The following is a 69,949-nucleotide window of genomic DNA, read 5'->3' as shown; positions in this document are numbered from 1 at the left end:
GTGTGTGTGTGTGTGTGTGTGTGTGTGTGTGTGTGTGTGCATGTGTATGTGTGTGTGTGTGTGTGTGTGTCTGTGTGTGTGTTTGTTGGGGTGGGTGGGGGTATCTGGTGTGATGTACTCCATGGTGGTGATGTTTGCATGAAGGAGTTCAGAAAAGATCTGACAGTCAGACACCACACTCCTCACTAGATCAGACATTATCACAATACACAAACTTAGGACTGAGATCAGATTCTGATTGTAACTCAGACATGCAGAATAAATCTCTAATCAAGCACACACGCACAGGACGCCAAACGATATATGCCTAAACCTGCTGCTGCACGTCCTGCACTGTGGAGAGAAAACACACACACACACACACACAGTATAAAAAATAACATATAAATACTAATAAGCCGGGTTGCCAGATTGTTATTGTTTTTTTCCCCAGAATTTGAATCATTGAACCATTGAATATTTAAACAAGCACCTGATATTGTAGTTGTGGTGTGATGTTTTACCACTAGAGGGCACTACTGTCTCTCTCTCTTTCTCTCCTATTAATTTTCATTCTCTCTCAGTGATCAATTTTAAAATTCTAAAAATATGAAAGGAAATAGAGAAATAAATAAAAACAGTAACACAAGTGCAGGGTATCAAAAGTGTAACAGTACGAAAGGTTACAGTAATGATGTACCATAAATTCTAATCTCAAACCCTAACCCTTACCACAGCCCAAACTCTTAACCCTAACCAGAGCTTAACTTCGAACCTTAACCCACATTCCGTTATCTCAAACTCTAACACAACCCTAACTTCTAGCCCCACCCTCAAACTCTAAACTTTCCTTCTAATGCTAACTTCAAACCCTAACTCTAACCAGTAACCTCAAACCCTATCCATAACTTCAAACTTTAACCCTAACTCCTAACCTTAACTCCAAACTTTAACCCTAACCTCAACCGCCAACTTAACATTTTACCGTAACCTTAATTTATAATATTAACCAAAACCCCTAACATTAACCCAAAGCCCTAACATTAGGCAAAACTGCAAACATTAACCAAAACCCCTAACATTAAGCAAAACTGCAAAAATTAACCCCAGACCCCTAACATTAACCCAAATCTCTAACATTAAACTAAACCCCTAACATTAACCTAACAAACCCCTAACACTGATCTGAACCCCTAACATTAACCCCATACCCCTAACATTAACCTAAACCCCTAACACTGACCTGAACCCCTAACATTAACCTTAACCCATAAGAGTACCCTAAATCCCTAACATTAACCCAAACCCCTATCATTAACCCCAGACCGCTAACATTAACCTAAACCCGTAACACTGACCTGAACTCCTAACATTAACCTGATCCCCTAACATTACCCCAATCCCCTAGCATTAACTTCAGACCTCTAACATCAACCTAAACCCCAAACATTAACGGAAAACCCTAACATTAACCTAAACCACTAACATAACCTTTAACCCCTAGCATTAACCTAAACCACTAACATAACCCAAACCCCTAACATTAACCTAAACCCCTAACAATAACCCAAACCCCTAACAATAACCTAGACCCCTGACATTAACCTAAACCCCTAACGTTAACTGTACCCTTAACATTAAACTAAACCCCTAACATTAACCCAGACCACTAACACTGATCTGAACCCCTAACATTAACCCCAGACCTTTAACATGAACCTAAACCCCTAAAAATAACCTAAACCCCAAACATTAACCTAATCCCCAAACATTAACCCAAACCCCTAACATTAACCTAAACCCCTAACATTAACCTTAGACCCCTAACATTAACCCCAGACCCCTAACATTAACCTAAACCCCTAACACTGATCTGAACCCCTAATGTTAACCCCAGACCCCTAACATTAACCCAAACCCCTAACATTAACCCCAGACACCTAACATTAACCTAAACCACTAACATTAACCTGATCCCAAACATTAACCCAAACCCCTAACATTAACCTAAACCCCTAACATTAAACCAACCCCATAACAGTAACCTAAACCCCTAACATTAACCCCAGACACCTAACATTAACCCAAACCCCTAACATTAACCAGATCACCCTTACATTACCCCAATCCTCTAGCATTAACTCCAGACCCCCCAACATTAACCTAAACCCTTAACATTAACCTCAGACCCCTAACATTAACCTAAACCCCTAACACTGATCTGAACCCCTAATGTTAACCCAAACCCCTAACATTAACCCCAGACCCTTAACAATAACCTAAACCCCAAACATTAACGTAAACCCCAAACGTTAACCCAAACCCCTAACATTACCCCAAACCCCTAGCATTAACTTCAGACCCCTAACATTAACCTAAACCCCTAACATTAACCCCAGACCCCTAGCATTAACCTAAACCCCTAACAATAACCCAAACTCCTAACAATAACCTAAACCCCTGACATTAACTGAACCCCTAACATTAACCCAAACCCCTAACACTAATCCCAGACCCCTAAGATTAACCCCAAACTCCTAACATTAACTTAAACCCCTAACATTAATTGAACCCCTAACATTAAACTAAACCCATGACATTAACTCAAACCACTAACACTGATCTGAACCCCTAACATTAACCTAAACCCCAAACAATAACCTAATCCCCTAACATTAACCTCAGACCCCTACCATTAACCTAAACCCCTAACATTTACCTGATCCCCTAATATTACCCCAATCCCCTAGCATTAACCCCAGACCCCTAACATTACCCTAAACCCCTAACATTAACCTAAACCCCAAACATCAACCCAAACCCCTAACATTAACCCAAACCCCAAACAATAACCTAATCCCCTAACATTAACCTCAGACCCCTACCATTAACCTAAACCCCTAACATTTACCTGATCCCCTAATATTACCCCAATCCCCTAGCATTAACCCCAGACCCCTAACATTACCCTAAACCCCTAACATTAACCTAAACCCCAAACATTAACCCAAACCCCAAACATCAACCCAAACCCCTAACATTAACCCAAACCCCAAACAATAACCTAATCCCCTAACATTAACCTCAGACCCCTACCATTAACCTAAACCCCTAACATTTACCTGATCCCCTAATATTACCCCAATCCCCTAGCATTAACCCCAGACCCCTAACATTACCCTAAACCCTCAACATTAACCTCAGACCCCTAATATTAAACTAAACCCCTAACATTAACCCAACCCCCTAACAGTAACCTAAACCCCTAACATTAACCCAAACCCCTAACATTAACAAGATCCCCCTTACATTACCCTAATCCCCTAGCATTAACCCAAACCCCTAACATTAACATAAACCTGTAACATTAGCCTAAACCCCTAACAATAACCCAAACCCCTAACAATAACCTAAACCTTTGACATTAACCTGAACCCTTAACATTAACCTAAACCCCTAACAGTGACCCCAGACCCCCAACATGAACCCAAATCTCTAACATTAAACTAAACCCCTAACAAAAACCCAAACCCCTAACACTGATCTAGACCCCTAACATTAACCCAAACCCCTAAAATTAACCCCAGACCCCTGACAATATCCTAAACCCCAAACATTAACCTAAACCCCTAACATTAACCCAAACCCTAACATTAACCCGAACCCCTAACGTTAACCTAAACCCGTAACGTTAACCCCAGACCCCTACTATTTACCCAATCCCCTAACATTTACCTGATCCCCTAACATTACCCCAATCCCCTAGCATTAACTTCAGACCCCTAACAATAACCTAAACCCCTAACGTTAACCCCAGACCCCTACTATTTACCCAATCACCTAACATTTACCTGATCCCCTAACATTACCCCAATCCCCTAGCATTAACCCCAGACCCCTAACATTAACCTGAACCCCTAACATTACCCCAGACCCCTAACATTAACCCCAGACCTCTAACACCGACCTGAACCACTGATTTTACCCTCTAATCTACAGCAACCCTTTTAACCCCTTACCTGTATAAGTTTAGCTTACTGGTAACATCTAATGTAGTTAATGGTTGTGTTAGTGAAAGTGTAGTAGAGCAGAACAGTGGTCATGTTGAAGTTTTCCACCTTAGAATCCCGTCCCAGTGAAAGAATTCCACAAACTCGGCTTCCTGGAGCGAGATTCAGGAAAGACGAGTGTGAGAGCTGCCATGTGGTTCTGATTTAACACTAATGTTTGAACTTGAAGGCATTATGTGAAGTGGGATTTTTAATCATACGGGGGAGATAATGTGTGCATGTCGGTGTGTTGTGTGTGTGTGTGTGTGTGTGTGTGTGTGTGTGTGTGTGTGTGTGTGTGTGTGTGTGTGTGTGTGTGTATTTAACACCCTGCTGCACTTTGAAATGCGATCTTTATTGTCCATACGGTTTTAAGCCAAGTATGAAACACCACTCCTCCCAAACAAAACACACACACACACACACACACACACACACACACACACACACACACACACACACACTCAAACATATGAGTTAGCCATTGTTATCAAATCTTTATTTTAAATATAACAGAGAGAGAGAGAGAGAGAGAGAGAGAAAGAGAGACCTATAAGTGATTAGATAGATAGATAGATAGATAGATAGATAGATAGATAGATAGATAGATAGATAGATAGATAGATAGATAGATAGATAGATAGATAGATAGATAGATAGATAGATAGATAGATAGTCTTATTACATTGGTACCTTTAAAGGATGTGATTTATTTATTAGGCAGCAAGTAAACTGTCAAAGTTCATAAAGTTGATTGTTGAAAGCATGAACAAATGGGTAAGGGATCTGAGGGACTTTGATGAGGGCCACATTTTGATGTTTAGACAACTGGATCAGATGTCTCCAAAACCTGAGGTCTTGTTGGGTTTAGTAAGCGGTATGCATGGTTTAGAACCTCCTAACAATGTTTCAAGGAGGGACAACTGTGGAACTGTTCTCCAGGATACAGACATTAAGGTTCACTGATGTCTGTCAGGAGAGAAGGTCTGACGCGTCTGATCCAACATAAGATTTACTGCAAAACAAACTGTTGATAAATTTGCTGCTGGCTCTAAAAGAAAGAAGAGAGAACACACAGAGCATCACAGCTTGCTGTGTATGGAGCTGTGTGGAGCAGACAGTAAAGCCCATGCTGATCCTGTAGCCCAGAGGTGTCCAATCTTTTCCACAAAGAACTGCTGTAGGTGCAGGTTTTTATTCTAAGCAATCAAGGACCACACCTGATAGCCATTGTAAATAAAAGCCATTAGATTTTAACAGGTGGAATTTGGTGTGAACTTCATTGTTTGGAATGAAAACCTGCACCCACAGCAGCTCCTTGTGGAAAAGATTGGACACCCCTGCTGTAGACCAACTAAAGCTCCTAAAATGGACATGTGAGTCTTGAAGAGCATTTTCATTGTGGCGAGAGCAACGTGATGGTGTGGTGATTCACGACATTTCCTTATAACTACTGATGTCTTGTCGTTAAGATGCATGTGAGAGCACTGAGTAGCTTCTTCTTTAAAAAGGTTTCAGACAAAACATAAAAAAATCCCAGATTACTGTTTTAGATCTTTCAGACCAAATGTTCAGAGTCTCCATTTAATATTTCTCCTATTTGAGCAAGAACAAAGGTGTGGTCTGATTGCCCATGATGAGGAATTGCTTGGTAGGTTTGGGATATGTTTCAGTAGATATGGAATAGAATAAGAAAGTTCTTGTGGATTCGAAGCTCATCAAGTTTGTTCTTAAGAGATCAGATGGTGGCCTTTAGCCTAGCATGTAGCCCAGTCCCGATCTTTTAGAAGAAAAGGACATTTATAGTGTGTGTCAATAATTTTGGAAAAAAAACAAGTGTTTCATGGTTTGATGCATGTTACATTCATTTCTATGCAACAAACTCGGTAATGTGAAGATTTACTTTGACCAAACAAATCTATAAATACCCAGAACTTATTTTTATTGAAAGATCCTCCATTAGCATGAAGAACAGCTTCACACACTCTCAGCATCCAGTTTGTTTTTCCAAACATTCAGCTGAAACTCTTTGCTGTGCGTCTTGTAAAACATCTTCACTAGTTGGAGATTTCTTTCTTATGACTCAGTTCATCCCAGAGCAGTTCAGTAGGATTGAGGTGTGGTGACTCGGCAGGTCTTCCATGATAAATACACTCCAGGCGACTGTTTACTTACTAAATAACACACAGAACTCAGACGCATTCGTCACTTCGCCTCATCGTCATGTTGTACGGTGAAGTCGGTTCCAATGAGGCGCAGCCCAGACGGAACTGCATGGTGTTCATTTTCTGAAACAAATCTCCAAAACAACCCTAAAATTTGAAGCTTCTACCTCCATGTTTGACTGTGGGGGTGCTAACATCTTCTCTTCTGTTCTCCAGCTTAACGTTTTTCCACATGTTCATAGTTTGCATAGAAACCAAAAGAACCTACACGTGTCTCAAACACCAGAAAAAACACTGCCTTTCTATTCACAGCCTCTGTATCTGTAACATATACACATTTCTTCCAGTATGTTAGGAACCTTGGACCAGAGCTCAGGACCAGCCCTGACACAGCAACGCTGGAACAGGGGATAAGAACCTTCACCACTTCTTTTATATCTTTACATTCACAGCACATATTGCTTTTTAATGTCGCTTGGTCCGTCTTCATCCTCCAATGTATCTGTGTACAGGATATTATTGTCCATGCGAGCTAGAAGATGTCAGGAAGGGTTCAAAACAATGAGGAACCTCATGGGTCAGTTATATCATCTCCAGCTACCAGGTACCCAGGGTCATGTGATTACAGCTCCTCCATCATTAGTAGAGTTATCTCTCTCGTCTTTCTTGTAATGATGAATCAGAGCCACACACACACACACACACACACACACACACACACACACACACACCTGCAGGTCACACATGGTCCACATTGCACTGTTAGAAGCTGGAGGGGAAGAAAAACATCAAAGAGGCATGGCCAAAAAAAAACAGAGAGAAAGAGAGAGAGAGAAACAGTCCATCTGATACACACACACACACACACACACACACACACACACACACACACACACACACACACACAGAGGAAGAGAGAGAATGTGCTGCATCATGCATTAACGCAGGTAATAAAGGTCTAATAACACATTTAAGCACCTGCTGTGGTTCATGAAGAGAACCTGATTTACACCTGAAGGACTGAAACTAAGTGTTTTACTTTTATGAACACAATCAGGTGGTGTTTCAGGTCGAACGAAGCTTCGCATTCATTTGCATTCCGAAGCAAAGCTGCAGTAAAATATTACAGAAGTGTCTCATACAGTAGTTTATTAAGCTCTAAAACACTGTAAAACACCTGTTATGGAGAATACTGGTCTACAAACACCTGATTCAGGTAACAAAACAGTGTAATGAATGTGTGTTTGCTGATTTTAGTACCTTTTTTTTTTTTTGGGGGGGGGGGGGGGGGGGGTTATAATACCTGTGCTGTAATAATTGTGTCATTAGGTCATGATGATAAATACCTGAGAGGACTTCGTATAGACAGATTGTACAGACGGAGAGGTAGAGGGGGAATGGAGGGTTTGGGTTTCTTCCTGGACCCTCCGGCTGTATCAGACAGGTGAGGAATGTTCCTGAGCCTCTAACACACACTGAGAAGAAGATCTGGAGCTGATTGTATCAGCGTATCGATCCTGTAATTCACAGCCACCGCAGCTTTGTTTGCATATTACACAATATTGTTTATCGTGTTGAAACATGAAGCAAAGCTACAGAACATCTCACTCTTCACATCTCCATGTTTCAGGCTGATTTATCACCCAATGACACGTCAGGAAAAAAGTCACAAAAAGTCTCTGTCATCTGTTATTTAGTTTTATTTATTGCTCTCTGCATTCAGGCATCACAAGAATGAGCTTTTTTTTTATAATTGTGTGTGTGTGTGTGTGTGTGTGTGTGTGTGTGTGTGTGTGTGTGTGTGAGAATTATATGAATAATAAACACAGAAAGAATTGGCAGATTCATCAGTCAGAAGGTCGGAGCTTTATTTTCTCTCTGAACGTCTCATTTCGTCCCTCAGCAGGGAGAATAAAGCACATTTCTCACTGCAGGAAAAGTTCTGAGCTACACACACACACACACACACACACACACACACTGCACGAAGATCTGGTCTTCACCTGGAACTGCTGAGCCGAACATGGTTGCCAGATCATGCTTAACTCCGCGCGTAATAGTTCTGGACTCTGATTGGTCAGAAGGTGGTGATAAATTCTATAACTGCAGCTTTGATAGTAGTGCAGATTCGTAATTAATGCCTGCGCAATGTTTTTATCGTTTCTATAGTAACGCGTGATCACAAAGACGTGGACATTGTTTTATAGTGTTTATGATAGATAGATAGATAGATAGATAGATAGATAGATAGATAGATAGATAGATAGATAGATAGATAGATAGATAGATAGATAGATAGATAGATAGATAGATGTAGTGTGGAGTTCATTATGGTAATGGTGGTGGTGATGGTTATGGTGTGTATGTTCCTGTATCATCTTCTTGATGGAAGAAGGTTGAACAGTACGTGACTATGATGTGAGGGAGTCCCTGATGATGCTGTAAACTCTGCACAAACATCTACTGTAGTGAAGGAGCTCAGTGGCAAGTAGTTGGAGGACACTTGGTTGGTTTCATGATAAAGAGATTTTTATTGAACATTTACAGAAGGAGTCTCCAGTGGGTTAGGGTTAGGGTTATATCTAATTTAAATAAGTATAAAAGCATTAAAATGTCTAATGTTCTGTTTTAAATAATTATATAATAGATATATATTACGAGAATAAGAGAAATAAAGCATTTGGTGAGGGCGAGTAACTCTACTGCATCACATGAAGAAACATAACAGTTATATTTATATAATGGGGTTAAGGGCCTTGCTCAGGGGCCCAGGAGTGGCAGCTTGAATTTGAACTTATGGACATTAGACCCAAAGTCTAATGCCATAAGCACTACACTCCCACCTCCACCTTCAATTAATGGAGATGGTAGATCAGTGGTTAAGGCTCTGGGTTACTGATCAGAAGGTTGTGGGGTTCAAGCCCATGTATCACCAAACTGCCATGCTTGAGCAACCCCTTAATGCTGTGTGGTCGAGGGGCTCTGTATCATGTCTGACCTGCAGAGAGAATTTCACTGTGTGCATTAATGTACATGTACCCAATCTGTTTATTGACCCTCACGTGGATGTTGGTGCAATCTGGCAACCCTCTGTGTGGAGTAGGACAGAGCCGCTGGGGAAACACTGACAGATTCACAGTGAAGCGGCGCCGGTGTGAGGGAAGCTCCAGCTCCCTCCAACCACACAGCTGCTGGAACACATGCCGTGTCTCCGTGGAATTTATTTCTGAATTAAATTTTTATTATTGTTTTATTATCACTTTTTATTTCATATCTACAGCTTCTTCTTCTTCTGGGACAAAAACCTGTTGTCATGCAGGGATGAGTGTGTAGGAGCAAGAAGAACAATTTTGGTGCAAGTGCGTACTTTAAGAACTGGTGTACAAGTGCAAAAGGCTGCACACTCATACAGAGGTTAATTATCCTCGTCAACATCACCATCATCATCATCACCATCATCATCATCATCATCATCATCATCCTCATCTCAGTTCCATCCCACCATGCGCTCTCAGTACCAGCTTGCCCTCTTCTTTATCCTGCTTTGCCCCGTCAACATCATCGGCATGTGGTGGTGAGTACCAGCAACATGTGTGTGTGTGTCTGTGTGTGAGTGTTCATCTATGCTGGGTCTACTAGCTGTTGAAGAATCTCTACTGTCTGCATACTATTGTGTGTGTGTGTGTGTGTGTGTGTGTGTGTTGAACAGATATACAGTTATAAAAGATTTCTCACATTTTCCGCATCATTCAAGTCACTACTAGCAGTGCTATGAGGAATTGGGGGCAGAGCCAAAAGGATGCCTCCAGATCTCCTGAGAATGCAGAGTAAGGCAGGTAAGTCTAGTGAAGCAAGAGGAGCCAGGTAGATGCTCTGGAGAAATGAGGAGTTGAAGCCAGGTAGATGCTCTGGAGAAATACGGGAAGGGTGGATATGGATACCTTCTAAGTGCTTAAAAAGGATGATCAGATGGATCCAGTGAGCTAAAGTAATGATGATGATGAATGCATTTATTGAAAGGTGATAAACTAGGGTGGGTCTAGTCGGTGGAGATCAGAGGTGGGGCTATATGGAGGTTCAAGAGAGCTAATACTGTGGGATTAGATGCTTCCAGAAAGACCAGGGGTGGGGCCATTTGGAGGATTTAGAGGACTGATGGAATGGGATTAGATGTCTACAAAGAGATCAGGGGTGGAGCAGGTGGAGGTTTGATAAAGCTAAAGGATTAAAATAAAATGCCTTCAGAGAGATCAGATGTGGGGCCATGTGGAGGCTTGAGAGAGCTGATGGAGGGGGTTAGTTGACTCCATTGAGGTCAGGGGTGGGGTAGGTGGAGGCTTGAGACTGCTGATGGGGTGTGATTAGAGGTCTTCTGAAAAATTAGAGGTGGGGCAAGGTGGAATCTTGGAAGAGGTGATGGAGTGCGATTAGATGTTTGAAGAGGGATCAGGGGTGGGGCAGGTGAAGGCTTAAATGAGCTGATGGAGTGGAATTAGATGCCTTCTAAGAGATCAGGGTGGAGCCAGGTGAATAAATCGAGAGAGCTGAAGGGGCATGACCAAGTGTATGACTTCAAAATAAAAAAAGATAGTTGAACGTCATCAACAAACCAGGAGTGGGAAATAATAAGATTAATTAGATGGTTCTTAAAAATCAGGGGGTCAGGGCCAGCTGGTACTCCAGAGATATCACTGGCAGGGTCAGGTGGAAAGTTCTAGAAAGATCAGAGGTGAGATGAGCAAGGTGGATATGTCCAAAGGGCATGGGTTTAATATATATATGGGGATGTGTAAGCTCAATGCCTAAGACATTGGATTTCTGGTCAGAAGGACATGCATTTAGATCTTGTTGATGGGCCCCTGAGCAAGGCCCCTTAAATGCTTAGTTATATTAATGGGATAATAGTAGGTCGATCTGGATCAAATCTTCTGTACAAAAATAAATGTAAAAAAGGACATTTGGTATCGTTGGCAATTTGGAATGATCTAGAAAGATCAGACGGCCAGGTGGATGCTGCAGAGAAATTGAGGAGACTCCAGGAGGCTGGTATGATGCTAGTTATCTTGAATCATGGGTGAAGTTACATAGCCTAATACATAGCATACTACGTGAAGGTACATAGTAACATCGCCGTTTTCAGATGTTTTTTTTTTAAATATAGTCAACAAACTGAACCCAAAATGAACAGAGTGAAGCTGAAGACTGAGATCCAATCAGAGTTCAACAAATCAGTAGTAATTCAAATCTCAAAGACCTAAAATTACATTTCCAGACAGGAACTACTTTAAAGAGTGTGTGTGTGTGTGTGTGTGTGTGTGTGTGTGTGTGTGTGTGTGTGTGTGTGTGTGTGTGCATGTTTGTGTCTAGCTGCAGGTCTAAGCGTAATTGGCAGGTCGAGACATTAAAGGGGTCACAGTTGGAATTTGAGGTACAGCTGCAGGCGATGGGTGTCGTCACACACTCAGTTCACTCGACCCGAAAGCCACACACACACACACACACACACACACGGAAAGTAGTGTTTAATAAACACAGACCAAACGATTTAAGCAACACGTAGACTTTTTAAACGAAATCTCTCCACATTTCACATTTTCACCTCATTTGTCCTTAAATGGAGGTGGAGACCAGCTGCTTGTAGCAAACTGTGAGTGTGTGTGTGTGTGTGTGTGTGTGTGTGTGTCTAATAATGAATCAGATTCTATAAGCCATGTAATTATATAAATACGTTATATTGTGAGATTTGTTTTTTCTGATTTTTGTCTTTTCATATCCTACATAACTTTACTGAAGGGAACTATGAGATGGAATTATGGGATGGATGCATGTTTTTTCACGTGTCTTTGTATCATTCTAAAAAGGTTTTCACACACATGTTGAGATGCTTATGACAGAATGATAGCAGATACACCTAAAGTAGGTATTTAATATTAATATTTATGCTAAGCTTGGCAGTGTAGCTCTAATTCTTGTGTTAGTGACCTAAACGGTCATCCTCAGCCTTTACTTAGCTTATGGCTTGTGTACACGTTTCACACTTGAGTAGCAGCAGGGTTCTCACAGCGTGAACCTCGAGAACAGTTCGAATATTAGTTGAATAAAACAAAAACATGACATAGAAATGCACTGGGACTCTCAGACTCAACCACAGCTGTGTGTGTGTGTGTATGTGTGTGTGCGTGTGTGTGTGTACACTCCCACACACACCTGGAGGTCCAGTGGACAATGAGGCTCTGTAGAGTGCAGTGTTATCTGTGAGTGTGTGATGAGTGTGTGTGATGGACAGCGGGACGGCCGAACAGATGAAAGGCCCTGAGAGACTGGAAACACTCAGGGGGTGGAGTCACTTGTGGGCACACAGCCAGGTGTGTGTGTGTGTGTGTGTGTGTGTGTGTGTGTGTGTGTGTGTGTTAACTTACAACAAATTCTAACTGTCTTATACGAGATATAATGTATGTGCTACCTTGTGTTCGAACATATGTTTTGTCTGTGTGTGTCCTCAGTGTAAATGTCTGTGATTGTGTTTTGTAAGTATTGCACACTTGTAATGGGTCAGTTTGTCTGTGTGTTTATGGGTACATGGGTCACCCCATACACATATAACAGTGTACAATGGGGAACACGTGTAGACCAGGGTGAAACATGGTGGGTGTGAAATGGTGTAGAAATTTTAAAATATGTAGGATTTGACAAATTCATGTAAAAGTGTGTAGAAATGTGAACAGTGCTTACATATCAGTAGATGAAAAAAAAGTGTTCTCTGGTCAAACAATATCTAGAAACATGCAGACCAGAGTAGAAGCATGTACATTGGTGAAAAAGAGTCTAAATTGATTGGTAAGACTGTAAAGTGGTGTGGAAGTTTGTAGACTTAGTGTCCAAGTGTAGAATTGTGTCAAGTGTGTAGATTGGTGAAGAAAAATTGAGTGGTATAGAAATTGTAAAGTGGTTTCGAAAAGTATAAAGTCATGTAGGAAAGTGTAGATGTGTACTGAGGTGTGTAGAGGAGTGCCAATTATTGTGAGTTTTATAGAAGAATTCTCAGTTGTGTAGAAGTGTGCATTGCACTGTGGCATGCAATAGTGTAGAGTGTGGCAGAAGCGTGTAGAGTTGTGTAGAAAAATGTGGTTTTGTGTCTAGAGTGGTGTAAAAGTGTGTAGAATTGTGTAGAAATGTGTAGAATAAAATTGTGTAGAAGTGTGTGGAGTGGTGTAAAAGTGTGTGGAGTGGTGTAGAGATGTGTGGAGTGGTGTAGAGGTGTGTGGAGTTGTGTAGAGGTGTGTGAATTGGTGTAGAAGTGTGTAGAGTGGTGTAGAAGTGTGTGGAATGGTGTAGAAGTGTGTGGAGTTGTGTACAATGGTGGTGTAGAAGTGTGTGGAGTGGTGTAAAAGTGTGTGGAGTGGTGTTCAATGGTGGTGTAGAAGTGTGTAGAGTGGTGTAGAAGTGTGTGGAGTGGTGTAAAAGTGTGTGGAGTGGTGTAAAAGTGTGTGGAGTGGTGTTCAATGGTGGTGTAGAAATGTGTAGAGTGATGTAGAAGTGTGTGGAATGGTGTAGAAGTGTGTGGAGTGGTGTACAATGGTGGTGTAGAAGTGTGTGGAATTGTGTAGAAGTGTGTGAAGTGGTGTAGAGGTGTGTGGAGTGGTGTAGAGGTGTGTGGAGTGGTGTAGAGGTGTGTGCAGTGGTGTAGAAGTGTGTAGAGTGGTGTAGAGTTATGTGGAATTGTGTAGAAGTGTGTGGAGTGGTGTAGAGGTGTGTGGAATTGTGTAGAAATGTGTGGAGTGGTGTAGAGGTGTGTGGAGTGGTGTAGGTGTGTGTGGAGTGGTGTAAAAGTGTGTGGAATGGTGAAGAAGTGTGTAGAGTGGTGTAAAGGTGTGTGCAGTGGTGTAGATGTGTATAGAGTGGTGTAGAAGTGTGTGGAATGTTGAAGTGTGTGGAATGGTGTAGAAGTGTGTGGAGTGGTGTACAATGGTGGTGTAGCAGTGTGTAGAGTGGTGTAGAAGTGTGTGGAATGGTGTACAATGGTGGTGTAGACATGTGTGGAATCTTAAAGAAGTGTGTGGAGTGGTGTAGAAGTGTGTGGAATGGTGTAGAAGTATATGGAATGGTGTAAAGGTGTGTGCAGTGGTGTAGAAGTGTGTGGAGTGGTGTAAATTGGTGGTGTAGAAGTGTGTAGAGTGGTGTAGAAGTGTGTGGAGTGGTGTAAAATGGTGGTGCAGAAGTGTGTAGAGTGCTGCAGAAGTGTGTGGAGTGGTGCAAAAGTTTGTGGAGTGGTGTAGGGGTGTGTGGAGTGGTGTAGAAGTGTGTGGAGTGGTGTAAAATGGTGGTGTAGAAGTGTGTAGAGTGGTGTAGAGGTGTGTGAAGTGGTGTAGAAGTGTTTGGAGTGGTGTAGAGGTGTGTGGAATTGTGTAGAAGTGTTTAGAGTGGTGTAGAGGTGTGTGGAGTGATGAAGAAGTGTGTGGAGTGGTGTAAAGGTGTGTGGAGTGGTGCAAAGGTGTGTGCAGTGGTGTAGAAGTGTGTAGAGTGGTGTAGAAGTGTGTGGAATGGTGTAGAAGTGTGTAGAGTGGTGTAGAAGTGTGTGGAATGGTGTACAATGGTGGTGTAGACGTGTGTGGAATGGTGAAGAAGTGTGTGGAGTGGTGTAGAAGTGTGTGGAACAGTGTAGAAGTATGTGGAATGGTGTAAAGGTGTGTGCAGTGGTGTAGAAGTGTGTGAAGTGGTGTAAAATGGTGGTGTAGAAGTGTGTGGAATTGTGTAGAAGTGTGTGGAGTGGTGTAGAGGTGTGTGCAGTGGTGTAGAAGTGTGTAGAGTGGTGTAGAGGTATGTGGAATTGTGTAGAGGTGTGTGGAGTGGTGTAGAGGTGTGTGCAGTGGTGTAGAACTGTGTAGAGTGGTGTAGAGGTATGTGGAATTGTGTAGAAGTGTGTGGAGTGGTGTAGAGGTGTGTGCAGTGGTGTAGAAGTGTGTAGAGTGGTGTAGAGGTATGTGGAATTGTGTAGAGGTGTGTGGAGTGGTGTAGAGGTGTGTGGAGTGGTGTAGAGGTGTGTGCAGTGGTGTAGAAGTGTGTGGAGTGGTGTAGAGGTGTGTGGAATTGTGTAGAGGTGTGTGGAGTGGTGTAGAAGTGTGTGGAGTGGTGTAGAGGTGTGTGGAGTGGTGTAGAAGTATGTGGAGTGGTGTAAAATGGTGGTGTAGAAGTGTGTAGAGTGGTGTAGAGGTGTGTGGAGTGGTGTAGAAGTGTTTGGAGTGGTGTAGAGGTGTGTGTAATTGTGTAGAAGTGTGTGAAATGGCGTAGAAATGTGTGGAGTGGTGTAGAGGTGTGTGCAGTGGTGAAGAGGTGTGTGGAGTGGTGTAGAAGTGTGTGGAGTGACGTAGAAGTGTGTGGAGTGGTGTAGAGGTGTGTGCAGTGGTGTAGAAGTGTGTAGAGTGGTGTAGAGTTATGTAGAATTGTGTAGAAGCGTGTGGAGTGGTGTAGAGGTGTGTGGAATTGTGTAGAAATGTGTGGAGTGGTGTAGAGGTGTGTGGAGTGGTGTAGAGGTGTGTGGAGTGGTGTAGAAGTGTGTGGAGTAGTGTATAAGTGTGTGGAGTGGTGTAAAGGTGTGTGGAGTGGTGTAGAGGTGTGTGGAGTGGTGTATAAGTGTGTGGAGTGGTGTAGAGGTGTGTGGAGTGGTGTATAAGTGTGTGGAGTGGTGTAGAGGTGTGTGGAGTGGTGTATAAGTGTGTGGAGTGGTGTAGAGGTGTGTGGAGTGGTGTATAAGTGTGTGGAGTGGTGTAGAGGTGTGTGGAGTGGTGTATAAGTGTGTGGAGTGGTGTATAAGTGTGTGGAGTGGTGTAGAGGTGTGTGGAGTGGTGTAGAGGTGTGTGGAGTGGTGTATAAGTGTGTGGAGTGGTGTATAAGTGTGTGGAGTTGTGTAGAGGTGTGTGGAGTGGTGTATAAGTGTGTGGAGTGGTGTATAAGTGTGTGGAGTGGTGTAGAGGTGTGTGGAGTGGTGTAGAGGTGTGTGGAGTGGTGTATAAGTGTGTGGAGTGGTGTATAAGTGTGTGGAGTGGTGTAGAGGTGTGTGGAGTGGTGTATAAGTGTGTGGAGTGGTGTATAAGTGTGTGGAGTGGTGTATAAGTGTGTGGAGTGGTGTATAAGTGTGTGGAGTGGTGTAGAGGTGTGTGGAGTGGTGTAGAGGTGTGTGGAGTGGTGTATAAGTGTGTGGAGTGGTGTATAAGTGTGTGGAGTGGTGTAGAGGTGTGTGGAGTGGTGTATAAGTGTGTGGAGTGGTGTATAAGTGTGTGGAGTGGTGTATAAGTGTGTGGAGTGGTGTAGAGGTGTGTGGAGTGGTGTATAAGTGTGTGGAGTGGTGTATAAGTGTGTGGAGTGGTGTATAAGTGTGTGGAGTGGTGTAGAGGTGTGTGGAGTGGTGTATAAGTGTGTGGAGTGGTGTAAAATGGTGGTGTAGAAGTGTGTAGAATTGTATAAAAGTGTGGACTGTTATATATTCTGAGAATCTGGAGAAAACTGTGCATAAGGAAAAAGGGTGTAAATCAATATTGGATGCTTGTGATTTTCAGGCCCTCAGGGGCGACTGCATTTAAAGCAGTTATGATTCTGTAATGGAAATCACTGCATGGGCTCATTAACACCTCCAGAAATCATTGTCTGTGAACACCGTTTGCATGTCATCCACAAATGCGGGTTCATTTAAAGAAGACATGCGTGAACATGATCTAAAAACACCACCATCCTCTTTGGGCCAAAACTCATTCATAATCTACTGAGGCACAGTGGAAAACTGTTCTGTGGTAAATCAAATTTTTTATTTCTTTTTGAAACCATGGACACGATGTCCTCCGTACTAAAGATGAGCGGGACCTTCTGGGTTATCATCAGCCTTCAGTTCAAATAAAAAATATACAAAAATACAACAAAACACTGTTAGCTAGAATTCTGCATCTGATAGGACAATGTTCCTATTCAAAAACTCCAGCAACTGTTCTCTTCAGTTCCAACACATTCTGTTCTCATTTACATTTTACACATCAACTTTTTTTTATTGGGGTTTTTCTATTAAAACCTCTGTTGCATGGAAATCTGAATAAAAAGAGCCAATTCATAATTTAAATAATAATTATTATTATTTCTTTTTTTTATTGGTTATTAATTGCAATAAACTATATATTTATACCCAAAGTGCCTGTATCAACACAACAATTTCTTTCTCTGACCTCATTAGCATACAATATGAGTCAAGTCAAGTCAAGTCAAGTTTATTTGTATAGCGCTTTTCACAACAGACATTGTCTCAAAGCAGCTTTACAGAAAACAACAGTGAAGGTGAATGGTGTGCGTTTGTCCCTGATGAGCAGCCGTGGCGACAGTGGCAAGGAAAAACTCCCTTAGATGATATGAGGAAGAAACCTTGAGAGGAACCAGACTCAAAGGGGAACCCATCCTCATATGGGTGACATCAAGAGTTTGGTCATAAATCTTTCAACAATACAGAACAATTTGTGATCATCATAGATCCAGCATCAGCTTCTCCATGCCAGGGCCTTTGAACACTCGGCATCTACTTCTCCATGATCATCCATAGGTCCATAATCTTCACGAGGTGGGACGTGACTGGAGCTGGCCAAACCTCAGGAAGCCTCGGGATGGGGAGAGAAAGAGAAGCAGTGGAGAGGAATTAGCGTAGCTGCTGTTCATGATATTAACAGCACAAGTTGATAATGTGCATGTGATCAGATGTTCTGGAGCACAAGGTTGTGATGTGATGTGTGTGATGTGTGTTATGTGTAGGCTTTGCTAAAAAGATATGTTTTTAATCTACACTTAAACTGGGAGAGTGTATCTGAACCCCGAACACTGTCAGGAAGACTATTCCAGAGTTTAGGAGCTAAATGTGAAAATGCTCTACCGCCTTTAGTGGACTTTGCTATTCTAGGAACTACTAGAAGCCCAGAGTTTTGAGATCTCAGGGAGCGTGACGGATTGTAGCGTGTTAAGAGACTGGATAGATACATGGGAGCCAAACCATTTAGTGCTTTATAAGTGAGTAGCAGTAATTTGTAGTCTATTCGAAACTTAATAGGAAGCCAATGTAGGGACGATAATATTGGGGTTATATGATCGTATTTTCTTGACCTAGTAAGAACTCTTGCTGCCGCATTCTGAACTAACTGAAGCTTGTTTATTAATGATGCAGGACATCCACCTAGTAATGCATTACAGTAGTCTATTCTAGAGGTCATAAACACATGGACGAGCTTCTCTGCATCAGATATAGATAACATATTTCTTAGCTTAGAAATATTTCTAAGGTGAAAGAAGGCTGTTTTTGTAACTTGATTGATGTGATTTTTAAAAGATAAGTTGCTGTCTAAAATAACTCCCACACACACACACACACACACAAACTTGTGATTGAATACATATTTCACTCTGAATAGAGGAGATGACTCTTATCTGCACCTTCATACTCCATTAGGAAACTGCTGTGTGTGTGTGTGTGTGTGTGTGTGTGTGTGTGTGTGTGTGTGTGTGTGAACAGAGTTTAATTTGTCTGTGACACTTCCCAGATCAATTGAATAAAAAAAGATGAAGAGAAAAAAAAAAATGATCAAATCAGTGATGAAGAAAAAAGCAAACTGTTTGAACATTAGGACGTTGGGATATTTATCTAATCTAAAATAATCTAGAATCTAATTTATAATAATAATAATAAAAAAAATAGCAAAGCACAATAGAAAGTTTATATACAGTGGGTATGGAAAGTATTCAGACCCCCTTAAATTTTTCACTCTTTGTTATTTTGCAGCCATTTGCTAAAATCATTTAGGTTCATTCTTCTTCCTCATGAATGTACACACAGCTCCCCATACTGACAGAAAAACACAGAATTGTTGACATTGTTGCAGATTTATTAAAAAAGAAAAACTGAAATATCACATGGTCCTAAGTATTCAGACCCTTTGCTCAGTATTTAGTAGAAGCCCCCTTTTGATCTAATACAGCCAGGAGTCTTTTTGGGAAAGATGCAACAAGTCTTTCACACCTGGATTTGGGGATCCTCTGCCATTCCTCCTTGCAGATCCTCTCCAGTTCTGTCAGGTTGGATGGTAAACGTTGGTGGACAGCCATTTTTAGGTCTCTCCAGAGATGCTCAATTGGGTTTAAGTCATTGCTCTGGCTGAGCCATTCAAGAACAGTCACGGAGTTGTTGTGAAGCCACTCCTTCGTTATTTTAGCTGTGTGCTTAGGGTCATTGTCTTGTTGGAAGGTAAACCTTCGGCCCAGTCTGAGGTCCAGAGCACTCTGGAGAAGGTTTTTGTCCAGGATATCCCTGTACTTGGCCACATTCATCTTTCCCTCGATTGCAACCAGTCGTCCTGTCCCTGCAGCTGAAAAACACCCCCACAGCATGATGCTGCCACCACCATGCTTCACTGTTGGGACTGTATTGGACAGGTGATGAGCAGTGCCTGGTTTTCTCCACACATACCGCTTAGAATTAAGGACAAAAAGTTCTATTTTGGTCTCATCAGACCAGAGAATCTTATTTCTCACCATCTTGGAGTCCTTCAGGTGTTTTTTAGCAAACTCCATGCGGGCTTTCATGTGTCTTACACTGAGGAGAGGCTTCCGTCGGGCCACTCTGCCATAAAGCCCCGACTGGTGGAGGGCTGCAGTGATGGTTGACTTTCTACAACTTTCTCCCATCTCCTGACTGCATCTCTGGAGCTCAGCCACAGTGACCTTTGGGTTCTTCTTTATCTCTCTCACCAAGGCTCTTCTCCCCCGATAGCTCAGTTTGGCCGGACGGCCAGCTCTAGGAAGGGTTCTGGTCGTCCCAAACGTCTTCCATTTGAGGATTATGGAGGCCACTGTGCTCTTAGGAACCTTAAGTGCAGCAGAAATCTTTTTGTAACCTTGGCCAGATCTGTGCCTTGCCACAATTCTGTCCCTGAGCTCTTCAGGCAGTTCCTTTGACCTCATGATTCTCATTTGCTCTGACATGCATTGTGATCTGGAAGGTCTTATATAGACAGGTGTGTGGCTTTCCTAATCAAGTCCAATCAGTATAATCAAACACAGCTGGACTCAAATGAAGGTGTAGAACCATCTCAAGGATGATCAGAAGAAATGGAGAGCACCTGAGTTAAATATATGAGTGTCACAGCAAAGGGTCTGAATACTTAGGACCATGTGATATTTCAGTTTTTCTTTTTTAATAAATCTGCAACAATGTCAACAATTCTGTGTTTTTCTGTCAGTATGGGGAGCTGTGTGTACATTCATGAGAAAGAATAATGAACTTAAATGATTTTAGCAAATGGCTGCAATATAACAAAAAGTGAAAAATTTAAGGGGGTCTGAATACTTTCCATACCCACTGTACATGCAATATATACTACACTATAGCTGGGGATTCAGTTGGGAATGGGATGCTCAAAAAGATTCACATACCAAGCTTTTGGTCTGGTTTGTGTGTGTGTGTGTGTGTGTGTGTGTGTGTGTGTGTGTGTGTGTGTGTGTATATGTCTATATGTATATATTACATTATTTATTTATTTTTTATTAATATTTTTTTAATTGCTGGACTCCATTTCCCATCAGTCACTGCATCTCACACAGCGTGTCAAACAACTATTTTCACACCTCTGTCACATTTTCTGTAATGAACACGAGTGTTAAAGCCTCACTCAATGTTTAGCTTTTGTTCATTGTTGTGTGCTGCTTTATACACCATGATCTGGTTCTGTTTATTTTGTTCTTTGGTTTTTGTACCTCATTTTTAACCTTTTCTTCTTTTTACTGTTAAAAATGAATTCTTCATCTGCTTTTGCCTCTATTACATTCAACAAAAGTGGTGCATTTAAAAGAAATATTAGACTTTTAGTAAAATTATTAAATGATTCAAACCGAGCTGAACATTGAACCCTGTGGGATCCCAGAAATATTTATATATTTAAAAATGAATGACATAAAATGATCAAATATCAAATAATCAATACTATCAACATAAATTGTAGTGCATGTTATATATATTTACACAATTGTGTGAATAAGTGTTTGCCCCCTTCCTGATTTATTTTATTTTTTTGCATGTTTGTCCCACTTTTTAATGTTTTAGACCATCACCTAATTTAAATATTAGTAAAGGAAAACATAACCTGCAGTTTTTAAATGAAGGTTTTTATTATTGAGGGTAAACTAATCCCTACAACTACATGGCCCTGTGTGAAAGTGTTTGCCCCCTGTTAAAACTGTGGTTTATCACATCTGAGTTAAACTTTTCTAGCCACACCCCCAGGCCTGATTACTGCCACACCTGTTCACAATCAAAACATCTCTTAAATAGGACCTGCCTGACAAAGTGAATTTGACCAAAAGATCCTCAAAAGCTAGACATCATGCAGAGATCCAAAGAAATTTTGAAACGAATGAGAACAACTGCAGGCCTCACTTGCCTCAGTTAAGGTCAGTGTTCATGACTCCACCATGAGAAAGAATCTCTGCAAAAATGATCTGCAAGGCAGAGTTCCAAGACCAAAACCACTGCTGAGCAAAAAGAACATAAAGGCTCGTCTCAGTTTTTCCAGAAAACATCTTGATGATCCCCAAGACTTTTGGAAAAATACTCTGACTGACGAGACAAAAGTTGAACTTTTTGGAAGGTGTGTGTTCCATTACGTCTGGTGTAAAAGTAACACCTCATTTTAGAAAAAGAACATCATCCCAACAGTGAAATATGGTGGTGGTAGTGTGAAGGTCTGGGGATGTTTTTTGCTGCTTCATGACCTGGAAGACTTGCTGTGATAAATGGAACCATGAATTCAGCTGTTTACCAAAAAATCCTGAAGGAGAATTTCCTGCCATCTGTTCATGACCTCAAGCTGAAGGGAACTTGGGTTCTGATCCAAAACACACCAGCAGGTCCACCTCTGAATAGCTGAAGAAAACCAAAATGAAGACTTTGTAGTGGCCTAGTCAAAGGCCTGACCTGAATCCTATTGAAATGCTGTGGCATGACCTTAAAAAGGAGGTTCATGCTCAGAAAAATTAGCTAAATTCCTCCGCAGTGCTGTAACAGACTTATCACAAACGCTTGCTTGCTGCTGAGGGCGGGCCCACCAGTTATTACGCTTCACACAGGGCCATGTAGTTTTGGATTTTGTTTTCCATCAATTATAAAAACCTTCATTTAATAACTGTGTGTGTGTGTTATATGCTATTCCAGACCTCATTATAATATTAGAGGTTTTACTTAATCATACCCTCAAAATAAACTTATTAAAAAATACTAATGCAAAATTATTATATTGTTAATATTTATAATAGTAAAATTTTAAATAGAAATTTCAATAATTGAACCATTAGAATATGTAACATGTTCTCCATATAAAAAGAATGTCTTAATGAAGCGTGATGGATCATGTTTAATGTCTCCACCACACACCTTCACTGAAATGTAGTTGAAGACTACAGTGTTGGAGGTAAAAGAAGGACATAATGGAGATTCCAGGCTTGGACTACTCCACATGCTGCTCTGTGTGTTGTGTAAATATTTTCAATATCATACATATCATAATAGGAGATATTTATCTCCTAGTTTTAGATCTGCTCTGTTCCCATCGGCATAATCTCCACACTCCATCTTCAAGCCGAGCCGAGCCTCTGTGATTAGGGTTGATTTCAGCCTGCTGTTAGAGCAGGAACATTAGGAGGCTTCCAGGAATCTGAGACTGTATTTTTATGGAGATGTGGGATCTACTGTAGGTCCTGATCTACTGATGTTTGTTTAAGGTCCGTCTCTAATTTGGAATGTAAAGTTATTTTTATAATAAATAAATAAATGTCATTTTCAACAGTGTGCAATTTTTAAATTCCCTTCACCAGGTTCATCAGACAAATATAGTGTTTGTCTTCTGTTCTCCACATCAGTGGAATAGAGTTTAGATCCATACTATAACAGGAGATGTTCCTGGTGTTACAGAATTGTTACATGCTTTGAATTTAGGATGATTGTAGACCACCAGGTCACTGAATGCATCGTGTGTGTGCGCGTGTGTGTGCGCGGGTGTGTGCGTGTGTGTGTGTGTGTGTGGATTTGGTCCAGGCCCAACCCCATAGTCCATGGTTAAGTCCAAACCTGGTATTTGTCTCATGTCCTGTTTCTTATTTGTCATTTGCAAAACTTGGAGTAGTAACAATAATAGAAAGAAACTGACATGTTGGTGTTTATGCACCATTTATGGGCTTTCGTGTATTTATTGTTTCATGGTTTTGCCATGTTTTTGTTTATTGATTATAGATGATAGGATTATATGGATTATGGTGTGTGTGTGTGTGTGTGTGTGTGTGTGTGTGTTTGTATTTAAGTAGAAACATCTATGAGCCTGGTTCCTCTTCCGGGTTCTTACTTGTTGGATCTCGGTCAGGTACACGCTCCTGTTCCCAACAAACACTACAACCTACAATTATGGCTGCCAAGGATTTCAGCCGGCAACACACACCAACAGCCCGTCTCACTGCTACTGATTGGGCTCAATTACACACACACACACACACACACACACACACACACACACACATTAAAAAGACCACCCATTCTAAAAAAAACAATGTAAAGTATAAACTCATTGTAATTGTAGGTTCCTTGATGTTTTTGTTTCTTTGCTGCTGAATTGTTTCTGTTGCGGTTTTAAATCTGCGTTTTGTCTCAGACTCGTCTGCTAATTAACTGAACTGTAAATGCAGTGCTTTTTTAAACATGATTTGTATATTTTCTTTTGATACGTCTGCTTTTAATTAAAGATGGCTTATCATGTCTAGATGGATGGATGGATGGATGGATGAATGGATGGATGGATGAATTAAAAAACAATAGTGATGATTGTGGGGGAAAATCCCAAAAGATTATACAAGTGTCATAGTTTATAAATGCTGCTGATGAAGATTCATATCTAGTGCAGTCTTAAACACAGTTCTGCTCCGCGCAATGATTTCTGTATATAATGGTGTATTTTATTGCATATCCCAGATGATCTTCATATCTATTATCTGTATATACACAAATCGTATGACTTTGTACGGTTGTACACACAATGTACATTATTACATATTGTACATTAATATTTGTTAATTCTTTGTTAATAAAAAATAGAGGTAAGGTAGATAAACAAGCTAGCATGGTGACGAAGCTAAGACTGCAGAACAAAATGAAGGTTACGCTAATGAAGCTCAGAAAAATGTATATGTGAAATTACATTTAATATAGAGTTCAATATGATGTGAGACTTTTTACAACTGTTTAATATTATAGAAATGTAAAGAGGAATAGAATATTAAATGTAATGAAATGTAAGTATACTTTAAGAAGAAGCTCCTTTGTGAAATCTAAATCAAACACACTCTATAATCTCAGGTCCTAACTCATTCAGGAAAGAGTGAATAGAGAAGTGGTGTCTCAGTGGTCAAGATCTTGGACTTCTGATTGGAAGGATGTAAGTTTAAATCTCAGCACCACTGAGGTCACTGAGCTCGGCTCTAAACCCTCACCTGCTCAGTGTATAAATAACATCATAGTAAGTCGCTCTGGATAAAAGCGTCTGACAAATGCTGTAAATGAAATAAAAGTTCCTAAAAGTCCTGTGTATAGTTTAAGGGTTCTTAGTCATGAAAAAGTTTTACATGGAAGTGACAGCAAGAATATTTTATGGTCCTGGTTAGAGTTTTTTGTACAGCAGATTTTATATATATATATATATTATACTGTATATGAAACAATAACCAGCAAAACACATTTTCTGGATTAACACCTACAGGTTCTGAAGTTGCTCCTTGTAGAACTTCTTAGAAACCTAGAACCCTTGATTACAGACGAAATGGTGAAGAACCAGAGGATAAGAGGATAAGAGGTTGATAGAAAAATTTGTGGTGATACATTAGGCTTGTTTCATGTTAAAGATGACATTTCTCACTTTAGAGAAATGTAATATTATGTATATTATTAAAGCACAAAGGATGAGGATGATGATGATGATGATGATGATGATGATGATGCAGTTATATTTTGCAGACAGTTTTTGGAAAAATAATAAATGAATTCCCTAATTCACAGGAACTTTTGGAATGTTGATGATGTAAGTATTTTGGAGTGTTTTATGTGCACACTGTAACTGTACTGAACATCTTTATTAGATTAGTGTCGGAAACTAAGATTAGGAACTGAAGTTCACATCCACAGAGTAGTGCAAAAGAAGAAGAAGAACTGAAATGCGATAGTAAGGTTATGGTGCAGTATTAAATCCACACTGTACAGGTGCACAGTATCAGTAGTTTAGTATCTTGTATTTGGTTTGTTTAGTGATTTTAATAACTGAAAATGTCCCAAAGCAAATACATTAAGAATTGAAATGCAAAATTGAGTGAGACAGAGGTGTCTGGTGATGGAAAAGCTCGCTGAGACAATATGTGAGGGACCTTGAGAGAAGCCAAACAAAACAAAATTTAATTGGAATCCATCCTCATCTACATTGTATAGTCCCTTCAAGGGCCTTGCTCAAGGGCCCCAGCAATGGCACCTTCGTGGTCCTTGTGACCTTCCAAATCGTCCAAGGTCACCAGGAAGCTGATTATATCTTCATCATGAAGTTTATTCTATTGAACTGTTCACGGATGGAGAATGTGTAATGGTGACTGCAGCTCATTTGCATCTTCTTTTTTTCTGAGTGATTACTATCCACAGAAATCTCATGTATCTTCAGGTTGTCCATGTGGAGCATGAGACCAGGGCATCCGAATGGATCAGAGAGCTGGTGATGAGCTTTAATCAAACCTGTACGAGGTGGTCTCGTACAGGAGTCTAGCGCTGTTTACAAAATAAAACTTTTATTTATCTATTTTTACACACATCACCTTTTAAGATAGACTTTTTGATAAACACCTCATGTGTGTGTGTGATGTGTGTAATAAGATGCAGGAGAAACATCACAGTAGATCCAGATGTACAGATCAATAATGTACTGTAACATGATGGTATTAAAGTGCCAGGGTTTGGTTGTGGGGTGAAGGTTCACACTGAGTTCTTGGTCCAGCTGAAAAGTAAAAGCTCTTCATGAGGGTTTTGTGTGTGAAAGTTTCTGAAGTCTTCATGTTTTTGTAAAGTCTTTATGTTGAATGGACTTGTTTTGGAATCCTGGATCCCAGTGGTCATATTGGTGGATCCACAACCTTCTGATCTTCTCAATACTGGGATTCTGACGCATTCCTTTTAAAATCTCTTCCTCTAAACAGTTCAAGAGCTCGACCTCGCCCCTCGGAGAGAGAAACTTGTGCTGTTATTCTGGATTATCACTCCGACACACACCCACACAAACAGCAGATAATCAGCTGGGTCACGCACAGGGTGTATGATCTGGGAAAGACACGACTATGATGATGTCGTCCTGAACTTGTGTCTCCATGGAAACGTTGTCAATAATGTCACCGCTCCAGAAGTCGTAAGGCATTATGCAGGGCTGGGGAGCGTTCACGGCGTTTTATAACACGCTGATCCAACCCTAGTCATAAAACGACAACTTCTCTCTTGCATATCCTGAGTAACTGTGTGTGTGTGTGTGTGTGTGTGTGTGTGTGTGTGTGGTGGTCACGAGTCACGCACAGAGAGCGAGGTTGTATGCGTAAAGCCGCTGCGTTTTAAACAAAACATTTGACCAATCAGAAGCGACGCGACGGCTGCGAGCCTGCTATCTCCAACATCGTACATCTTCAGACCACCTGGCCCGAGCGCTCGGCTCGACTTCTTAAAATAAACTGAGCAGAGCAGATAAATGCTATTACGCTGAGAGATTAGGCCTGACAGGAGTGGAGCCGGAGCGATGAGGTGTTCCTTCACAGCACATGCGGCTGCTTCGTCATAAATTACATTTACAACCAAAACGCACTTTTTTACCCAAAATCTAAAACCAAGACTTTTTTCTTTACATACGTCCACCTAAAAAAACCTCAGATAGAAGGGTGAAGAAGGGAAGAAAGAAAAAGTAACTTTATTACTTTATATTAAAAAATGGAGAGAAAAAAAGTAAGAGGAAATAGAGAGAGAGAGAGAGAGAGAGAGAGAGAGAGAGAGAAAGAGAGAGAGAGAGAGAGAGAGAGAGAGAGAGAGAGAGAGAAAGAGAGAAGACTAAAGGGAAGAAAATATAACAAGTAATGGAGGGAAAGAAAGAGAGAGAGAGAGAGAAATGAATGGAGAGAGAATAATAGATGGAAGGAAAGAAAGCGAAAGATGAAGACAAACAAACTGATGGTGGGAAAGTGAAAGAAAGCAAGCAAGAAAAAAAATGTTAGAAAGTTGATGAAGAAAAAGAAGCGAAAGTGTGAAGAGGAACTGCATTCTACCAGCAGTGACATCAAATCACAATCAGCGTGAATTCTCCTTTAATCAATATCACATGATCACAGCTTTCAGCCAATCAGATCAGTGAACAGATTCTAGTCCAGAAATTCTCTTGTCAATTGAAATGTGATTTTAGATTTTTGAAGATTGTGTGTGTGTGTGTGTGTGTGTGTGTGTGTGTGTGTGTGTGTGTGTTGCAGGGCAGTGGGCAGTCCCCTGATCATGGATCCTAACAGTATCTGCAGGAAGACGAAGCGTTTGGGCAGTAAGCAGGCTGATCTGTGTCAGAACCATCCGGAAATCGTGACAGAAGTGGTGAAAGGAGCGAAGCTCGGAGTGAGAGAGTGCCAGTATCAATTCCGCTTCCGACGCTGGAACTGCACCAGCCACAACAAGTACTTCGGAAAAATCCTACAACAGGGTGAGAGAGAGAGAGAGAGAGAGAGAGAGAGAGAGAGAGAGAGAGAGAGAGGTGTGTGTGTGTGTGTGTGTGTGTGTGTGTGTGTGTATGAGAGAGAGAGAGAAAGAGAGAGAGAGAGAGAGAGAGAGAGAGAGAGAGATGCATTGAGGGTAATAAATTCCCAGAATACACTCGAGTATATGAGTGTATCCCATGAGCTCTGATCCCTGATTTTAATATAAAGACTGTAATCCTTTGTGTTTCACTCGGTTCTTTTAAATCGCATTCATCAAAATGAACAAATCTTTTTCTCGAGTCGTTTTGTTCATTTCGTTTCTTTGATCAGAATTTAAATAAAAAGTAAAATTTTCAGTAAGCAGATTCCCAACACGTCTACATACACGACTTTCACTGTAGTTCTGATTATGAAAATATGACGATGCAGCTAAGGACTAATTATGTCCGTCATTTTATTTTGTCACGTGACTCCCATACTTATTGTAAGAATAATGTCAAGATTCGGACAAAAAACTGATCTACTGCATTGTAAAGTGTCTATAGGAGTCATGTGACTAAAGAACGAACGACTCCAACCAGAGAACTCATGAGGTGAACAGTGGCAGTAATTTTTAGAAAAACAAGGCTATTTGGGATTTAGAATGGAGTGTGTTTGCCAGTAGAGGGCAGTGTGTATAACCCCCATGCCCTCAGGATCAGCGATCCAAGGGTCAATAAAAAGGACAGAAATGGCTGATGTGTATAGAAACAGTTGTGCTTTGGTTTCCCTGTGCAGAAAGTCAGTGGCATCATCATGAATTTGGCCCGCAGTAAGTTGACATGTTCTCACACGGGCTGCAACTCGACTCCCCACGGCGCGAGACTGACTGACTGCCTCTCCGAATGGAAATTAATCATAAATTCCTCCATGTCTAGAGGCAAGGCTTCGTGTCTATAAGTGCTCTTCTGTTTTGAAACGTTCGCGCAATTACGGTGAGACGCGACCATTAAGAGCGCGAGCGGCTCTGCCGAGGCAAGTCCACTTCCTGTTACAGAGGGTACGGGGTGCACAAAGGAGACTCGCATATTTCTGCTCCTGCACAAATAACCGCCAGTTGTTTTCCTACGCTATTCAAACATGCCAAACAGCACCGACACTGCCTCGGCCCGAGGCACTTACCTCGCAATGCCAAGATTCTCCCGCTCCTTTGCACTCTCGTTCTTTTTTCCGAGCTGTCACTGAATAAATCTAGCAGCACACGTGATAACGGCGCAGCATGCATTGTGCTGCATGTTACATTAATTTCTTTTTTATAGCACATTAGAGTTACAAAAGGACATGTATAAGATTTCTACATACATCTGGATGACCTTGCTGATGAGATCAAGGTCAAAGTTGATCTGTTAGTTTTGATAATGCCATTTAAGAAAAATACTAAATATTAACATGATTTTATCAACAACTAAAAAGGTATGGGTTTCTTATGATACTATAAACAAGTGACAAATCAAAACACCAAATATTATGGCACTTGCCGTCCAACACTTCCTCCGTCCCCTCCCACAACTTTACTTCTCACCAGCAAATTAATTCTTATTCAGTTCCCATTTCATCAGTGTGTGTAAATGTAAATTTACATTTATTACATGTATTAAATTTACATGTCAATGTGTGTGTGTGTGTGTGTGCGTGTGTGTGTGTGTGTGTGTGTGTATGTGATGTGACAGATATCCGGGAGACAGCCTTCATGTATGCCATTACCGCAGCTGGAGTGACTCATGCAGTAACTCAGGCCTGTAGCATGGGGGAGCTGCTGCAGTGTGGCTGTGAGGCTCCTCCCCCCCGACGAGCTGAAGCTCCACCCATCGTTGATGGGGCGTGGGATGGGGGCGGGGCATGGGAGTGGGGCGGTTGTGGAGATGATGTGGAGTTTGGCTACGAGAAATCCAAACAGTTTATGGATGCCAAGCGCAGGAAGGGGAAGAGTGACATCCGCACTCTCATCGACCTGCACAACAACGAGGCCGGACGCCTGGTAACCACCACCATTATTATTATTATTATTATTATTATTATTATTATTATTATTATTATTATTATTATTATTATTATTATTATTATTATTATTATTATTATTATTATTATTATTATTATTATTATTATTATTATTATTATTATAAATACAAATTTGCCATATCAATTGTGCGGGTTTAAGAATCATTTTGACCATATTTGGGCCAAATGCTGCTGGCACTCTAGTGCCACCACCAGGTCAGATTTGGGCCTAGTTTATGGTCATACAGTGTTACAACAAATTAAATCTATCATTTTCCAATTAGAGGCCCAACAGCTTAAACACTGAGCTACCACTTCCCACTTCTAGTTAGGTCAAGTTAAGTTTATTTCTATTGCGCTTTTCACTACAGACATTGTCTCAAAGCAGCTTTACAGAATGTAACAGTGAAGGTGAATGGTGTGTGTTTATCCCTGATGAGCACCATGGAGACTGTGGTGAAGGAAAAACTCCCTTAGATGTTATGAGGAAGAAACCTTGAGAGGAACCAGACTCAAAAGCAGAACCTCATCCTCATTTGGGTGACATCAAGAGTGTGATTATAGTCTTTAAACACTACAGAACACTGGAATGTGTGATTTTGAGTGATGATCTTTCTACAGTCTTCTACAGTCATTATGGTTATAAAACTAGGAGCTACTGAGCAACTCATAAAATAGCTCAACATTTGAGATCATCACAGATCCAACACCAGCTTCTCCATGCCAGAGCCTTTAAACACTCAAAGAGATCCAGTGTCCAAATTCCATATGATTTGGGATCCAATTGGCACTGGTACGTCTCTAGATGGTTCAGGATGTTTGTGGGCATCTACTTCTTTAAAGGTCCACAATCTTCATGAGGTGGGACGTAACTTGGGCTGGAGCAATCTCAGGATGCCTTGGGATGGGGAGAGAAAGAGAAGCAGTGGAGAGGAATTAGCGTAGCTGCTGTTCATGATATTAACAGCACAAGTTGATAATGTGCATGTGATCAGATGTTCTGGAGCACAAGGTTATGATGAGAGACGTGTTATGTGTAGAACTCGCTAAAAACATACGTCTTTAATCTGCACTTAAACTGGGTAAGTGTGTCTGAACCCCGAACACTGTCAGGAAGACTATTCCAGAGTTTAGGAGCTAAATGTGAGAATGTTCTACCGCCTTTAGTGGACTTTGCTATTCTAGGAACTACTAGAAGCCCAGAGTTTTGTAGGTAAGTAGCAGTAGTTTGTAGTGGATTTGAAACGTAACAGGAAGCCAGTGTAGGGATGAGAAGATTGGGGTTATAGGGTGATATTTTCTCGACCTTGTGAGAACTCTGACTGCTGCATTCTGAACTAACTGAAGCTTGTTTATTAATGATGCAGGACCTCCTAGGACCACCTAGTAATGCATTACAATAGTCTATTCTGGAGGTCATGAACGCATGGGCGAGCTTCTCTGCATCAGATATAGACATGTTTAATAAATAATAATTAAAAATAAATATTTCTAAGGTGAAAGAAGCAGTTTTTGTAACTTTTAATGATTTTTAAAAGACAAGTTGCTGTCTAAAATAACTCCCAGGTCTTTTACTGTTGAACTAGTGGTTACAAAACATCCGTCTAAATGCAGGGTGAGATGCAGGAGCTTCTGTATACTGGTTTTTGGGCCATTATGAGTCATCCAGTCTTTTAATTTTTTAATAATTCAATTCAATTCATGTTTATTTGTATTGAGCTTTTAACAATGAACATTGTCTCAGAGCAGCTTTACACAGATAATGTGGAGATAAAAAAATTAAGATGTTCTTTATAAGTGTAAGTTTGTCCCTGATGAACAAGTCGGTGGCGACTGTGGTGAAGAAAAAACTCCCTGAGATGCAGAAGGAAGAAACCTTGAGAGGAACCAGACTCAAGAGGGAACCTCATCCTCATCTGGGTTCCACCGAATGTCCATTTATTTCAGATAAAAGATGTTGAGGTGCAGTGATGGAGATCAGAAGCAAACTGCAGACTGTTGACATTAACTACAGTCCAAATCCATCCTCAAAGCTCCCGTTCTTACTCTGGAATTTTATGGAACCACCCAAGGCGTTAAAGAGAAACCATCACCAGCTGCATAGAGTCGCCTCCAGTCGAAGAGAACACTATCCAGAGGCAGGCCTGGACGAAGTGGGAAGATCCACGGAGGGAAGGGGAGCAGAAACAGTGGTCACTGGAACCTCAAGAGCATGTTTAACGAGAGAGAGAGAAGGATATGGATTATTGATGTATGAAAGTTAATGTCACTGTGCAGTTTGGACTCCGGTAAGACTCGCTATGGCAGCATAACTACAAGGGAGAACCAGAAGAAAACACCGACATGAGGATCTCTGGGATAAGAGACGACCCACCACACCATGTTATCCGAGCGAATTAAGCTTTATCGTCTGGTTCCGTCCGTTTTCGATGAGACCCCACTTTTTACCCCATGCCCGTTGTAACAGGAAGTGAAACTGGAATAATTAAAAGTCCTGCTAGAATCGGGACGCTGCTTCCAACTTTAATTTGTTTCGCATTTTTAGAAAAGAAATGCAATTTCTTATCTCCAATTGTATAAGAATATAGTATTTCTTCCAGTAGAGGGCAGTGTGTATAAACACATGCTTTCAGGATCAGTTGGCAAAGAACCAGTGGTCAGTAGAAGCACAGAAATGTATGCTTTTCATTTTGACATTTGTTGTGGTTTCAGTGTGCAGAGAGTCAGTCATGTCGTCATTTGAATGTGGCCTGTAGTGAGTTCTCACATGGGCTGCAACCTGGAAGGGAGTGAGTTTAAATCCCAAGCGGTCACTGATGGGATGCAGTTGTTCAGTGGTTAAAATGTTGGATCTCGTATCTGAAGGTTGAGAGTTTAAATCCCAGCACCACCAAGCTGTCCCTGCTGGGACCCTGACCAAGTCCTTTGCTTTTATGTTGTTTTGTATAAGAGCCTTAAAAGGAGCTTTTTTTTCAAAGTTTTTTCCGAAGCTTAAAAATTTGTGCTAAATTCTTCTTTACTTCAATCACTGGAAGTATGATGCCGTAAACACACCAACATCCGAAATTCAAGTGAATGTTTTGGAGATATTAGGAGAAGCAGAAGAAACCTTCAGAGCAGGCCTGGGATAGTAGCAGTATCTGGTAAACCTCAAAAATTAGGACGAAGACTGTGCTCAAGATAGCAGCAGGTGTTTGTAGCTCTCAAGAACTTCACACATGACATCATACTCATAGCAATCAGGAAAAAAATCCAGGAGAAAGATGTTTGCCAACTTTTAAAGTAGGACACAAAAGATATGACAAGCTTGCAGGTCTCAAAAGCAGGATCTGAATGTGTATAGTGTTCAAGAGGCTTCAAAGGGAATATGTGGGCAGAAGATTTAATTCAATTCATGTTTATTTGTATTGCGCATTTAACAATGAACATTGTCTCAAAGCAGCTTTACACAGATAATGTGGAGATTAAACGTAAATATGTTCTTTGTAAGTATGTTTGTCCCTGATGAACAACTGTGGCAAGGAAAAACTCCACGAGATGGCATAAGGAAGAAACCTTGAGAGGAACCAGACTCAAGAGGGAACCCATCCTCATCTGGGTTGCACCAAATGTCCATTTATAGCAGATATACAATGTTGCGGGGTTCAGTGATGATGATCAGAAGCAAACTGCACTTCCAAATCAGTGCAGCAGACCGCCGACACCAACTACAGTCCAATCCATCCTCAAAGCACCCGTTCTACTCCGGAATTACATGGAACCACCCAAGGTGTTGATGAGAAACCGTCCCAAGCATGAGAGAGAGAGAGAGAGAGAGAGAGAGAGAGAGAGACACAGACATGAGGGATCTCTGGGATAAGAGACGGCCCACCACACCACCATCAACAAACCTGAGTGAACACGTGAATGTGAGGGGACGACAGCATACAAATATCCCAGTTCACCAAACACTCCATATCCATGTTCCCTCCAGATCTGAGCCTTTACCTAAAAAAAAATCTACTGATTAAAGGCTTGACTGAATAAATGTGTTTTCAACCTCGACTTGAACACTGAGACTGTGTCTGAGTCCCGAACACTGATTGGAGGCTGTTCCATAACTGTGGGGTTTATAAGAGAAACATCTGCCCCCTGCTGTAGTCTTCATTATTTGAGGTTCCAACAAATAGCCTGCACCTTTTGATCTAAGTAGGCGTGGAGGATCATCCTGGTACAGAAGTTCACTCAGATACTGCGGCGTGAGAGCGTTAAGTGCTTTATACGTCAGTAGTAGTATTTTATAATCAGTGTGAGATGTAATTGGGAGCAGTGTAGATGATTAAAACAGGGCTGATGTGATCATATTTTCTAGATCTAGTGAGGACTCTTGCTGCTGCATTCTGAACTAACTGAAGCTTATTTCTGCACTTACTCCAACACCCAGACAGTAAAGCGTTACAGTAGTCTAATCTAGATGTTACAAATGCATCAACTAGTTTTTCTGCATCCTGTAACGACATCATATTTATCATTTTAGCAATATTTCTAAGGTGAAAGAAGGAGATCCTGGTGATATTATTCACGTGAGACTTAAAGGAAAGACTCGGGTCAATAATCACAACAAGGTCTTTGACTGCTGTACACACTGAAACAGAAACACCATCCAGAGATGCTTTGGAGAGCTCAGTAAGAGTGTTCGAGCTGTACTCACAGGTGCACTATCCAGCGAGAAGAAAGGGCATGCAGGTCTCAGGAGTGGAGTAAGAATGGGAAAACATGCTAGCTGACTTCAGGAGGATGTTTCAGATTTTTACAAGCAGAATCTGATAGGGTGGAGTGGATTTTAGAGCTCAGGAGCAGCATTTGAAACAAATCGTTTTATTTTTTCAAAATCATAATAGTGAGGACCGCAGTGAAAGGCGTGTGTGTGTGTGTGTGCGTGTGTGTGCGTGTGTGTGCGTGTGTGTGCGTGTGTGTGTGTGTTTGTAAATGTAACCCGAAATCCTCCAAACCAGAGTGTGATTTTAATAAAATCAGGTCTCGTTAATAAAAATAAAACCAGTTTGTGTGTATCAGAAGTTTGTGTGGTCCAATCGAAAGCCACTCTCTCGTTTTTCAGATCTGGATTCACTGACATCACCTTCTCAGGTCTGCTTATTGCAGACAGATCCCCTTACAACTAAAGACAGAATAAAGACAGCAAAAGATTGTTAAATGACACAGACACTACCTTACAGATAATTCTTTTAAAATGACGTGTGTGACCTTGAGCTCGTTGAGAATGAGATCGACAGGTGGGTGTGGAAAGAGCAGGCAGAGATGTGCAGCGGATTTGAGCTCTCTTTGAGATGATAATTATATGTAATGACATTCTTTTTCAACTGTACACCAAAAGAGTCATTAATCGTCAAGGATGAAAATGTTGTGTTGGCATTAATGGTTGGTTAATCACCTGAGGGAGGTTCAGGATTCAACTCTGCTGTCAGGTTCCATAAGCTCTTAAGTAGCTCAAGGCTTCAGAGAACAGGAGAGTGCAGGAGGGCAAATTCCATCTGATGTGCACCGTCTTTTAACACTTTAATGTGTGTGCGTGTGTGTGTGTGTGTGTGTGTGTGTGTGTGTGTGTGTGTTTAACTGCAGGCAGTAAAGAACTACATGAGGACTGAATGCAAATGCCATGGGCTTTCGGGTTCCTGCACGCTGCGCACCTGCTGGAAGAAGTTGCCCCGGTTCCGGGAAGTGGGCAATCGTCTTTTAGAGCGCTTCAATGGTGCATCAAAGGTTATGGGAGGCAACGATGGAAAGACGCTGATCCCTGTCGGACAGAACATTAAAGCTCCAGATAAACAAGATCTGATCTATTCAGCTGAGTCACCTGACTTTTGTCTTCCAAACAGAAAGACTGGTTCTCCAGGAACCAGAGGGAGAACCTGCAACAGTACAGCCTTGGACGTAAGTGGCTGTGACCTGCTGTGCTGTGAGCGAGGATATAAAGAGGAGGTTGTGATTTTGGAGGAGAACTGCCTCTGTCGGTTCCACTGGTGTTGCGTGGTCCAGTGTAAAAAGTGTTCAGTGCGCAAGGAACTCAGCCTCTGTCACTAAGTTCTAACCTGGTGGGCTAATGATTGTTCGCTTGGTGTTTGCATTCCCTCACCACCCCACTTGTCTGCTGAAGGACCGAATCACTGATTTCAGAACATTTGACTGTCTTTCTATAAAGAACAACTTCTCTCCTGATGTAGTTCCAGAGTGGAATTATAACATGAGCAGTTCTGGAATCAAGAGCATGAAATGTTCCAGAAGATAATTTAATCCTTAATAAAGGTTCCTTAAAAGCAAGGGATTCTAACACATTGGATTAAAAGCTGTCTGGATAGAGTTCCATTTTAATAACTAATCCATTGGAGAATCTAGAACATACCTGGAACACTTATGGCAGAGTAACCATCACATCCAGATGTTTCTGCTTAAATTCTTGACTTACATTTCAAACATTCTACATGCGCTGATAGAGATTTTCCACATTGACTCAGATCTGGAAGATACTTTGAATGCTGACTCATCTTTATGAACATGATTTTTTTATTTACTTTTACAAAGATCTCTGCCGTGGAATGTTGAAGTTCCAATTTGTTGCTGGTGAAAGATCTGGACTGCTTTGTCAAAGAACTCCTAGAATTCTGAACAAAGAGCACTGACATGATGTTCCACACATTTGGTTGACTTGCAAAATCTAAAATGCATGATCTGAAAAGGTTCTAGAGTACTCACTTATCTAATGATAGATTTGATAAAAGTGAAGAATCCAGAAAATGAACTGACTGCAGAAGACAAAAAAATCGAGTCTGTTCATGAAGTTCTAGATACATTTAAAAAAATCTTAAGTTCTAAAACATGGACTCTACTGATAGAGCTCAGGAACTAATGGAATATTACCATCCTGATTTTTCTACTCATCATTATTTTCATACTGTTCTCCGAGTTTAATTCACCAGATGGAGAATGTTCACTGCTGCCTGATATTCCAAGTGGAAATATTGCAACCTGTTCTCTTTAAATTCTAGATCACCGATTTTCCTTCAGAGCCTCATATTTTCTAGATTGTTCAGAAAGAGGAGGTTAAAGATACTTTAAATTGAATGTGTCACGGTTCTCATAAGAAAGAAACTCTGAACTGGAAGCCAGAGTGATCAGTGATGATGCAGAATGTAGATTTGGTTCTACCAGACAATGAACATTGTCAGATGTTCCATCATGCACGTTCTAATGGATCAAAAACTAAAACTCCGAGACTCTGTGAAAAAATCTGGTGTTGCAGTGTAAAGAATTTACAGCGTCAAAAAGACAAAGACTTTTATTTATACCCGATGACATGGCGACTACTAACAGAATGTGATGCCTCTGGAACATCCAAAGCACTTTGAATATGAGAACTATGCACATTGTACACTTGTGTTAAAATGTTTATATATAAATGGCTCTACGTAAAACACCCCATTTTTTTTATTCCTTTTATATTTTTTAGTTATTTAATACATAAACTGTTTCTTATGCACTGGCAAGCTTTCTGTTCATTTTTAGGTTTGATTTCAAAAGTTAAGCACATAGATGTTAAAGTTTTATTTGAAGATCCAGAATCACGACTGTCTCTCTGCAAAACATTCCCATGACCGTAGAAATTAAAATCATATCTTCGAATAAAGTCACTGCTACATTTTTCCTTTAAAGAGAAATTATATCTCGTTGAGATTGTTGAATGCAAAAGGATCTTTATTTAAATTCCCAGCTGGAAGTGACATGAATCTGATTTTACCTTTACAACACGGGTCTGATTTTTCAGAAACTTGATCTTTTCAGATTACGCCAGATTACGAGCCATTTTGGATCGTGGTTCCAGATCAGGTACATATCTATAAGTGTTTCTGAATAACGATCACTCAAATGCAGAACAGAAATTTACAGCGGCTGTGAAAACAGAGTCTCCTTATTACACATGCATGTTCCTTTAGTTTCTATGCAACAAACTTCTACCAGAAGAACTTGTGTAAGAAGTAGACCAGGAGAGACGATGTGATCAGACTCCCTCATCCTCACACTCACACATGGAGGTGGAAGATTAATGGTTTGGGGTCGTTTAGGAGCAGAAAAGATTCCAGAAAGTGAAAGGAATCCTAAACCAACATGGCTCCCATTCCATACTTCCTGCAGTTCTGTGTGGACTGCGGATCATTGAACTCTGTAACTGTTATTTAGAGAGTAAAAACTCATATGGAGTGATCTCTATGATGGAACAACCTGCCCAGTCACCGCACCTAAATCCTAGTGAACTGCTCTGAGATGAACAAAAACATCTCCAACTAGTGAAGAACATCATTGAGGCACGGCAAAGTATTTCATCTGAATGTTTGGAGAAATAAAGTGTCTGGATGCTGAAAGTGTGAAGCTGTTCTTCATGCTAAGGGAGGATTTTTCAATGAGAATGAAGTTCTGGACATTTACAGATTTGTTTGGTAAAAAAAAATGCATGTGTCTCTCAAATAGGATAAAAGACACGGTGTGTTGAAACTTCTGACAGGTTTTGTAAATATCTGAGACATGAATGAGGAACGGTCAGACTGGCATCACGTGGCTTTTCCCTTTGTAGTTGTACCTACAATCTCATTAGCAGTGCCATTTTTCTAGCATCAGTTCTGATTAAATCCAGTGGCAAATGATTGATTTGATATTTGAAGAACTGAATCTTCAATAGTGTTCAGAACAACTGCCTGAGAAACTAAGAATAAAAGAGTTATGAATGTAAGTCTTCACATGTAAAGATCTAAAAAACAAAACAATAAGAGCATTCTGCAATAAAACTCACGATGACTGGAGTGTTATCCTGCAATCAAACATCTACCATGCCTACGCCATCGACACAAAATATATTCATTAAATGCAATGGCGGCCCGTGCATTTGGTACCTGGGCCTTCAGTGGGGACGTACCCAACTTAATCCACCTTTTAATACCACCACGTCACAATTATAGAAACCATCAATACTGTACATAAACAACCACAACTGTGCACCTACATCATCTGAAGCAGTTCAGACTTAATATTTGTGACAAAAACATAAAATTTTTTATTAAAAGTACATTTATAATGTGCAGCACCCCTCAGAGGCTGTAATCCAGTGGTACGGCTCGTATTCACTGGTCTGGAAGTGGAGAACAAACCCTTTCCCAGACTGAGACACGCTAGCTAGTTTCGGGGTTGGTGACCTCCTCACCATGTCTCGCTTTTCTTTAAAATAGATTTTTTCAAGTATGTCAGAGACCAAATCAGTTTCTCTTCCTCCGTAGGTATAATAAAGTCTAACTCAGATGTATGTATATGTACGTATGTATGTATGTACAAATACTAGAATTTAGGTTGTAAATGCAGGTCAGAGCTTCTGATAGTGTTTAGACCAGCAGAGAAGATTTACTGACCCTGACCACCCGACACTGATTAAATGTGACCACCTGTATGTTGTTGATGTATAAACCATTTCTTCTGCAGGGGAATTTCCAACACTGAGGATCTTATTGAATCATATGCTGTTTTGAGTTTCAGTTTACTAATAAATCAGATGGAGAACATATACACAGAAGAGTAACCATCAAATCCAGAGGTTTCTACATAAGATTTTTGACTTTACTTTCTAAAAGTCTTTTCCAAACTCACTCCGACCTGGTGGATACTTTGAATTCTGGCTCATTTTTATATACATGATTTATTTATTTACATTTTAATCTTAATTCACTTTTACAGAGATCTCAACGGTGGATTATTGTCATTGTTGGTGAGCTTGTGAACGATCTAGACTGCTTTGTTGAACTCATAAAAGTCTGAACCAAGATTACTAGCAAAATGTTGCACACATCAATTGAGTAAATCAGATACACAGAAATGAACGGAGATATCAGGATATAAGGTATATGCTTGTTTGAACATCTCATTCCATATTTAGTCTCCATTTGCTATTAAAATAAACTTCACTTTTCTGGGAAGATGTTCTACTATATTTATGGAGATTCATTTAGCTATAAGAGTGTGAGTAAAGTCAGGTACTGATGGAGGTGAGGAGGCCTGGGGTGCAGTCAGTGTTCACATTCATCTCAAAGGTGTTTAACAGGGTTGGAGCTCTACAGCAGTAGATGGAGCTACTTTGTGCACAGGGGCATTTTTACAAGATAATTTTCTCTGAGATGTTCCACTCTGAAGCATTGTGCATTGCTAATACACCAATTTCTAGAATTTGTAAAGAACAAGTCCAAAATACAGTGCCTTGGGAAAGTATTCGGCTCCTTGAACTTTGCGACCTTTTGCCACATTTCAGGCTTCAAACATAAAGATATGACTGTCATTTTTTGTGTAGAATCAACAACAAGTGGGACACAATCATGAAGTGGAACGAAATTTATTGGATATTTAAAACTTTTTTAACAAATAAAAAACTGAAAAATTGGGCGTGCAAAATTATTCAGCCCCTTTACTTTCAGTGCAGCAAACTCTCTCCAGAAGTTCAGTGAGAATCTCTGAATGATCCAATGTTGACCTAAATGACTAATGATGATAAATAGAATCCACCTGTGTGTCAGAGGTCCGTTTAAAGCGCAGAGAGCATCATGAAGAACAAGGAACACACCAGGCAGGTCCGAGATACTGTTGTGGAGAAATTTAAAGCCGGATTTGGATACAAAGGATTTCCCAAGCTTTAAAACATCCCAAGGAGCACTGTGCAAGCGATAATATTGAAATGGAAGGAGTATCAGACCACTGCAAATCTACCAAGACCTGGCCATCCCTCTAAACTTTCAGCTCATTCAAGGAGAAGACTGATCAGAGATGCAGCCAAGAGGCCCATGATCACTCTGGATGAACTGCAGAGATCTACAGCTGAGGTGGGAGACTCTGTCCATAGGACAACAATCAGTCGTATACTGCACAAATCTGGCCTTTATGGAAGAGTGGCAAGAAGAAAGCCATTTCTTAAAGATATTCATAAAAAGTGTCGTTTAAAAGTTTGCCACAAGCCACCTGGGAGACACACCAAACATGTGGAAGAAGGTGCTCTGGTCAGATGAAACCAAAATAGAACTTTTTAGCAACAATGCAAAACGTTATGTTTGGCATAAAAGCAACACAGCTCATCACCCTGAACACACCATCCCCACTGTCAAACAAGAAAACCTGATGGAGTCTACAAAAGACCAACAAGACAATGATCCAAAACCTAAAGCAAAATCTACAATGGAATGGTTCACAAATAAACATATCCAGGTGTTAGAATGGCCAAGTCAAAGTCCAGACCTGAATCCAATCGAGAATCTGTGGAAAGAACAGAAAACTGCTGTTCACAAATGCTCTCCATCCAACCTCACTGAGCTCGAGCTGTTTTGCAAGGAGGAATGGGCAAAGATTTCAGTCTCTGGATGTGCAAAACTGATAGAGACATACCCCAAGCGACTTACAGCTGTAATCGCAGCAAAAGGTGGCGCTACAAAGTATTAACTTACAGGGGCTGAATAATTTTGCACGCCCTATTTTTCAGTTTTTTATTTGTTAAAGTTTGAAATACCCAATAAATTTCGTTCCACTTCAAGATTGTGTCCCACTTGTTGTTGATTCTTCACAAAAAATTACAGTTTTATATCTTTATGTTTGAAGCCTGAAATGTGGCAAAAGGTCACAGAGTTCAAGGGGGCCGAATACTTTCGCAAGGCACTGTAACATAGCAGTCAGTGTTTGAGCTCCTTCTATAGAGCCCCAACTCTACTGAACACCTTTGGGATGAATGTAAACACTTACTGCACCCAAAAAACTCCTCACATTCTCACCTACTTCAGTACCTGACTTTACGAACACCCTCGTAGCTAAATAAATCTCTACTAAATTTAGTGGAACATCTTCCCAAAAGAGTGAAGTTTATTAGAACAGCAAATGGAGGCTAAATGTGGAGTGAGATGTTCACATGTCCACAAATGTTTGTCCATTAAGTGTATCTGGGGATTTGTCTGAATAGGATTATCACTCAGTGTGCTGTAGAATTCCCAGGAATTTGCTGAATTTATGACTGCCCTCTCGAACATTTCAGGGAGTGTAAAGCTGCATGACACCCAGGGTCCTGATGTTCCAGTAAAATAAAGAAAAATGGAAGAAAGAATACAAAATAACAGGTGTCTCCTAGATATTTTCCTGGACGGAGGTTAAATTTTCCAAAGCTGCAGTAGACTATTATTATATTACATCTGATTTGTTTCAGAGGCCATGTTGATTTTGGTTAAGTGCCAATGGGAGTTATTAAATATCCCTGTAGGAACGAGGGTTCGCACTTGTTCTGAGCGTTGGAATAAAATCTCTGCTGTTCGCTGTGGATCATGGTGTCATCTGGTCCAGCACTGCAGACCTTTTGGCCAAAAAAATCATGCTTTTGTGTTGGTATTTTACGAACTAATAGAATATAAACGCTCCTGGATTTCCAGAAATCTAAAGAAAATGTTGGTGCTAATATCCTGTTTAAAGCACAGAACCCACAGCCGATAGCCACACCCCTCTCAAACACACCCATCATAACCACACCCACCATAGCCACACCCTCTCAAACACACCCATCATAACCACACCCTTCTCAACCACACCCACCATAGCCATACCCCTTTCAACCACACCCATCATGGCCACACACCCCTTAACCACACCCATCATGGTCACATTCCGTTTAACCACACTTATCATAGCCACACACCTCTCAGCCACACCCATAATAGCCACATCCCTCTCAGCCACAACCATCATAGCCACACCCCTCTTAACCACATCCCTTATAGCCACACCTCTCTAAACCACACTCATCATAGCTACGCCCCTCTTAAACACACCCATCAAAGCCACTCGTGTCAGTATCAGTGTGTCTGTTAGTGTCATATAACTATATATTAATAATGTTCAAATGCTAAACGAGTTAAATTCCATCAATACTACATAGAGACTCATATTTTCCTTCTCCTGGCCACAGGCTTGCCCTCTGAGTCTCTTTATGTGTCTGTCTGTCTGTCTCTCACTGTCCCTGCCACTCATCTATAAGGAAAAAAGGTGTTGTTTAGAGCAGGAACACACTCCCTTTGTGTTCAGCAAGTCAGTGCAGGCTTTGATTTTTCCAGGAATTCGTCCTTGTCTAAGGGTGGAAGAAAGAGAGAGAGAGAGAGAGAGAGAGAGAGAGAGAGAGAGACTCAGCCTCTAAAACCCCACACAGAGACGATAAACTTATTAAGAGAGACTCCTAATTCGACTGCAGTGTATTTGAAAGGGAGATCATTTTACAAACACACACACACAGTGACATGGTGAGGAATGTTCCAGGCCATGTCTTTGCCTGCTGGTAGTAAAACACAAGCGCAATGAAAAGCACAGACGGGACTGTGCAAAGCATGATGGGACTGTCTTGTCTTCTTGTCTCCAATCAACCAGATAAATAGACATGATAACCACATTTCCTCTGATCAGTCTTTTTCACACACACACACACACACACACACACACACACACACACACACACACACAGCTGTAAAACTTATCTGAAGCCTAGAAATAGAAGGACGGAAACTCTGGAGAGTCCAAAATGATATGTAAAATAATATGGGAAAGTCAGTGAGACAGTTTGGGGACAGACAATTTGGGGGCAGTGAGACAGTTTAGGTCAGTAAGGTGGGTTGGGACTTTGGGACAGTGAGACGGGTTGAGACATTTAAGACAGTTTTGGGACAGCATGATGGGTTGGGACAGTGAGACGGGTTGGGGTGTGTGTGTGTGTGTGTGTGTGTGTCTAATCTCTATTGTATCTGTAGTGGAATGTTTATGACTTGAAGTTTGGGACACACACACACACACACACACACACACACACACACACACACACACAAACACACACAGGATCAGTGATACTTTGGGGCTGTTTGTGTAATTCTTGTGAAGACTGATAGCATCATCCTGCTCAGTTCCAGGATCATTTTAGATCAAAGTGAGAAGATCAGAGTAAAATGTTGGCGCTAAACCTCCTGCTCTACACTTCACTCAGACCTGAGAAGATAAATGATCTACAAAAATCTCCTGTAGCATTCAGAGTAATGTGAAAAAATTGTGAGTGTTCCAAAAAAACAAAACCACAGAGATGCTGGAATGGTCTTCATGGAGAAGTAGAGCAAAATCCACCAAACATTACAGGTGGAACCTCCTCAGCTCTGAGGACTGGAGTGATTATTGGGTGCCAATACATTTAAACAAAATGATTCAAAATGTTATTGTATATGTTTAGAAAATAAGGTTTGCTCATTTGTACATGCAAGGCACATTGATGATGATGATGATGATGATGATGATGATAATAATAATAATAATAATAATAATAATAATAATAATAAGCTTTCTTTCGGCTTCTCCCATTAGGGGTCGCCATAGCGGATCATCCGTATTCGTAATCTGCATGTTTGATTTGGCACATGTTTTATGCTGCCCCTCCCCATTTATCCAGGCTTGGGACCGGCACTAACAGTGCACTGGCTTGTGCAACCCTAAGGGTTGGGGTTGGTTTCCTGACCGGTAATTAAACCCGCGCCGCAGACGCAGTCCTAACCACTAGACCACCAGGGAACATCAACATCATCATCATCATCATCATCATCATATTAATAGTAGTCAAGTCAAGTCAAGAAGCTTTTATTGTCATTTCAACCATATATAGCTGATGCAGTACACAGTGAAATGAAACAACGTTCCCCCTGAACCCAGGTACCACATAGAACAACATAAAACAAACAGTACAGAACAGAAAAACACAGGGCCGAGAACTAAGATCCTTGCCACATAAAGTGCATGTGTGCAGCTGGTGCAAACAGTGCAAAAGACAACACAAGACAGTGCAAGACAACACAGGACAGTGCAGGACAATACACAATACACAAAATATAAAATTAAAAATAGAAATAGCTCCGCCAGTAAAACCTGTCGTAACAGAATAAGGTGCAGTGTAAACAGAATGCTTCGGAATGCTTCGGAACCGTTTCCCTGATGGTAGGAGTGTGAAAAGTGTGTGTGACGGGTGTGTGTGATCGTCCACAATGCTGTGTGCTTTGCGGATGCAGCGTGTAGTGTAGATGTCCATGATAGAGGGGAGAGAGATTCCGATGATCTTCTCAGCTGTCCTCACTATCCTCTGTAGGGTCTTGCGTTCCGAGACGGTGCAGTTCCCAAACCAGGCAGTGATGCAGATGCTCAAGATGCTCTCGATGGTCCCTCTGTAGAACATGGTCAGGATGGGGGGAGGGAGATGAGCTTTCCTCAGCCTTCTCAGAAAGTAGAGACGCTGCTGGGCTTTCTTGGTGATGGAGCTGGTGTTAAGTGACCAGGTGAGCTTGTCCGCCAGATGAACACCAAGGAATTTGGTGCTCTTGACGATCTCCACTGAGGATCCAGCGATGATCAGTGGAGAATGGTCACTCTGTGTTCTCCTGAAGTCAACAACCATCTCTTTAGTTTTGTGGACGTTTAGAGACAGGTTGTTGGCTCCACACCAGGCTGTTAACCGTTGCACCTCCTCTCTGTATGCTGACTCGTCGTTCTTGCTGATTAGACCCACCACGGTCGTGTCATCGGCAAACTTGATGATGTGATTCGAGCTGTGCGTTGGTGCACAGTCGTGAGTCAGCAGAGTGAACAGCAGTGGACTGAGCACACAGCCCTGGGGGGCCCCAGTGCTCAGTGTGGTGATGCTGGAGATGCTGTTTCCGATCCGGACTGACTGAGGTCTTCCAGTCAGGAAGTCCAGGATCCAGTTGCAGAGGGAGGTGTTCAGGCCCAGTAGGCTCAGCTTCTCGATCAGGTGCTGAGGAATGATTGTGTTGAATGCTGAACTGAAGTCTATGAACAGCATCCTTACATAAGAGTCCTTGTTATCCAGATGGGTGAGGGCCAGATGAAGGGTTGTGGAGATAGCATCATCCGTGGAGCGGTTTGGACGATATGCGAACTGCATAGGGTCCAGTGCAGGTGGAAGCTGGGTCTTTATGTGCCTCATGACGAGCCTCTCGAAGCACTTCATGATGGGTGTGAGTGCAACGGGACGATAGTCATTGAGGCAGGAGACAGAAGACTTTTTCGGCACAGGAATGATGGTCGTCGTCTTGAGGCACGTAGGAACAGTGGCGCTGCTCAGGGAGATGTTGAAGATGTCAGTGAGGACATCTGCTAGCTGTTGTGCACATTCCCTGAGCACTCTGCCAGGAATGTTGTCTGGTCCAGCAGACTTCCGTGGGTTAACTCTGCATAAAGTTTTCCTCACTTCAGCTGTGGTTAGACAAAGCACCTGGTCACTGGGAGGAGGGATGGTCTTCTTCGCCACCATGTTGTTCTGCACCTCGAACCTGGCGTAGAAGTCGTTCAGCGCAGCCGAAGCCGTGGGTGGATAAAACCATCCGCGATGCTCTGAGATCCCGCTCCGCTGCCTACAACACAGGGATCGTCACCGGGGACATGGACGAGTACGGGGCTGCGTCTAACAGTGTTCGCAGAGCGGTGAAGGAAGCAACGGGAGGAAACTAGAGTCACAGTTCCAACATAGTGGCTCTCGGAGCCTGTGGCAGGGACTAAGAAACATCACTATAAAACACCACCTTCCAGAATGGGAAATGATTATGTTAAGGGCTTTGCTCAACGGTCCAGCAGTGGCCACTCAGTGTTGGTGGGATTTAATCCTGTGACCTTCTGATCCAAAGTCTAATGCCTTAACCACTGAGCTACCACCTCCCCCTTCTCCTTACAAGGATAAGCCACCTGGACTACAGGAAAGGGAAAATGTTGTTTATGGACTACAGTTCAGCATTTAACACCATAACTCCCTCCACATGCTCCTCTAAGTTGAAGGTCTTGGGACTCCACTGTGTCAATGGATCTCCAACTTCCTGACAGACAGACCACAAGCCATACGAATAGGCAAACACACCTCACCCCCCCCCCCCACCCACCCTCAGCACTGGAGCCCCGCAGGGTTGTGTTCTGAGCCCCCTGCTGAACTCACTGTACACACATGACTGTGTGGCCACTTCCAACTCCACCACCATCATCAAGTTTGCAGATTCCACTGTTATGGTGCACCTGATCTCCAACAAAAATGAGACGGCCGATCTACAGGAGATTAAAAACCTGGCAAGATGGTGCAAGGAAAACAATCTTCTCCTTAACATCACCAAGACTAATAAGTTGATAGTGGACTTTAGCATGAAGCAGGAGCGGTCATACCAACCGCTAAACATCAACGAGACCCCAGTGGAGAGAGTGGACAGTTTCCGGTACCTATGTGTTCACATCACACAGGACCTGTCCTGGTTCTGTCACATCAACACCCTGGTGAAGAAGCCTGGCAGCGTCTGTACCACCTGAGACGCTTAAGCTACCCTTTTAAGTGATAAAGACTTTTTTTTACACTTGCACCTTTGAGAGCGTCCTGACAGGTAGTATCACTTCCTGGTTCGGGAACAGCATCATGCAGGACAGGTGAGCCCTCCAGAGGGTGGTGCGGTCAGCACAATTATATTATATTATATTATATTATATTATATTATATTATATTATATTATATTATTCAAATTTTACTATATTTATGCTTATACTTTTTATTTATTTACTTTATTTTTATCCTTAGATTCTATTTCTGTTTTTCATGTTTACATGTTGGACAGTCGTAAAAAAGCTTTTCACTACATGTCGTACTCTGTATTAATGTGTATGTGACAAATAAAATTTTAATCTGAAAGGCTCTACGCACAGTCTCAGCGAGCACCAACCTTCATAAATCAGTGTGCCAAAAAACATCATCCTTTACATATCAGGAGCGCTGCAACTGGTGCTGTTCAGACTACATGCACATCCTGTCACCGAGCTCCTCCTCACACGCGTGTTTCTCCATCTCTCTTCCACATCCACCCTACTCAGACGGCACACTTTACTCTGCTCCTGAAGATAAAGATCCTCCTCAAAGTTCGCCGTCTTGACACCAATGTGGAGAACCAGTGCAAATCGCAGAAGGTGCTTGACACGCTTCAAAAAGAAGAGGTAGAAACATAAACACTAGACACAACACGCATCTGTCTAGAAAGGTTTGAAATTCTGGAGAATTGAGAATGCAACACAACACTGTATACTGCACAAAAAGACCCACACTAGCTACTGACCAGCATCCTCAACACCCACAGTATCCCATCTCTGTGTAAGATCAGACCACACCGAATCATCTGTTTTTGTCATCATGCAGAAAACCTCTTCTTCATAATGAGGAATGGGTAGAATGCTGGTAGAAACATATTAGATAGTCTGGCATGGTCACTGGGAACCACAGCCTTCCTTACACCAAATTACACCACACTGAGGCTGACCTGCTCACTGTAGCTCTCCTGGTTGCTGTTGGATAAAGGGATAATAGAGATGGTTGAGGAAGGCCACTGTATGACTAGTGTTTAGTGTTGTAAGAGCTCATGATGGTGGAAAACCAGCTTTATTCACAGCGCCACAGTTCCTTCACACTCACCAGGAACTTTCAACATTGCTCCACCTTCCCATGGGATAAACCCATTCTCATTAATACACCTCTATTGATATATCCAGGGCTCCTCTGCCATGTGCACTGTAAACAGTAACTCTGATGATGTAGATCACATGACCTCTAAAATTACTTTATCACAATACAGCACTGCAGTGAAGAAGACTTGTAGATTGGATGTCCTCACTGCACACACACTGTTCTTTACCTGCTGTAAAGTTCTTCCAAAAGTCACCTGTATCATTGATATTTTTAAGTGATTCTTTGCTGAAATTTTCATGATTAAATTACATTATTGGGAAAGGCCATATTTGCTATAAGTTTCTTTGTCTTCTGTTAAAAGACTGTTTTGCAAAAATACAATCCATATGCAGTAAAACTAGATCCATTGGGCAACAAGTCGATTTGACAGTAACGAGTTTAAGGGCATTCAGCATGTCCAATTAAAAAAAAAACGTCAAACTCTTAGTACTGATGAAGTGATTTCCAGGTCTCGGCCACCAGGGGGAGCTGTTTAACTTTATTTTACACATATTACCAAATAACTGAACACCACGCAGCATCTCGGCTTAAAGTTAATGTTAAACGCTGAAACAGACAGACAGACAGACAGACAGACAGACAGACAGACAGACAGACAGACAGACAGACAGACATAAATCGTTGTTTTGGGGATCCATATATAAAAATAAGACAGAAAAACAAAAAAAGGATAACAGCAAGAAAAGTAGATGATGACAGCGAGAGAAAGGGGATAAGCAGTGATGATAGACTGAGTGAATTTGGCCTCTATCAAATGAAGGGAAGAAAGAAAAAATGTACTGAGAGACGTTTAGATGAATTGATAGAAACAGGTAATCAAACAGTTTCTCTTTATTTTATACTATTTGCACATTCTATATGTTTTTTTTTTTATTCTACTTATACTTTTATACTTTATATTTCTTTTTTTTCTATTTCGATTAACATGTACATTCTTCATTGGTGGACAGTCATAAATATATCTTACTATATGTCCCAGGAATGTATATGTGAAAAATACAAACAAAATGAGATTTGAGTTTCATGAAGACATGGTGGCAGTAGTGTCGTAAGGCCTTGAGACCCTAACTCAAATTCAAATGTATTTGTCACATATACTCTGTATGAATGTGTAAGATAAAGTGAAATGCATTTTTACTGTCCAACTTGTAAACAGAAAGAAATCAAATATAAAAATAAGATAAAAGTAACAAAACAATAAATAAAATAAAGTATTAAAGTATATTATATAGACTATTAGTATTAAAGGGTATTAAAGGTCAAGGATGAAACATTTAAATAAATAAAATATTATATATACACACATAATATTTTTTATCCTTATACACTATATATTCATGTATATACACATACATGGATTAAACAGAAGGATGGATGGATGTTTGTGACAGATATTTGTGGTCCATTGTGATTGTAATTAAAGTGACCATGTGCTGGTATAAAAATGTAAAAGTGAAATGGTATAAAGTGACTCTGTGCTCGTTCAGTCCAGAGTTAGAGCGGCTCGGTCCAGTGTCAAAGTTCCATTAGTGCAAGTAATGCAAATAATAGTGAATAATTCTAAATGATTGTAAATAATAGTTGTGCAGCGAAGAAAGATGGAGAGAGAAGTCCAGTTTTAGATCCTGGGTGTTTCCTGGTTTAAACTCCGAACGGCCTGCAGGAAGAAGCTCCTCCTCATTTTTTCTGTGTTTTGCTTTTGAGGAGAAGAAGCGCTTCACTGAACGTAAATGAGAAAAGAGTCCATTGTTGGATGGCTGAGGTCGTACACAATGTTCCTGGCTCTGATCTGGCACCGTGTGCTGTAGATGACCTGCAGGTCGGGGAGCTCGGTGTGGATGATACGTTCAGCTGACATGTCCTGCATGATGATGCTACCTATCAGAACACTTTCAATGGTGCAAGTGTAGAAGGTCCTTAGCACCTGAGAGGGTAGTTTAAAGTCTCTTAGGTGTCTTAGGTAGTACAGACGCTGCTGGGATTCTTCACCAGAGTGTTGATGTGAAAGGACCAAGACAGGTCCTGTATGATGTGAACACCTAGGTCCCGGAAATTGTCCACTCTCTTCATTGGGGTCCCGTTGATGTCCACTATCAACTAATTAGTCTTGCAGGAAAAGATTGCTCTTCTGGCACCATCTCTCCAGGTTTTTAATCTTTAGTAGGTAGACTGCCTCATCATTGTTGGTGATCAGGCCCACCACAACAGTGTCATCAGCAGACTTGATGATGGTGCTGGAGTTGGAAGTGGCCACACAGTCATCTCCCAGGACCTTCAACTTGGAATGATAGTGTTATAGCTGAACTGTAGTCCACAAATAGCATTTTCACATAATTCCCTTTTCTGTAGTCCAGGTGGCTCATCGTTGTGTGGAGAAGATGAGCAATGGTGCTCTCTGTAGTGCGGTTCTAGCGGTACACAAACTGTAGAGGATCCAGTATGTCCGGTGATGAAGGTGTGATGAAGTCAGGGCAGTAGTTGTTGAGGCAGGTGGGCTGGGGTTTCTTCAGGACAGGAACAATGGTGGACTGTTTGAAGCATGAGGGAACAACAGACTGTTCCAGGGAGCGGTTGAATATATTGAACACCGGTGCTTTTATGCTAAATCTGCATAAAAGATGTTTAGCTTGTCTGCTAAAGAAGTGTCAGCATTCCCCATGCAGGACAATAGTGTTTTATAGTCTGTGATTGTTCTATGTGACCTGACAGGCTTTTAAGTTTCTTGATAGGTCATGAAATGTGGCAGAACCTTTATGATCAAGTCATCTTAGAGAGGCAAAGTCTCTAAAAATTATCCCTATTATGCAAAGAAGAAGCCATATGTGCTCATGATTCAGAAATGCTGCCATCTTTTTTGGGCCAAAAGGCAAAGTGAAAAACTGTTGTGTTTTCAGTCCAATCGAAATGTCTTCCAAAACGTATTTTTGGAAATAATAGACACCACGTCCTCCGGACTAAAGAGGAGCGAGACTGCTAATGGTATGGAAGTGCATTAGTGCCTATGGAATGGGCAGCTTTTACATCTGCAAAGGCTCCAATAATGCTTAAATGTATATACATTTTCATAACTACATACTATATGCTTTCATCCAAACCACATCTTTTTAAGTTAAGGCCTAGCATATTTCAGCAGGATAATTATTAATCACATACTGCATCTATTACAACAGCATGGCTTTATACTAGAAGAGTCCAGGTGCTGAACTGGCTGGCCTGCAGACCAAACCTTTCACCAACTCAAAACATTTGGTGCATCATGAAATAAAGAATGTGACAAAGAAGACCCAGGACTGTTGAGCAGCTAGAATCCCGTATCAGACATGAATGAGACAACATTCCTCTCACAAAAACTCCAGCAACTTGTCTCCTCAATTGCTCAGATTTATCTTTTTCCTCTTTCTTCTTCTTCTTTCGGCTTTTCCCATTAGGGGTCACCACAGCAGATCATTCTTCTACATACCCCCCCGGCCTCTATCTGCCTCTTTCACCCCAACCACATCGATAAACCTCCTCTCTGGCCTTCCTCTTTTCCTCCCTCCCGGTGGCTCCATCCTCAGCATTCTCCTACTGATATACCCCACGTCCCTCCTCTGAACAAAATGCCAAAACCTCCCTCTAATAAACTCATTTCTAATCCTGTCCATCGTCGTGACTCCCAACGAACGTATATATATATATATATATGAATGTATCTCAACATCTTCAGCTCTGCTACCTCCAGCTCCACCTCCTGTCTTTTACTCAATGCCACTGTCTCTAATCCATACAACATCTCAGGTCTCACCACAGTCCTATAAACTTTCCCTTTCACTCTCACAGATACTCTTCTCAGATGTATACAAACTGTTATTGCTAGAAGAGAGGATGTTACATGGTGGTCCACATGGCACTGTCCCAACTTTTTTGAAGTGTTGCAGTCATCAGATTGAAATTTTTTTTTTCTTGAAATGGTACATTTTTACTCAGTTTCAACATTGGAAATGTTGTTCAATTGTGAATAAAATATGGGATTTGCAAATCATTGCATTCTGTTTTTATTTGGGGTTGTACAATTAAAGCAGTTCTGCAAAGAAGATAAAAAGGATTAAAAAAAGGTGATTTTTTTTTTTATTAATGGGATTGTATTTGTATTATCTCTAGATGGATAAATTAACAAGAAAATTATTCTGATCAGGTATACTATTGATGGAAAGCTGCCAGAGACAATTCAGGTCTTCTCGTCTGGAGAAATTGGAGCAGTTAATGCAAAACCTTGAATTATCTTTGTCGGTGTTTCTCACTGAGATGATCATATGCTCTACAGATTCATTTTAATTCCAATGAGATTAAATGTTTAGTATTAAGGATCTTGCTAAAAAGACCTGGTAGTTGAATTACACAGTGCTGCAATTTGAACTCCCAGTGCCTCAATGTGTAATGTCCATGGCTTCTTTCACCTGCCTTACCCTGGATATGATGACGTTCTTGAGATCATACACAAAGCTCTTCTTTATCTAAATTTAACATACTGAATTATGCCAAAGATATTTTTTTTGTAAGTAATCGAGTAAATTATTTAAAGGTTCTGATGTGCATGTGGAAATAATGGTGTTCATTTATTTGTGTAACTACTTGTTCCTGCTGCTTTCAGGTAATCCTGCAACTCTTTTCCAGTGACCCTCCGGATATATGTGACGATGTATGTATTAAATTAAAACTTGTCTATTTGGATGGCAGCATCTGTGAGATAAATAAACTAAATTGAAATCATGTGCTATAACAAAAAAGTGACAAAAGTGATTGCAGCCAATTACATCAACATGTCTGCCTGTCTAAAACCAATAAAACTCAAACGGTTTCCTTCAAAAGAACCCAAACTGTTTAGTTTCCCCTCCAGTGGTCACCATTGTGCTCGGTGGTCTCTCTGACTCCACAGTCTGATTCATGTCAAGTGCACATTAAATTAAGAGAGCAGAAAAAAAACACCACCATCTGTTTTCTCCTGGATTAAAACGGAGCGTGATTGTGTCTGAAATGTAAAAAATGCAACATTGGCTACTGCTGTGCCATTTGTTCTTCACTGCCATGAGGTCCTTGAAGTGGTTTTGTAGGGCGCTGAGCGAGAGAGCGCCAACCCAAAGTGATCGACATCTGAATCCCATTTCCTGCCATTAAACCGGGGAGACTATTAGCTTTAAACACTGCCTCGTTTCCACGGTATCACTTCAAATGTTTGCCTCACACACACTGCAAACTGCGACAAACATCCCCCAAATAAAACAGTAGAATTAGCTCGAATCAAATGCTGATTAATTAATATACCTGATCAGCTGTAGGTCTGCAGTTTCACTTTCACTTTTCATGACAATTAAATGTTAAATGAAGTGGAAGATTTGAAGATAAAGACCGTGGTGTGTTCTGCAGGTTGTTAAATTCTATGCGATGTTGCTTTTCAGTATATTGCAAATCTAATTGTTAGCAAGTGGACACTCGCTGATCTCACAAGTATTTCACTTCAGCTCTGAGCTTCTGCTTGTTTTTGTTCTCCTCAGACTTCAAACACAAGCAAATAAACACCAGGCGGCTGAGCTCTATCTAAGACGACCATCGAAACGAGGCAGCGCTGAGGTACATTGCTCAAATTCCCAGACGGTGAATAGCTCCTATCACTGGAGAAACTTTAAATCTGAACTTGGTGCATGATGATCTAATTTCATCATTAGCATTTATCTTTTAATGAAGAAACAAAGTAAATGCTATTTTAAGATTTTGGGGGGGATTTAGGAAAGTTCTGGTGTGGAAGTTACCCGTAAGAGCAGGTTCTCTATGATGTCATCTACATAAACATTTCTTGCATTTTAATCCTATTTTATAACATGATTACGAGCATGACAGTCATGGGCTGACCTATTTTTTTAAACAGTTATACTAAGAGTCAAGAAGCTTGACTTATATTCAAAACAGCATCCAAGATCCCCATGCTCATGCATAATCTCATGCATAACTCCACAGTAGCTTAGCTGGCTACAATTCAAAGACACCTGAGGCTGCAATGGCAGTTCAGTTGATGAGGGTTGTAACATCTTTGGTTTTGAGCAAGTTTAGTGGCAACACCAACATGGCCAGAGCAGCACAAGTAGGAATTTGATGCTTCTGAATGCTATATTTATGTAAAAAGTTTGAAGACTAATGGTGTACCTGGGGCTCTTCCGACCAAATGCGTTACCACGTCTTTTTTCACGGAGAGCAAGTTAGAACAACGTACGTTTGGCATATGGCAATGCTGCGACGAGTTGTTCGAGCGTCACACGAGCGGTACATCACTGAGCGGGACTTTAAGAGCGTCACATCACTGAAAGACTGTGAATGAGCTCAACCCCTGAAAATGCTGAAATTGTTCACCAACTCGTGTGTAATGATCGTTGAAGAACAATCCACATGATCTCACTTCTGCACCCATCCAACTCACCAGATTTGTGGACTTCCCCATTTTCCCGAAGATGAAGATCCATCTTGTCAGGATCTTCCGGGTCGGCGGCCATCTTGCCGTTTTCCCCCACGCATGTCTTCATTGTTCTGTTTTCTGGCTTTTTCGGACTGTTTTTTTGGATCTGGTTTAGTCTCTGCCTGCTTTGCCCTGTTTCCCTGCGTTTAGACCCTGGACTGTTTTTTTAGCTCCTTTGCTCTGTTTACTTTTCATATTAAAGACCGTTTTCACCTAACTCCTGCACGAATCCTGCATTTGGTTCCTCCCCTCACCCTAGTCACCCACGACACAGCGTGTTATTTTGCGAGCGCTGTATTGCTGTGTGTGGGGACTGGAAGGTGACAGTGTGGAAATATAGATAAATTAAGAACTTTCTTGTAAACGGAGCGAATCTCCAAACTTTTTAAAACCACCTTCTACTTTTTATTTACTCGTGTATTCGCTGGTAGTAGAAACAGATTTTAAGTGTACAAGTCAAGGGCCTTACTCAAGGGCCCAGCACTTGCAGCTTAGTGGCTGTGGGATTTGAACTTACAACCTGCTGATTTTATATCGAACAACTTAACTATTGAGCAACCCCTTCCTCATTAGCCCTAGGCTATCTATCTGGAAGGAACAATAATGTCCATCAGGTTTGACTCCTTGAGGTTTCAGGTTTCATTCAGTCACTTTTGACATCTGATGTCATGAGCAACGAGCAAATGAGCTTTTATCCTGGTCAGAGTATGGGTGAGAAAACATCCTGGCTAGAATGCTTACAGCCATGCCCTAGCTGTTTACCTACAGTGTGTGTGTGTGTGTGTGTGTGTGTGTGTGTGTGTGTGTGTGTGTGTGTGTGTGTGCAATTAGTGGGCTATTAGCTGGTGGTTGGGGGGGGTGGGGGTCATTACGGGAAGTTGTCAGTGTTTGAGTTATTGTAGGGAGCAGAACAGAGAACTCAGGATCAAAAGACAAACTCTTAGACACTTACACACACACACACACACTTTATGATCTTTGACCTTTTGTATCTTGCCACTGCTGTGATGTCAGCCTCACTTGCTCTGCTCAGAAGATGAAACAGAAGTGAAATGGTCCAGAGAGTGGGATAGAGCTGCAGGCAGAAAGCGCTCACTCTGAGCAGAGAGAGCGGTTTAATGTGCACTTGTGTGTTTTCCTGTTTTACACTGTTGTGTTACGCATGTTGTGTTGCTCTGTATGGAGCCGAGGGTTCGATGGTGCACTCACAGAGATGTTTTACTTCATCTGCAGTTCATTTCAAAGCCAAAGACTTTGTATGAGACATCGTAAAACACTTAAAGTAAAAAAAAAAAAGGTTTTTAAAAGACAAACACATTCATAATAAAACATATGTACAGGCAATGAGTCTGGAATACCAACGTCACATGTCACATGTAAGATTTTTTTTCCCCATTAAAATCAAATAAATTGTTAATAAAAAAGACCAAACTACAGAGTAATACATAGTAAACTTTATTATTACTTTATTTTACTTTATTATACTTTAAGCATTTTAGAATGTTCTTTCTGGATCATTCTTTCCGGTTTGATCTCAGTCATATGAAGCAGATTTGGGGCTTTTCCCTGCTCCAGGGAGGGCCGAGAACTCGGATGCCTCATCGCCGCAGACAGACGTGTCACAACTGGACGCGTTATAGGCAGATGATCTCAGGTCAGCTGTAGTTCACGCAGCCTCAAACTCATTACTGATATTGACCTTGCGTTGCTCCTGTACTCACCGTTAAATAGATCATTTCTAACTCTTTCTTCAGCATGCACTACTTAACAATGTTCTGTCCATCAATTACAGCTGCCATGTAATGTGAAACTCCTCATAAACGGTTCTGATGATCAGGTTAAAGCAAGGCTAACTCTTAGCAAGATAATGTGTATTTTTTTTTTTTTTTTTTTGTCACATGCACATTACAGCACAATGTAATTCTTCCTTTGCATATCTGATGTTAGAAGGCTGGGGTCAGCCATGATACAGCACCCCTGGAGTACAAAGGGTTAAGAGCCTTGCTCAAGGGCCCCTAGAGTGACAGCTTGGCAGTACCAGGGCTTGAACCCCCAACCTTCCAAACAGTAACCCAGAACCTTAATTACTGAGCTCCCAATTCCCCTATCAAGCACTGGGCCTGGAACTCATTCATTATATATTTATGCATGAACATCACCTGTACATTTAATGAGTGTTTGAGTGTTATAATATGATCCTTGTGGAATAGTGGTCCTGTCTCTTTTTCCACTTCTGATCTGCCCGATTCGTCCCGACGTCGTACCTCTGGATTGGAGACACTCTTTGTGAGGTTGGTTCCACATCAACAGCCTAAAAAATCCATGAGCAGCTCAAGAACTTTGAGGAAGGATTTGGACTGGAATTAATATCAACAGTCTGCTACAGTGAGCTCAGGACCTTCAGTCTGCACGAACAGTTCTGAACACTTTATAACCTCAACACTTCAAATCAAATCAAATGCTATTTCTCACATATACATTTATACAGATTACAGCATGTAGTGAAATGCTTTTCACGACTGTCCAACATGTAAATAGAATAAAGTTTAAAAAATACTATATATAAACAAGAATTAGACAGGAGGAGATGAGTATAAATGATGGAGATACTGACTGTAGTCCAGGTTTAAAGTGGTCCAGTGTGATGGGTTCATGTGCTGATTTTCGATGCTGATGGAACTGTAATGATTAGATATTCGGTGATGAGGATGAGGAGGGGTTCCTTTTTTGAGTCTGGTTCCTCTCAACGTTTCTCATTAAGTCACCACTGACATAAACTTAAAATTATACGGAACAAACTTCTACATTCTTTTATAACCTCTTTATCTGTGTAAATCTGTGTTGAGACAATGTCCATTAATAAAATCATTACACTGATAAACTGAATTAAATTCATCATTGTAGATATTAAAATGTAAATTCTATAATTTTTCTAAGAAAATCCACTAGAATTTGATTTAAACAGAGCTGTTTATCAGTTTTTAACTTCACTATTTATTTTTTAGACTTTTTACTTTCACTCATTACATTTTCACACAAATATCTGTACTTTTTACTGCTTACATTTTCAAAACAGATTTGTTACTTTAGTTTTGAACTATTTGGTGAAATGTCAATATTTTATCTTCTCATTACGCTGTTTTCAGCACATCAACCTGTTTTATGTCCACTGGTGGATCATCTCCTGTCTCTCACACACCACAGACGTAGACTACATTCTGAAGTTCACAATGAGCAGGCAGAAGGCAGTATGAAGTCTGGGGTTAACATGGATGAGACAGAGGGAGTCAGTGATGAGAACAGAGACATTCCTGATCACCTGATCATCATCATCTTTACTCTGCTTGTGTTGTATATGGAGGATCTTCAGTCTGAATACATTCATTAGAGAACAACATTTGAAATTCAGTTTGTATTAATATATATATTGGGGCTGTTGATAGAGAAGTATAGAGAAGGTCAGAAGGAGTTGCATTGTGTATTTATGGATTTAGAGAAAGCGTACGACAGGGTGGAGAGAGGAGTTGTGGTATTGTATGAGGAAGTCTGGTGTGTCAGAAGTATGTGAGGGTGGTGCAGGACATGTATGAGGACAGTGTGACAGCAGTGAAGTGTGCAGTAGGAACGACAGACTGGTTCAAGGTGGATGTTGGACTGCATCAAGGATCGGCCCTGAGCCCTTTCCTGTTTGCAGTGGTGATGGACAGGTTGAAGGACGAGGTCAGACAGGAGTCTCCATGGACTCTATGAGGTAAAGTTTGGTGTTCCCCAAGGATCTGTCTTAGGCCCACTGCTTTTCTCTTTATATCTGCTGCCTCTTGGTGAAATCATTCATAAACATGGGATTCGCTTCCATTGCTATGCTGATGATACACAGCTGTATATTTCAGCAAAGCCAGATGAGAGAGATCAGCTTAACAATGTTGAGGAGTGTGTAAAGGACATTAGACAGTGGATGCTTAATAACTTTCTTCTGCTCAACTCAGATAAGACGGAAGTACTTTTACTAGGACCACATGCAGCTAGAAGTAAACTTTCCGATTACGTAGCATCTCTGGATGGTGTTTCTGTTTCAGTGTGTACAGCAGTCAAAGACCTCGGTGTGATTATTGACCCGAGTCTTTCCTTTAAGTCTCACATGAATAATATCACCAGGATCTCCTTCTTTCACCTTAGAAATATTGCTAAAATTAGAAATATGATGTCATTACAGGATGCAGAAAAACTAGTTGATGCTTTTGTAACATCTAGATTAGACTACTGTAACGCTTTACTGTCTGGGTGTTGGAGTAAGTGCAGAAATAAGCTTCAGTTAGTTCAGAATGCAGCAGCAAGAGTCCTCACTAGATCTAGAACATATGATCACATCAGCCCTGTTTTAATCATCTACACTGCTCCCAGTTACATCTCACACTGATTATAAAATACTACTACTGACGTATAAAGCACTTAACGCTCTCACGCCGCAGTATCTGAGTGAACTTCTGTACCAGTATGATCCTCCACGCCTACTAAGGTGCTGGCTATCTGTTGGTTCCTCAAATAATGAAGACTACAGCAGGGGGCAGATCTTTCTCTTATAAACCCCACAGTTATGGAACAACCTTCCAATCAGTGTTCGGGACTCAGACACAGTCTCAGTGTTCAAGTCGAGGTTGAAAACTTATTTATTCAGTCAAGCCTTTAATCAGTAGATTTTTTCTCAGGTAAAGGCTCAGATCTGGAGGGATCATGGATATAGAGTGTTTGGTGAACTGGTATATTTGTATGCTGTCGTCCCCTCACATTCACGTGTTCACTCAGGTTTGTTGATGGTGGTGTGGTGGGTCGTCTCTTATCCCAGAGATCCCTCATGTCTGTGTTTCCTTCTGATTCTCCCTTTTAGTTATGCTGCCATAGCGAGTCTTGCCGGAGTCCAAACTGCACAGTGACATAAACCTTTCATACACCAATAGGGACACTTAATAATCCATATCCTTCTCTTCCCATCTCTCTCTCTCTCTCTCTCTCTCTCTCTCTCTCTCTTTCTCTCTCTCTCTCTCTCTCTCTCTCTGTCGAGTTAAACATGCTCCTGAGGCTCCAGTGACCACTGTTCCTGCCCCTCTCCCCTCCGTGGATCTTCACACTTCTGTGCAGCTTGGGACGGTCTCTCATCAACACCTTGGGTGGTTCCATGTAATTCCGGAGTAGAACGGGTGCTTTAAGGATGGATTGGACTGTAGTTGGTGTCGGTGGTCTGCTGCACTGACTCAGGACTACAGTTTGCTTCTGTTCGTCATCACTGAACCCCGCAACATTGTATATCTGCTTCAAATGGACATTCGGTGCAACCCAGATGAGGATGAGGTTCCCTCTTGAGTCTGGTTCCTCTCAAGGTTTCTTCCTTATGCCATCTCGGGGAGTTTTTCCTTGCCACAGTTGCTCATCAGGGACAAACATACTTACAAAGAACATATTTACGTTTAATCACCACATAATCTGTGTAAAGCTGCTTTAAGACAATGGGCATTGTTAAATGCGCAATACAAATAAACATGAATTGAATTGAACTATGATGTTTATGGATGATATTGTGATTTGTGGTGAGAGTAGTGAGCAGGTGGAGAAGATCCTGGAGAGGTGGAGGTACATGCTGGAGAGAAGAGGAATGAAAGTCAGTAGGAGTAAGACAGAGTACATGTGTGTGAATGAGAGGGAGGGCAGTGGAGGGGTGCGGTTGCAGGGAGAAGAGGTGGAGAAGGTGGAGGAGTTTAGGTACCTGGGGTCAACAGTGTAAAATAATGGAGAGTGTGTTAGAGAAGTGAAGAAAAGAGTGCAGGCAGGGTGGAGTGGGTGGAGAAGAGTGATAGCAGGAGTGATTTGTGATAGAAGAGTATCTGTGAGAGTGAAAGGGAAAGTTTATAGGACTGTGGTGAGACCTGAGATGTTGTATGGATTAGAGACAGTGGCATTAAGTAAAAGACAGGAGGTGGAGCTGGAGGTAGCAGAGCTGAAGATGTTGAGATGCTCGTTGTGAGAGACGACAGTGGACAGGATTAGAAATGAGTTTATTAAAGGGACAGCACATGTAGGAGGTTTTGGAGACAAGGTGAGGGAGGCGAGATTGAGATGGTGGAGGAGGTTTATGGATGTGGTGAAGGAAGACATGCAGGTAGTTGGTGTGAAAGAGGCAGATGTAGAGGACAGGGGGGTATGGAGACGGATGATCCGCTGTGGAGACTCCTAATGAGAGAAGCTAAAATAAGAAGATTAGGGCTGTAAAAATTAAAGCATTAATAAAACAACGCAAATTCATTTAAATGGCACTAAATTTATTAAATATAAATAAAAAAATATAAAAGAGATGAAATTAAAACCTTTAATGCCACATTGTCTCAAAGCAGCTTTACACAGATAATGTTCATTGTTAAAAGTGCAATACAAATAAAAATGAATTGAATTAATGCAGCACTCGTTTATTCATGACTTCCTTTCCTTAATTAGATATGAAAAAAAATTTACTCCACCGAATAAAAATTGTAATCAGTAAACATTTGTTTTATTGATGTGCCAAGTCTCAAATCAGCACCAAAATCCGCCATGATACACACATCTGACAATTTACCCTCTGGGGGTCGACAGACGCACCGGCACGTTTTGTGCCATTTTTCCCTCATAATGCAGAAAAGACCTTAAATTACTCTACTTTTTTGATCGTACAGATAAGATCAATAAATCATTTGAATCTGTAAAGGATCTTCTTTTATTTCAATAAACTCATAATTACAACAAAACCCTGTGCTTTTGTAAAATAAAGGAAACAGACAGGGGGCGCTCTGTGCCGTCTGTCATCTCTCTTCACAGACACATAAATAAATCAACCTGAATCTCAGTGAATATTTACCTCACAGCCTTAATAAATATATGAATATAAAACTCAGACATTTTCTACTTTTAAAAATAAACCAATTCACATTTAAAATAAATATTCTGATCCTGTAATCCGTATGAAAGTCAGACGAGGTACCGTTTCTCCGGTATCACCTCATTAACCGTCCGTGTGGAAACAGCAAAAGTTCTGTCTGGTGTCCTGATGATTTACATCATTTAAAAGACCATAATTACTTTAAAACATTTACAAGGATATTTAGTCTTCATGCTCTATGTTGAGTTTGGTTTCACTAATAATAAACATACATTTGCATAAAACATCAATATGTGAGGTTCAGTTCCAGTGTGACACTAAAACAGGTCCCAAACTTCTTTACTTTAACTTGAGTAAAAAAGTGCAGACAGAACTTCAATTTTCACCAGAGTCTTTTAAAACATCAGTATCTGCACGTCTACTGAGTGAAGGATGTGTGGACTTCTGCCACCTCTGAATCCTACAGCTGAACTTCAGCCCTTCCTGTAAGGAGATGTTTATGTAACACATATGGAAGGAGTCTCCGGTGCCAGAGATACATAACAGTCAGATGAAAAGCTTTCTTATTTTCACATCTAATAAAAGTGTGTGTGTGTGTGTGTGTGTGTGTGTGTGTGTGTGTGTGTGTGTGTGTGTGTGTGTGTGTGTGTGTGTGTGTGTGTGGATGCTTTGCAAGCCTCTTGGGTTTCTAAGCAGTTCCAGCTATTGAGTAGAATATAAATGATACTGACAAATGACCTTATAAATCCTGATCCTGAGTCAGCTGACCTTTCTGAGCCCTCACACATACACACACACACACACACACACACACACACACACACACACCCACACCCACACTTAATTTACTCTATAATCTTTCTTTGCTGTGATTCTAACACTAGACCCCATAATGCATCAGGAGTGTTAATGTAGTGTGTTGAGTTCTGATTGGTTCATGATCGTGCTTTTTTTAAATACAGCTCTATGCCAGTAAAATACTTTCTTCTGAAATACGGTGTATTTGTTCCGCATCAAGATTTAAAAGCGTCTTAAAACGCAACACTACAGATCTTTTTAATAAATAATAGAAATAATAATTATACACCATACATTCTAAATATTCCTAAATAATTTAATATAATCATATCATATAATGAAATATAAATAGATATCTAAAGATTTGTTTTACTTAAAAAAAAAAATAATAAAAAATAAATCTTTTCGGCTTCTCCCGTTAGGGGGCGCCACAGCGGATCATCCGCACGTTTGATTTGGCACATGTTTTACGCTGGATGCCCTTCCTAACGCAACCCTCCCCAATTTATCCGGGCTTGGGACCGGCACTAAGAGTGGCTGGGGATGGTTCCCTGACCGGGAAAAAATAAAAAATAAATAATCGTTATAAAAAATTAAATCCATAAAATAATTGTAATAAATTATTTGGTCTTTGTGCATCAGGAAAAAAAAATCAGCATTAAAAAATTATAATATTTAATATTAATTAATAATTAAGCTTTTTTTTTTTTTACTTTTTCATTCAGGCTGTATTGGAAATGTAATTATTATTATTATTATTTAAATTAAATCATTTGCATGTTAATAAATAATTATGTGCTGAAAATCAATACTTTTCTCTCAATGTGAACATTTTACTTTTTTTGTCAAAACTATGCATTTAAATTGAATCAAATAATTGCAATAATAGTGTTATATGAATAGTTTGTGTTAAATTCAGTTGCACTGCTACTAAAACTCATTTATTTATTTCTTAAAAAAAACTCAGCATCAGTTAAATGATTCAGTAGTGTTGAAATTGTCTGGTTAAATAAACAGAAATGATCTGAGCATCAGTATATCTATCAGTCATAATGGTGTTTAATATAACAATATCCACACGATATATATTGCAAAATATAGAAGTGGACACCTGACCATAAGATGTGAAGTGAATTTTTTTAAACGTCTCATTCCACATTTAGTGTCCGTTTGCAGTTATAATAAGCTCCACTCTTCTGGAATGATGTTCCACTAGATTTTGTGGAAGGCCTGTGGTGCAGTCAGCATTCGCATTCATCCCAAAAGTGTTCAAAAGGGTTGGGGCAGATCTTCCTGGAGCTGGCTTTGTGGGCATTGTCATGCTGGAACAGGTTCATGAGAAGAATAAATGTCATGCTTCTGCAGCCAAAGATGCCCAGTAACAGTTGTGTGCCTTCAAGTTTTGGGAACTACACGTGGCTGGAAAAGTCCCAATGCTTGTGTTAATATAGTGTAGATTAAATGGTGGTGTAATTCTCTGTGTGTCCTGTAGAGGTCGTCTCCATCCCTCACTGTGAGCTCAGACTCAAACACACCACACACCTGCTCTCCAGATGCCAGAGAGTAAAAACCACAATCCTTCAGTGCTTCACAGAGCTTCTTTTCTTTTTACTTCTCTGCTTTCTCTCAGGCTTGACGACATTTCTCTGTCCTCGCCATGTTTACGTGAGCGAGCGTCAGCGTGAGCGGGAAAAATCACCTGATGACAGAACCGAGGACTTTAGCTCACCTGCAGTGACACGGTCATGTGACTTTAAGACTCTTCACGCACATGAAGCGTGTGCTGTTATTTATTTATCATGTCGTTTTAACACGAACACTAGCGCACGCACACACACACACACACACACACACACATTCTGTGCTGATCAAACCTTTCACAGTGATTATTTGAGTAGCTGGATCTTAAACTAACCATTAACAAACTTATTTTTATGTTTGCTTCTGCAGATTGATGCTAACCAGGTGTTGTGTGTGGAAATAAAGCAAACTATAAATAGCTTGATGCTAGAAAAAACTTTTAGTGAATTGGTTTACACACAAAACACCAGCAAAAGCTGACAGCCTGACACAATGACGGGTCAAGAAAAAAAGAAAATAATGATTAGGTGAAAGAAATGAGATTCATGAGTCAATAATTCAGGTTACTTGTGACAGTCATCAGACTCCTTATTCGCACTAAATGTAAATATGCGAGCTCTTCCCCAGCATAATAATATAGAGTCTTGATTTGAATCAAATTACAGTTTTTGGTTTAAACAATGTTCTGTTCAGTTTAGTTTGTCTGGTAACATGCATTGTTAACTAGCAGGGAGCTCATTTGCTGAAATTATAGTGACTTTGTCTATTTTGTGCCTAATGGCAACGACAGTACACCAGGGTGTGTCTACTTTGCTTTTGGGAACATTCTTGCTATCGAAAGAACTGAACACAGCATTAATATGGCACTTTTCTAGATACTCACTTTAACCCCAACTGCACATCTTCTACAGCACATGGAACATTTCTAAACTAGCTATTAAAGAAATATTAGGAAAATAATCATTGTTGATTGGATGCATCAGTTCCAGGAGTGATGATTTCTATCTACTGCTAGATGTATTGAACAAGACTTGATAAGAAATTAAGGAACTGAAAAAGAAGGTCCTCATGAGGGAACTGTTCTCTAAGTTCGAGGTACCAATCATTATCCTGCACTATTTGGATTATAATAGATAACACTTTGTTCAGCTACTATGGTGTAAAACCATTCAGTGCAAACTATGTCAAGCTGATATGAAAAGAATCATATCTGCTGTATGAAGACTTTCCACAATTCTCAATGCTTGGTCTTCTTCAGTTTTGCATCTATGCTCGATCTCGCATGGATTTTCATACCATTGCTAAGCAGGTGAACTAATCCTCTCCAAGACCCTCTTGTTACCGCAAAGACCTCAGTATGTCTTACAAACATCCCATCATGGATGGTAGATCATTATCTGAAAATAAAACCTAGTAAAACCGACCTGCTGTTCATCTCAGATAAGATTGTGTTATCTCGATGGATCAAGTTTATTTCTAAAGCGCTTTTCACAATGGACATTGTCTTGAAGCAGCTTTACAGAACTTTATAATTAAAGTAAATGGTGTGTGTGTTTATCCCTGATGATGAAGACTGGGGCGACTGTGGTGAAGGAAAAACTCCCTTAGATGTTATGAGGAAGAAACTTTGAGATGAACCAGACTCAAAAGCAGAACCTCATCCTCATTTGGGTGACATCAAGAGTGTGATTATAGTCTTTAAACACTACAGAACACTGGAGTGTGAGAACTAACATGAGCACTGGAGTGTGTGATTATGACTGATGATCTTTCTACAGTCTTTTACAGTCAGACAAACAGTTTAATAAAGTATGATCACTGTCTGATCTCATTTTTTGCTCTGTGACCAAAAAATGAGATCAGACAGTGATCATACTTTATTAAACTGTTTGTCTGACTGTAAAACAACCTACGAGGAGGTAACCATGGCCGACTAACTGCCCCTTTCTTCACACGTTTCCTAATCTAACATTCCCATGTTCTTTTCTTCTTTACATCTTCAGTAGAATTTGTCTATTTCTATCCACATGCATCACTCAGGTGTTGTTCAGTCCCTCGTCATCTCTGAACAGGATTTCTGGACTACTCCACCAGCCCCAACTGATCCAGAATGGAGCTGCCGCAATGCTCTACTCCCCTTCATCGGCCCCCTGTAGTGCTAAATCAGATTTAAAACACAGATACTCACAAACAAAGCCAGAAATAAACCAGCACCTCTCAGTAAATGCTCTCTCTGATCTTCAGACACTGCTCAATTGATCTCACCATCTTTCGGGGTACAAGGAAGGCACGTTTCAAGACTCGCCTTCAAGATCGGGGTGGATTTATTAGTGAAGACTTTGAAGAACTTCTATAAGTTGCTCTTGATGAAGGTGTCTGCCAAAGTGCATGAATGTAAATGTCATATCTTCTGGATCTGGATTCAGGATGACTTCTGCTGCATTCTGGACTAATTGGAGCTTGTTCAAGCAAGTACTAGAAAACCCAGACAGTAAGGCATTCCAATAATCCAACCTTAAAGTAATAACACCATGAACTAGATGTTTTTCTGCATTGTTTAATGACCATATTTGTTTTATCCAACAGTTTACTTTTAGGTACATTTGGTCCTAATAAAAATGCTTCCATCTTATCAGGGCGTTTAAAGTCAGTACTGCTGGCCTTTTTACCATCGTCTCTATTAGCAACGGGTCTGTTTCTTTAACCAATCAGATTTCAGATTCTCCTCACAGGGCAGCTCGCTGGCCCCGAATAGCGTCAGCATTGTTCCGTCCTCTGATTGGTTGTTCAGAGGGAAACTGTTACAGCCGAGTTTGACTGGTAAAACATGTGTGTAGCTCTGCACACGTTCATACATCTGAGTTAGACTTTTTTACACCTACGGAGGAAGAGAAATTGATTTGGTCTCAGAAAAGCTAGACATGGTAAAGAGGTCCAACTAACTAGGTCCAAGCTAGCTAGCTTGTCTCAGTCTGGGAAAGGGTTTGTTCATCATTTCCAGACCACTGAATACGAGCGGTACCACTGGATTACAGCCTCTGGGGGGCGCTGCACATTATGAGTCTGCATCTCTGGTGAGTAGGTTGTGTTTTATTTATATTTTAATGTTTTTGTCATGTTATTAGACAAATATTGATTGTGAACTGCTCCAGATGTTGTAGGTGCACAGTTGTGGTTGTAGTGTAGAGGTTTGGAGTCTTAACTGGGTTTGTTGTTTTAGTAAAATGGTTTTCACCTCCATATGTGAAATGTAATGCCACGTGTTGTTATATTGTGTTTTTGTATTGTAATGATAGTTTTTATAATTGCGATGTGATAGTGGTGTATTAATAGGCTGATTAAGTCGGGTACGTCCCCACTGAAGGCCCAGGTACCAATTGCATGACCCGCCACAGGTCACACCATTAGTCTCCAAAAGACCTGAGCCAAGAGAGAGCTGTTCCCTTTATTCCAACAACGTTCTCAAGTCCAGCAAGCAGGAGATTATGATAAATTGTGTCAAAAGCTGCAATAAATTTAAGCAACACAAGCGAGAAGCAAGGAGAGCAGGGTAAATTAAATTGCTGATATCTGATATAGTTTTATTGTAATTTTTTTACTGTTATCAAATTGTCTCATTTGATAATTTAACATTTATTTATATTAAATTATATTTGCTCTTGAAATAAAAATCATGAATTTATCACTGCAGTATAAAGTAATGATGGTCTGCTTGTGCTTGGCTTGCACTTTGGTGGTATAATGTAACACGACCAGTTAACGCAAATGCAGGCAAAATGTTTTATTTTGAAAAAAAAAAAAGCCAGACCAATCCAAATCATTATCTAGAACCATAATCATGAAGTAGACACTGGTCAGGTGTTCAGCAAACATCACAGAATGGGGCGAATCACGAACAAGAAGTTGAAAACAAAGCGTGAACCAGACTCATCAGGGGCTGGTATGTGGAAGAGAAAGGAGCAACTAAATGCAACACTTTGCTTAGTACAAAAACAAACAGGGGTAATCACTAGTATATAATCCTAAAAGCTGTAAGCGATAGGGATTAGTGGGGGAAACTATTAATGACAGGATTGGGGTGGAGACGTGACATGAAATCAAAACAAAGACACAAATGGGAATGAAAATACACACTGCTAAATAAACAAAACATGAAAACACAAAAGTTCATCAGAATGCTGTGAGCTGGCATGTGATCTGTTAAATCCAGCCTGCAGCACTCAATGTCAGAGTCCATCCTGATCCTGAGGACTGCTTTATGTGGATCTGGGAAGGAGGCCACAGTGTTTGCCTCAGCATGGAGATTGGTTTGGAAGGCAGTGTTGTTAGCCTCTGGAAGAACTTTGGAGTTGTTTCTGTGACAGCTCAATATTATGGTCCCTGAGTGATTACTCAATGCAGCTAGCACACACAGTTTAGCCTGCCCATCTGCTCCCTGGCCTTGGCTCTGGATTGTCACCTGGTTAATTAGTCCTGTTCTTAGATTAAAAAAGTAAGCAGTAAGATTAGAGAGACTCACCTTTCTGAGTAGGATGGATACTGTCTTGCCCTAACAGGCAGCCTTGCCCTCAAAATTATTTTAATTATGGGTTAAGCCTACATTGTTTTCAGAGCAACACCTGGACATCCAGCAGTTCAACGCCCGTAAGCTGCTGTAAGTTATAAAAGATAGAAGCAGAGCATATTATGGCCTCAGACATTGTCTTTACTATTTTACAATGATACTCTTAGTGACCTCCAGAAGAGTGAAGTAACAAAGTACAAATACCTTGTTACTGTACTTAAGTAGACTTTTCTGGTATCAGTATTTTACTCCACTATTTATTTTTCTAAAAAATTAACTTTTTACTTTCACTTATTAAATTGTTTACACAAATATCTGTACTTGCTACATTTTCAAAACAGACTTGTTACTTTAGTTTTATTCTATTTGGTGACATGGTCAATATTTCATTTCATTGCACCATTTTCAGCACAACAACCTGTTTCCTGTCATTGTGCAGCTTTTTCAATTCGCTGGTGTATCATTTCCCGTCTCTCTCACACCACAGACATAGACTAGTTTCTGAAGCTCACAATGAGCAGGCAGAAGGCAGTAAAAAGACTAGGGTTAACGAGACAGAGATGAGACAGAGGGAGTCAGTGATGGACTGAGAACAGAGACATTCCTGATCATCATCATCTTTTCTCCGCTTGTGTTCTAAATGGTGGATCTTCAGCCTGAATACATTTATTGGAGAACAACATTTAAAATTAGTTTTGTATTAAAAAATTATTAGGGCTGTAAAAATTAACAGGTTTGTAAGACAAATCAATTTTAAAGGCACAAATTTTATCATCACGCATTTAATGCGAAGCATATTTCTGTTTGACCATTTTTATAAAAAATATAAATAAATAAATGCGCAATACACGTTAATTCATAAATCCCTTTCTTTACTCAGACATAAAAAATAAATAAATAAATTCCTCCAAAAAAAAATTTTTTAATCACTAAACATTTGTTTTATTGATATGCCAAGT

General features: G+C 40.7%; 1 protein-coding gene and 1 long non-coding RNA gene across 3 annotated transcripts; one reads left to right on the top strand and one right to left on the bottom strand.

Annotated features, from left to right (window-relative positions):
* The first annotated feature begins 9,306 nt into the window (after positions 1–9,306).
* On the top strand, positions 9,307–37,709 carry wnt6b (wingless-type MMTV integration site family, member 6b). 2 transcript variants are annotated; one of them, XM_083536101.1, is made up of 4 exons: positions 9,307–9,767; positions 27,776–27,996; positions 29,701–30,008; positions 35,648–37,709. In XM_083536101.1, the coding sequence occupies exons 1-4, from the start codon at positions 9,697–9,699 to the stop codon at positions 36,107–36,109; spliced, it is 1,062 nt and encodes a 353-aa protein (XP_083392227.1). In that variant the 5' UTR covers positions 9,307–9,696; the 3' UTR covers positions 36,110–37,709. The 2 variants fall into 2 exon arrangements, with proteins under 2 accessions (XP_083392227.1, XP_083392228.1); XM_083536102.1 differs by lacking the exon at positions 9,307–9,767 and adding an exon at positions 9,892–10,029.
* Positions 37,710–64,427: 26,718 nt separating this feature from the next.
* Positions 64,428–67,326, bottom strand: LOC310723341. Its single transcript, XR_014532651.1, has 2 exons — positions 66,325–67,326; positions 64,428–66,266 (listed from the first exon to the last, which is right to left on the bottom strand). It is a non-coding gene; the product is annotated as an uncharacterized lncRNA (long non-coding RNA).
* Positions 67,327–69,949: the final 2,623 nt, after the last annotated feature.

This window comes from Silurus aristotelis, assembly GCF_946808225.1.
Source record: "Silurus aristotelis genome assembly, chromosome: 3".
Lineage (NCBI taxonomy): Eukaryota > Metazoa > Chordata > Actinopteri > Siluriformes > Siluridae > Silurus > Silurus aristotelis.
The sequence above is the reverse complement of the archived record's forward strand: the minus strand, read 5'-3'. Positions and strand labels throughout refer to the sequence as shown.

Excerpts from the sequence above, each read along its gene's own strand:
- wnt6b (XM_083536101.1), top strand. The coding sequence starts at position 9,697 with ATGCGCTCTCAGTACCAGCTTGCCCTCTTCTTTATCCTGCTTTGCCCC. Across the intron at positions 27,997-29,700 it reads CGGAAAAATCCTACAACAGG|ATATCCGGGAGACAGCCTTC; the intron begins GTGAGAGAGAGA and ends GTGATGTGACAG. Across the intron at positions 30,009-35,647 it reads ACAACGAGGCCGGACGCCTG|GCAGTAAAGAACTACATGAG; the intron begins GTAACCACCACC and ends GTTTAACTGCAG.